Raw genomic sequence first — 72089 nt, forward strand, 5'->3', positions numbered from 1 at the left:
GGAGAGGATGTATGGTATAATGTTCCTAAATCTCTTCACTTCTGGATTTATCTACTTTTTCAATTTGGCCAGTTGACATTATTTTATCATCTTCTAGGCATCTCACTTCTTTATCAACATTGACATTCTTATAATAAATAGTATTCTGTACCAGGTATAATGTCACATTTTGAAGTTTATTATTATCTGCAAACATTTGCCAATGTGTTTATCTCTGTGTTGGTACACCAATTACTAGAATATCGACTGGTTCATTTTCCTCTCTGTGGACACCAACCAACAGCATTATTAAAATCTTATTTAAATACTCAACTCTTCCTCTTAGTCTTTTTCATATATCTGTTGTTGACAGATTACCTGTCTTAGGCTCCATAGGAGCTATGGCCTGGAATGGGTGTACAGCCTGGATAATATTAGACTCATAAATATTCAAATCTGACAGGAATAGGTACCAACTCTAACTTGTCATATACTGCTCTATCCGGCATTTAGCTATCCACTAATTTGTATTAATGGCACCTATATAGAAGTGGACAACTCAAAACGCTCCTCTACAAACAAATTGCTGCCGCTTATTATTGGTTTCTTTTTTACCTTTAAATATGAATCCACATTCCTAGTTTGACTTCTTTAGTGAGTACATCAACAACACATATGCACATAGGTGCTGATTACGATGGCTGAGGGACCATCACTAACAGGCTGTCGGTGGAGGTCCCTCAGCCATCGTAATAGGGATCTCCTTTTGCCATATTACAAATGTTTTCTGGAAAGGTGTCAGTCAAAAAAACAAACTGCCACAGTCCGACAGGCAGGCTTTATCCGACTACCTCTCAGATATCCCTGTAGTCCCAGAATGGTGGTGGTGCCTATAGGGCACTGGGTTGTATGACATTACATTGCAGGCTTATACAACGCGTGCCATTACAACACGAGTCGTTACTCGGACCTTGTTAGAAGGTCAAAGGTTTGACTAGGATGTTTTTTTTAGTTTTGTTCTTAACTTAAAAATTGTTGGTGCTGCTTCAACATAGCACACATGTGTTTGGAGCCTGCTAGCATCTTGTAATACTCCTACCAGGGGTTTATTGGAGATGCTCTAAGAACATTGATTTATATAACCAAATTGTTGTTTTTTTAGTTGGTGTGAGCACCCCCTTCCAATTAGTAAATCAATATTTTAAAGAAATATTCACAATGTGATGATTTCCTACACTGGAACATTGAACAGATTTTTAATGAAATTGATGGGACACATGGCTATGCTTTAAGTTTTTAGTATTTGTGTAAAAAAAGACTAAAAACAAAAGAGCCCAAAACCAAGCTTGTTCAAAGAATGAATACCAAGTGCATATTATGAAGGATTCATTATAGTGGCAGAAATAGCATTGCTGTATCTTTTTACATTAAGATGATGGGACATGAGGCACAACTCACAACATTATACTTTGCAAACAGGGTGCTAAATAATTCTAAGCATCACTCGGCTGACATTAAAGAAGAATAGAATTTGCATGAGGTTTGGAGCACATTCAAATCAAACTGAATTCTGTTCATCGATCATTTGTAATTTAGATGACTTAATATAAAAATAGGTGTACGCACAGAAGGAGTCGAGTTTGAAACTTTGAATAATTGAAAATGGCATCATTTTCTGAGCTGAAGGAGCTCCATGAACAATACTTGGATGCACCTATGGCGCTGGAAACATTTACTGCAAAGGATTCTGCCTTCTTTGATGATGCAGTAATTCAGATTTTACCTTCTTTCAGCTCAATATTCACCTCAGGTATGTTTCTTATAACTCCTGTTATCCGAGCTGAAGATGTGGAGAAATGTTACTGTCGTACAAATATATGTTCTATGTTTATTCATAGCATTCTGAAAAATACTGTGCGTGCTTCTTTGCTTTTGGTGCATTAACTGTTTCACCAGTTCTAGTTATTTAAAGCCAAAAATGAATAATAAATGTATTTCAAATTTGTGTTGCTAGTGAAATCAAAAGTAGGAATAGATAGTTGACAGAATGATAAAATGTAAAATCTTGTGCTCTCGTCAAAAGCACATTGATGATGAAAAGTACATTGTAATGTACATTTTTTATTTACAATCAATCCCTAACGTCATGTACAATGTGCATCGAAAAGCAAGATGAATGTCAATAATGGTTTTTATTTTCACTGATGCTGCACCAATAATGTACATTTCAAAACTGGAAAAGTGGAATAAAACACAGGAGGCTGTTTCTGTAACACGGGATATAGAAGGCAATAGTGACTGAGATGGGAGAAATTATGTTACAGATCTGGTCCCAATAAAATCCTCTGATGGTAAAAGCATGCTGCTTCATGAATGGAATATACAAATATATTGCCCTAGTTCTTTTTATGAATCTTTTATATCTCACTGTTCCATGATAATACAGCTGCAGATATTCTACCATAGATGATGTAAACTAAAATCAACCTCACATTAGACGCAAAACGTAGCCCCTAAACACATTAGCTTGTCCCAAGTATGAATAGCTGGGAGGGAATCAAGGCCCGGAACTTTGTTTTGGAGCAGACTTTCTATGGCAGGTTCCACCTCCTTCCAAGGCACAAAGAATCGTCACATTCCAAACTTGCATAAAGTGCTCCAAAATGTGCCTCCCATACTGAGGGCACAATATTCAGGGAAATGGCCTGTCCTCCCCCTTTTACACCTGAGCTAACAATGGACCAAAATGACTTGGTGTCCTTAGAGAGTAGCGTAGATCTCAAGTCCTCCCACCTTGTTTCTTCCCACACCCTCTTGCCCCTAATAATTGCCTTTTTATAAAGGAGTCTAGATAGCCTAATTTCTACACTATCTTTGGATTTAATTGCCGTGAGGAGATCCCTTTTTGCTTTCTTACAAGTGTCGTCAAACCAAGGGTGCGCCTTAGTTCCACGCCGTTTGTTTCCACTTACTGTGCAAAACACAACCCCTAGTGCCACAGTCAAATGCCTATGAATTTCAATGGCTTGCACGTTAAGAGCCAGATCACCCATCTCGATAATCCGAGGAACGACGATCTGGTATATTTTGCGTGTAATTTGAAAGACAAACTAGTGCATATGAGGGTGAAGCCATCTACTGACCTAAAAACTAGTACACTGCCTAAAGGCCACCATCCATGCGGAAACTGTTCCGTATGTCCAATAACGGCAAAAACTTCGACCATAACACTGAAATCCGGAAGAACATGGACAGTGAGGCAGTTCAGCAATTGTAATACCACAAATGTGGTTTGGAATATATCGGACTAACAACACGCAAAATAAAACTAAGAATACAAGAACATCTTAGTACTATTAGAGCAGGAAGACTTACAACCAAGTTAGTCCAACACTGCCACAGGAATAACCATACCTTCACCTGGGTGATATTGGAAAAAGTAATTGGAGAGGCACAAACAGGGGAGAGACTGCTTACGACAAAAGAAGCCAGATGGATCTATAAGGAAGGAAGTGAGCAAAGTGGACTGAACGAGCTCCTTGAATGGAACAAACTGCGTTAGATCTGTTCTGCGATGTTCCTTTTTATCTGTGAGGGTGTCTCACAATAGAAGTTTAATAAATCCAAACTGTAGTTGAAATATGCATAAGACCATGAAAACAGTAGTAATGTTCATTAAATGTAACTGGACTCCTAATACATTATCTGTGTAAATATACAACTCTACACTGACTTCTAGTACATGTATGGTGTTGTAGTATACATCATCCATCATATAACATCATACAACTCCTTTCTAAAAACATTTTTTTAAATTCACCGGTGAAACTTTACAATATAACTTTAAGATATAATCCTAACCCGATACCATTCACTCCAGTTACTATATCTATGATATTCCAATACACGTTGAGAGAAAAAAGATTTAGATTGTCTAGACATCGCGTAATCTTGCGAGAGAAGGACGCTACGGTAGAGTCATAATTCTATCTAACGAAGCATTGCCCAACGCAAGATGGCCGCCAAACAACGCGAGAGTAGGACATTTCTCCTACGATCTCGCGATAAGACGACGCTGTAGTATAGCCTTATTAGCACACTATGAGGTGGACCCCAATACAACATGGCCACTAAATAGCGCGAGAATAGCGCATCCAATCCGATTGGTTCATCACAGAGTGCAAGAACGTAAATACAGAATAATCGGAGTCAGAAAGTGCTCGAGGGATGATAGAAAGCCGACCGCGCTCCTATTACCGGTAAAATAGAATAAAGGGGCTATTCTGGCTGGGTCTAAACACGATATCTATCTGTATCAAGAAAGAGGGTAAGTGAGGATTGCTCACAGTTGTGTGATGTTGTCTTTGCAGCTAAGGATAACGGAAGGAGTGGCTAGGTTACTCACAAATGGAGATAACCAAAAAACCTTGTGTATAAGACCTCTCGGCTGGTATGAGAAACTTTGGCCGATAGAGGGTAAATATGACATTTTTTGCGTGGCTTTCACAGTGGCTTATTTAAACATACATGTGGTGCATTTAAGTTAAACTCGTGTTTATGTGCTTTTATTCCCATGACAGTACTTTGAAACCCTGGTGTCCAATGCAGTGGCATAAAAAGTTTTTGCCCTGAAGAAATTGCCTGAATATTACCATGGCAATGAAACATGTTGGCAAGGAGAACATGGCTCTATAGGAAGTAGCCATTTTCACTTTTTTAATATACGCAAACAGCATAGAAGAACAAGAATAAAGTTAGCTGTTCGTGCTGTATGCGTGGTTTTGTGTATATATGTTTTATGTTGTGTGACATCACTGTTTTTTGTATGTTTTTCCGCTGCACTTATTACTGGTAACACAGTTGGTTTTCATTTGGACACTTTTCTTTAAGCCCGATAGCACCGATGATGATAACAGGGCCGTCCTGGTGAGTACCTACCAGGGGTCCCATTAGTGGTGCGCCCGTGAGGTGTTATCGCGCTACCACATATTTTTTTCATCACATTTTGGTGTGGTTTCGCTTCTGTCTGGATAGGGAGCGGGCTTTTTTTTAAGATGGGCTACTGACTGGTGTATTCCCTACCCCTTACTGATGAGAAGTGGGAGGTGTGTCTGTGGAGAGAAAAAATTGCGATAAGCAACACACCAGCTCTTTCAAAATTGAATGCCCTAAACTGACCTAGGTCATTAGTGTATTGTTTATTTGTACCCGTCTGGAAAGGTGTATACCAGCTTTTAGTTTCACCTGTATCCATGTGTCCATGTGAACAAGTATCAGCATGCTTAGTAGAGCATGGGCAATATTCCAGTGGGCCAGCTTCCCCCACAGTCTTGCCCTATCTGCATGGTCAAAGGATGTGCTCTAGTCGATGAAGCTAAGGTATAATAGCAGATTGGAGGCCTTTGCCATGTCTGTGGGTAGGGAAATGGTCAAGATGTTTCTTGTCTTGCCTGAAGTTTTACAGAAACCTGTCTGGTGGAGTGGAATTATTTCGCTCTCCTCTGCCCAAGATGTGAGATATGCTAGCACTCTTCCTGCAAACAATTTTACCTCATTGTCATTCAGGGCATCTAAGCAGTACCAAACAGTTGTCACTTGTATGGATTGCTGGGATTGTTGAGCCTTTCCATGAAGCTGGGATTATACCAAGGGATCTGACTACAAGAAAAAGAGGGTCCAACTTTCCTGCACAGTCTTCCACCCTTTAAGAGTGTGAGAGGAATGCCATAATTCCCTGGGGCCACTTCTTTTCTTAATTTTGCAATGTGCCCCCATATCAGGAGTATGGTTGAGGCCCTGGATTTGTCGTAATGTGTGTAAACTGATTCCGGCAGTGGTGTGACATTTTTTGTCTCTTTTGTGAGGCTCCTGTGATGGGGTACTCTGGTATTTCCCTGGCTGACTGACCTATCACAACTTGCCTGGGTTGGTGGTTCAAGTGGTCCCTTAGAAAGTTTACCCAGTGCTCCTCCAAAATGTGAGATGCAATTCCCCTGTGGTGTGGGTACATTATCACCTGTGGAACAGTAATTATAAATCCTATTAAAAGGTAAGTTATCATTACAATTTCAAAAATACCATTTTTAGAAAGATGGCATTTTTCTGCTTAGCCCAGTGTGCCTGCAACCTTTATCTAATACACGTCTGGGGTTTGGATATGATTTGATGGGCCATCCAAATCCTGATGGGCCCTCATTAGCAGGGTGGGAGGAAAGAACTGCTCACAGCCTCAGAATTAAACCTGAATAATATAATCTGCTTAACCCACTGTATTGAGTCTGGAGCCAGGGGGATAAGGGACTTCTTCTGAGTACTTCAAAGCCCCTCTTTGAAGTATCCCTCACATCACAGGCACCAGTGTGAATAAGGACTGGACTTTTTACCCGAAAAACTCAGTACACTTCTGGATCTGTGGATACTCTGCCAGGTAGAAGGACTGATGTGCTGCTGAAGGAATGCTACTCTGATGTGCTGACCTGTTGCCTGCTGTCCTCCTTGCGAGGGTGAGAAGGATTGGTCCCACATCATTTGCATCCAGAAACAAAGTGGCTCCTAGAGCTTGCTGGCTTGCCTCCTGGCTCAGGAACATCAAAGTCTTTTGGTGAGTATTCCCTGCTAAGTTGTGCCAACCCAGTCCTGAACCCTTGGAAGTGGGTCTGAAGTGCTGCTCCAGCAGAATGCATGCATCACTGTCAACTCTGCAGATCATAACTAGTGTATCTCTTCAACAGCAGAAGTATCACCACCATTGAGAAGATTAATGGTGATGCATCTCTGACTGCTCTGCACAGATACTCAATTTTGGATGCATCTTCAACTTTGCGTGGCTCAAAGCTGTTGGATCACCTTTATCCTGTGGGTCGATGACAACACATCGCCCCTTTGCTTCTCGCATCTTGGCTACATTGATGACACAGCTAAGGTACTTTACAGAAGGACAAGCCTAGGCCCAATATCGGGCCCAAACTCCATAGTGGTTGGCCTGAACCTTTGGATGTCCCTGGCCAAGCATGACCAGATAGCCCCAGTTGGCGTGTTATGCTTATAAGTACTACATTTTAGGTTATGGTTTGAAAATTCATAACTCAAATTTTACGTATTATATTCTGTAGTTGTGGTCTTGTTTTGTTAATTAAATTAAGCTCTAGTTTTCTAACCAGGTGTGGTATCTTTTTGAATGGTGTTTTCCCTGTTTCACTGTTAGAAGTGTTGCCCCTTAAGTTAAGCCTTGTTGCTCTGTGCCAAACTACCAAGGGGTGACCAGAGGTTAATTTAATTTATTTCATTCAAAATATGTAATCATTAATCCATTTTTGTACCTTTTTCTTACCAGGTGGTGTGAAAGGGGAGCTGCTGATCAATCTCTCTAGTGGTCCTTACTTGCAATGGGTTATTCCAGCCTGTGACTATTTTTCAGACATTGTTCTTGGAGGCTCCACTGATCAGGTTATTGCAGTGAATGAGAAGTGGTGGAAAAATGAACCTGGAGCTGTGGACTGGAGTCATGTAGCAAAGGCGGTTTGTGATTTTCAGGGCAACAGGTATGTATTCTGCACCTGATGATGTATTGCAAATGCCTACCTTTGTTTACCTTGCCAGCATGAGTTGTGCCGAGAGCAGCAGGTTTCCTAGAATAAAAGCAATCAATCAATCAATAAGAGTACTTGTAAAGCACGCTACTTACCCGAGAGGGTCCCAAGGCATGGAGGGGAGGGGGGAGGGGTGCTGCTACTGCTCGAAGAGCCAGGTCTGGAGGCGTCTTCTGAAGGCAATGGCAACATTTCCAGAGGTGAGCAGCAGCTTCATGCCAATTATTTTGTTGTTTATACTAGAGATTTGTGGGGTGTTTGTCAATTTATTTTCCATCTTTGAACCCGTATGTGAGCAAACATGAAAACACTGCCTCTGACCATTTCTCGATGCACAAAATAATTATCTTTTCATAAGAATGGTGGTTTGCCATGTACTAAATACACTTTATGATTTGGTAGAGACTTTTTGTATTGCAAAAGAGTTTACTAAATCATTCTGAATCGCAAATTACAATTAGCATTTAGATGTATCACTGGTTTGTGACTGCAATTGTGGTAATGCCATTTTTAAACATTACTCAATCCTGGAAGGAGGTGATAAAACATTGAGATGAGGAATGTTGTTACTTTGGACAGTTTCCCTTTTAGGAATTGTGTTGGGGTGTCTGCTCCTGTAAATGATTTTCCCAAATAGGATTTTTGTTTGTAGCAGTAGAGCAGATTCCTGTTAGGAACATGGACTGCTTTGAAAAATAAAATACATTTTGGAATTCAAATACATGGACTGTGGTATGCTGTTCCCTGTAAACCTTTATCCTAATTTTTAGAGTCAGTAATTGGGAGTAACAAAAAGTGCCCTACCTATTTATAATACATTAGGCCAGCTTTGCTGACACCTGATGTAACTTCACATTTTGCAATGCAGTTTTATGATACATACAGTGTATTACATATATTTTAAAAGAACTTGGCACACAACACCCAACCACTATTTTTGGCTGATCTGTTTTTATACCATGCCTTTAGCTTATTAGGACATAAACAACATGAAAGGTCAACATTTTGGCATTTAAAATAGTAAGAGAACATTAAAAAATAGAACAACTTAGGACATGTTTTGCTTATTTTATCATTGTACAGTAGCAGCCATATCAAAATAAAGGCTAAGATGGGTAAGGGGGCCTCAGGGGGTTTTAGATTTTCTTCTAAACTAGGCAGTCGCCGTACACATGATATGTTAAATGTTTACCAACATAGATGTTCTTCAGTGGCACTCTACGGTTCGGGTGTCTAGGGGCACTGCCAACATGGGGATTTGCAAGTTGCCGAAAATGACTTTTTAAAGAGGCTTCTTTGTCTCCCAACGTCGGCTTCAAATGAGTTGGTTCATAAAGAGGTGGGGTTGGAATATTTGACTGATTTAACAGGATTGAGGACCCTAATGGCTTGGAGGTTCATCTGGGCCAAGGATGAAACAGGCTTCACTAGGAGAATAATTAACGACTGCCTCCACCTGGATAAATTTAGCCTGATCCCATGGCTTAAATATGTTTTGACTTCATATAGAGACGTGTTTGATCTGTACGTTTTTGTGTGACCCAGTAAGTGCCATTAACATCTCAAAACAGGAGCTCAAACATGTCTATCTGGGGGTTAAAGCAAAACTGCGTAGAGAAGCCAGTAGCCAGTTTACATCACATTTATTTTACAACACTAACAACCTGGCAGGCTATGGCTTTTCAAAGTACCTAAAAGTGGTCACCAAGCAATGTCACCAGTAGGTCCTCACTAGATTTGATTTGGCATTGTTCATAATCTGGTGGCCTTCCCCCTGATGAAAAAACACACGTCATCCCCCTGTCCATGCGACGGAACCTCCAAACAGAGTACTGTGCACTTTTAGCTAATCTGCCCCTTGTATTTGCATCTCCGTATTGCTTATCTTAAACCCCTTCTTAAGAAATATTCTGTGTCCACTGTTAAAACTGCTATGAGATTTGTATTTGCACTTGATGTTCCAGATGTCTGTTTTTACACTGCGACTTTTATCCTAAAATCAGTGTCCGCTAGGAAAAGTATGGAATTTATAACCTAACTGTGAATATACCCTTTCCTGTATATATTGCTGCTATGCTGATTGTTATTCTTCCCCTTGTGTAATCGTACTGAATCTTGCATTTTTTCTGAATGTTTTAATATTTTTTTACCGGACATGTATGTAATATTTTGTGTGCTTTTATGATTGTTTACTGAATGATCGAATAAAGCTTTCGAACCAAACCGGGTGGTTGAGTAGGCAGGGATTTCCTCACGTACTGAACTACAGCAGATCTTCAGGAGAGCAGCACTTTCGCTGACTCCAGGCTCGACCTAAAAAGCATACTATAATTTTAGAAACTCACATTTCTTCTACAAGCAATAAGCTGGACAAAAGAATACAAGGAGGACCTCAGTTTCTTCAGTTGTTTCATAATAGGGATAGAATTTTGTTAGAATCCTTTCATAGCTCTATTTTCGAGTGAATTAAGCCAGCAACAGTATCCTATTCTACATATTAAATATAGAAATTTGGCTTACTTGGGCTTCATATTGCTTTAATATATCATGCGACTTAGTATCACGTTATGTATTTTTTCGATTGTACTACCATATTGAAAAAGAAGAGAACAATACCAAACAAGTCTGTGGCAGATAAGGGACAGTAAAAAATAAATAATGATACCATCCACATGGGAAAAGACTCCCAAGGCAAGGAAGGGCATTACCTTTTTCTTCTTTAATTCACACAGTAGGGTTTGTTTATTAAATGAAGAAGAGAACTCTTTGATGCCAGAGCCCAGCACCAAATATCAAAATACATTGACAGAAACTGCTGTGACTTTGGCTCCTGACAAATCTTTATATGTCAGCACCTGCTTTGTAGGCATTTATGAATCTGGAGGGCGGTTCCTCCACCAGGGCGAAGGAGTAGCTCCCTGGCAGGAAAATTGGCTGTCCATTGGAATCTAAGTCAGGGCAAAGTTTTAATCACTTCCCTGAAGATGGCAAAATGACTTTCTGCACTGAGGTTCAATAGGAGAGAATTCCATTTTTTCATCAGAAATAGAAAAAGATCTGCCTCTAAAATTATCTGTTTTATGCTCAAAGCAAGTAAGCAAAAACTGGTTGGTTGAGCAAAAGTACCTATTAAGAGTATAGGGTACAGACTTGGATGTCAGGAACTGCATTGATGTGAAATGTGGTAGACACATGTACGGACTTTAAAATATACTCTGAAGCAGACAGGCAGCCAATAAAGAAATCAAATTGACAATGAAAATATATTGTTTATTAAAATGCCTGAAACAAATTGATGACAGAGTTTAGCCAGGTGAACGTCACTTGCATAATTCAGCCTTAACTGAAATAAAAGATTTACCAAGGGTTAATGCCGGCTTCTATCAATGTGGGGAAGATGTTGCCTAAGGTCCTGAGTTGAATACATCATAATTGCTGCCCCCGTGCTGCTTGTAAGTTGTTGAGAGATTTGCATAAAGGTACATGCCTAGGTTTTGTGTAACCCTTACATGAGAGAGCATGGGGTATACAGACTCAGGCCAGCAATAAGGAGTGAGTAAAATCCCCCCTATGAGAAAAAGAGTGGGTTTCCAGCAGGGTTGGAGAACAAGACAGAGTGCTTCCTGCTCTAAGTAGACACATCCTTAAGGTCAATACATGTGGAATATGAATGTGGGGCCATATTTTAAATGTGCTCACATAGCACAATGCAGCTAACCACCATCCTGCTCTGCATCAAGGGGCAGGAATGTACTAAATGTAATATTATATGGGACAGTCCTGTCCTTTCTAGCACTGGCCCATTTTTGGCTGTCTAATGCCACTGCAGGCACTCTTCCATCATGTGAAAGAGTGCCTGCGTTGTAGGCAGGATTTTTTTTGCCAGAAGGGATACCTTCAGAGGATCACTGACGAGGTTTGTAGCGATCTTTCTTTATGAAGAATGCCAGCGAGGGGGCTGTAAGAAGCTCGAGGGGAAGGTGGTTCCAGGTCTTGGCAGCGATATAGGAGAGACAGGGGCCACTGTTGTGGCTGGGATGCGAGTGTGCAAGTGAAGTGGAATGCAGGTGTCTAGTTGGTTGGTGGACGTTCAGTCGATAGTTGAGATAGGCAGGTCCTAGGTTGTGGAAGGCTTTATAGGCATGCATGAAGAACTTGAACTGGCATCATTTCTGGATGGGGAGCTAGTGGAGATGTCGCAGGTGGGGATCAATGTGGGTTCTTTTGGGGATGTCGAGGATGATTCCTCTGAGGAGGTGGTTGGAGATGCCGGTGTAGAGGGTGTTGCCGTAGTGGAGGTGGCTGGTGAAGACGGCCTGAGTGACAGTCTATCTGGTGTTGTTTGGAATCCATCTGTGGTGCATGCAGAGTGCGTGGAAGCAGGAGGTGGTGACTGCATTCACTTTGTTATTTCATGGTCAGTTGGCTACGAGGCTGATGCTGAGGTTGTGTGCATGGTTGGTCCATGTTGTTGTGGGTCCGAATTCTGCAGGCCACAAGTTGTGGTCCCAGGTGGAGATGTTATTTCCTAATATCTGTCCTAATATCAGTTTTGTCTGAGTTGAGCTAAAGGCAGCTGTCTCTCATCTATTTGGCTATGTTGGTCATGGCGTTGCAGAATTTTGTTGTGGCGTTGGAAGAGTCCTCAGTGAGTGAGAGTATCAGATGTGAAGTCCAGGTGATCTGGTGATGTCTGTGAGAGGGGTCATGTACAGGTTGAACAGGGTGGGGCTGAGGAATGATCCTTGTTGTACAACGTATATGATGACTTTGGGTACAGAGGTGAAGGGAGGCAGTAAGCTATTCTGTGTGCATTCTGCAAGGAAGGAGGTAACCTACTTGAGGGCATCTTGCTGCATGCCTATGTTATGGAGTCTGTTGATGAGGGTGTTGTGGGAGACTGTGTCAAATGCCCCAAAGAGATCAAAGAGGATCAGGGCCATAGTGTCCCCACGGTCGAGGAGTGTTCTGATAAAATCTTTGAGCCAATCAGACTGGTCTCAGTTCAGTAGATGGTTTTGTTTCAGGAATTTGTTGAGCTGCTTGTTGATGGCTTTCACTAGAACTATGGCTGGGTAGGTGAATTTTTTGCACTTTTTTGGGGTCAGCGAGACTTTCTTTAGGAGGGGTTTGACTTTTGCATGTTTCACCTGTCCGGGAAGTTTGCTGTAGAGATGGAGGTGTTTATGATGGTGATGAGTTGCCTGCTGAATGGGTTTGCTGCAAGGTTGTAGAAGTGGTGGGACAGGGGTTGGTGCGATCCCCAGAGTCGATGGAAGACATGATGGCTGAGATGGTCAAGGTGGTGAGTGGTGATGGTTTGGCTGGAGTTTGCTAGCTATTTAAGGTTGTCGGAATCAAGGGTGTTGAGTTGTATGTTGAAGTTGTTATAAATGTTGGTGATCTTTTTTTTTTTTTTTTTTTGTCCTCATATTGCGATTATATGTGTAAGGAGTTTGTCGGGAGCCCGTTCCTTTTAACTATTGCACCTTCACTGCCCCTTGTTAGCCGTCCTGAGGTGGGGAGTTTCCCTTTAGCGGATGTTATTAGTTCGGGGTCTCCTGTGTCCTTTATCATAATCAATAATTCCGCTTTTTGTGGTGTGAGCTAGCCATCCTGGCTACTCGACGGGAATCTTTCCAGTCTGAATTATTGTCACCGCTTTAATCATTGGACTTTGTTTCCCGGGGCCGTATTAGTGCAGTTAGGTGTCTGATTCATAGTAATTTTCCCAGATTTCCCAAAATTTAAACTTTTTACTGGGTTTCCCTTTTCTATCGCTTCTGTTTATTTTTATTATAGAGTTTAGCCATTCCCCATGTAAAGGAGGTGTTGGCTTGACCCAGTTTATGCATATCTCTCTCCTTGCTAGTAATACCAATACAAACAGCAGGTTTTCTTGTTTTTTTGTTAACTTACGCCGACCAATATTGGAGCCGATCCCAAAGATAATAAAAGTTATACTTACTTCCAACTGTTTTCCCAATACTAGACTCATCGTCTTACCGACTTCCTGCCAGAAGGAGTCAAGGACGGGGCACTCTTTGAACATATGGAGATCATTCACCCTTTCCAAACCACATTTAGGGCAGGTCTTTATGCTGGCCCCCTTGAATTTTGATAGTCTTTTCGGTGTCCAATAGGCCCTGTGTATGGTAAATAGGTGGTTTCTCTTCAAGTTGGCCGTTTTTATGGTCGTCCAACATTTTTCCAGTGATCTTTGCCAGATATTTTGTAAGTCTAGTTCTGGTATGTCTTTCCTCCAGACTGTTTCTGGGATTAGATAATCTTCTTCTCCTGCTGTAATTAGGGCCCAATAACATCTGGATATTTCCTTTTTTATTGGGATGATTTTCACCATTTCTTTCTCCATGTCCTCATTACCCTTTTTTTTCTCCGTGAGTGATCTAGCCCAGCTATTGAGTTGATAATATTTGAATTTAGACACAGATGAGCTTGAAATTGTATCTATTTGGTCCCAGGAGATTAAGGAGTTTTCTGTCATCAGCTGGCCCCACTTTTTGATTCCTGACGCTTTAAGGGGCAAGGCCATGGAGTCTTTCAAGCAGTCCGGTGTGCCCGGAGATTCCCAAATGGGGGCCAACGAACTATAGTAAGGTATGTTCAAAGTACTTCTGACTTGATACCATAATTTTGCTGCATTGACTAGTATATTTAATTTTATCTTTTTGAAGAATTTTGGGTGTCCAAATTTGTATAGGAAGTGATCTATTCTACCTGTCATATTTTGTAAGTGATCAGGGTAAAACTGGTAGTTCTTAAGAAGAGGTCTCATATTTTTAAATTGGAAAGCCCTGTAATATTCAAAGAGGTCGGGGCTGGCAATTCCCCCTTGATCTTTTCTTCGCCTTAGTTTTTTCCATGCGATCCTTGTACCTTTGGATGACCAAATGAAGCTTGCAATTTCTCCCTGTATTTTCTTCAAATTATCTCTCTTGAATTCCAACGGTATTGTATTGAAGAGGTAGGTGAATTTGGGGACAATGGTCATTTTTATTGTGTTTATTGTGTTTGATCTTCCCAAGAAACTAAGAGGTAGCCCGTCCCATACCTTGAGCAGTTTCCTGGTTTCTCCGACGATTCTGTCAAGGTTTATTTGGGGCACTTTTCCTAAATCCTTGACCAATGTGATGCCTAAATATTTTATTTTCTCTTTAGAGTGTGGGGTGCTGTGGTGTGTGTTCCAGCTCATGGCCTCGGTTTTTGCCTGATTTGTCAGATACCCTGACACTTTGCCAAAGTTAGCTATTGTGTCCTCTATTGCTGCAGAGGAACTCTGATAGTTATTCGTAAAGATCATCAGATCATCTGCATACAGGGCCACCTTTTTGGACCATTCCCGATGTTCAAAAGGTATTATTGAGATGTGGTTTCTGAGAGAGCATGCCAGTGGCTCAATGTATAGATTGAAGAGTAGGGGTGATAACGGACATCCTTGCCTTGTTCCTCTTTGTATTGCAATATTGCTGGTGAGGCCCCCATTGACTAGTATCTTTGCTCTTGGTCTTTTATAAATTTCTGTCACCATAAGGCTAAAACTCTCGCCTAGGTTGTATTTGCTAATAACTTTATTCAGGAATACCCAGTTGACCCTGTCAAAAGCTTTAGCAGCATCGAAGGTGATTATGGTCAAGGGTATTTTTTCGCAGGTGGCTATGTCTATCGCAGCGAAGAGCTCATGGGTTATATCTTGTAACTGTCTTCCTTTTACAAAACACTTTTGATCAGGGTTGATCAACTTTGTCATTACCAGGGCTAGTCTCTTTGCCATGACCTGCATAAAGATTTTATAGTCACAGTTCAGTAGTGAAATGGGTCTGTACGATTCACAGATTGCTGGATTTTTCCCTGATTTTAGAATTATACTGATGGTCGCATCATTCCAAGAGTCGGGAATTATATCTTGTTCTTTATAAATTTTATTTAATAGCTCTGTTATTGGTGGGGCCAACGTATCTCTCAAGTTTATGTAGAGCTCGTTGGGTAGTGCATCTGGGCCGGCTGCTTTCCCTTTTTTCAGACCTTTCATAACGGTTCTTACTTCTTCGATCGTGATTTCAGCGTTCAATTCCTCTTTTTCCGTTTCTGTTAGTGCGGGGAGTGGTAAGAGATCTAGGTAACTCCCAATCTGCTGCTCTGTAGGATTTGTGTCTTCCTTATATAAGTTGGAAAAGAAATTCATGAACTCCTGCCTTATAACAGAGTCCTCTGAGCTTGGTTCATTTAGGTTGTTTTGTTGAATGCTGACTATTTTATTCCTTGTTTGATCTTACTTTGTTTTCCATGCCAACATTTTACCGCATCCCTCTCCATATTCATGGTTTGATAGTTTGCTGGCTTCCCACCTTTTCCTTACTTTATTCTCAAGGATGTCCACTAGTTTCTCCTTAAGTTGTAGCCTTTCCTTCTCTAGTGTAGCTTTGATCTCTGGAGCTTTCTCTGCCACGATTTGTAAATCCAGATTTTTTATATCTTCTTCCATGCCACCAACTTCTTGCTTTGTAAGTCTGCATCTATATGCTCCCATGCTTAATAACTTTCCCCTGATGACAGCTTTATATGTATCCCAAGTATTTTGTTTAGATGTACCAGTTTGATTATCCTCGAAGAAATTTGTTGTAGCGATCTCTAATTCTTCTAATGCCTGGGGGTCTAATAAAATAGTGCGGTCAACCGTCCACCTAGTTTGTGTATTGCTCTTTGATATTTGTAAGGTTAGTTGGACTGCCGAGTGATCCGAAAGATGTGCTGGTAGATGTTCTATACTCCTGACTTTGTCACGTAAGCTCGTATGAATCAAGAAGAAATCTATTTTAGATCTGTGTCTCAATTTTTTGTTATGGAAGGTATAGGAGTATTTGTTGTCTCCCTTTTCTTTCCACATATCTATCAGTCCCAAGTCGCTTTTATAATTGCCTAGCCACTCCCTCATCTTAGGTAAATTTGCTTGTCTTCCTGGGGGGGATCTATCCTTGTTGGGGTCAAGTAAAATGTTGTAGTCACCCCCTAGGATTATTGGTGCTGTTGTTGATAATAGTTCTGTGTAAAGCCTTTGAAGGGGGGCTGGGTCGTCTAAGTTTGGCCCATAATAGCCTGCTACTTTGAATGTATTGTCGTATATTCTTACTTTGATTATAGCCCATCTTCCTTTGTTGTCCACTACTTTGTGTTCAATTTTGGCTTTGAGTGATTTTTTAGTATTATTGCAATACCCTTAACGTTACAATCCTGATTAGTGCACACATAGTCATCGACCCAGCTAAGATTTTTCATTATTTGGTCCCATTCTGTACTTAATAGATGCGTTTCCTGTAGTACGATTATCTCGCTGTCTACCTCCTTCAGATTATCAAGAATCCTTCTTCTTCTACTCCCTGTTCTCAGCCCATTCACATTCCAAGAGAGAACTCTGAATTGTTTAGAAATTGCCGTCATTTCTTTTGTTGTGTTGGGTGATAACTATACTTTTTTCATGTTCATGGGCCCTTTTACTCCTTCTACTATAATTTCTGAGGACATTTTTTTCATTTTTTTCCCCTACTTTGCTCCCCACCCGTGCTTCTTTTTTGTGTAGTATTTGTGATTTTTTGTGAGGTTCATTGTTTCCCACCCTGAGGAAGCCTCCCTTCTTCTTTTGGGGCGGTATTCTCCGCCCGCTTTGAGCTCCTTGCTTTGCATTCTTTTACCATTTTCACCTTGCTTGGCTTTCTGCTTCGGACCGCATCTGATCTTTTATTTGCCCTATAAAAATTTCTACCTCTCTGGGATCCTTGATGTTGTGCATTTTATTTCCCCACATGATCCTCAGAGCTGCAGGGAATTTCATCTGGACAGTGGCGCCGAGGGATTTTAGTTCTTGCATGAATTGCCCTAGCTCCCACTGTCTATCCTGGGTAGCTTTGGACATATCTGGTCGGATCCTGAAGGACCAATTGTCCTTGTTTAAAGTGCCATATTTTAATCCTTCGCTTAGAATTCTTTCTTTCAGACTGTAAGATTTAAAATTTATGAGGATTTTCCTTGGTTTTGTCCTCTCTTTTTTTTTCTGAAGGGGTCTCGGTGTACCCTCTGTATGTCTTCTATAAGGCTAGCTTCTTTTGCCCAAGGAAAGTATTCTTCCAGGAGTGAGATGATGTCCGTTCCTTCAAGGTTCTCCGGAACATTCAAGATCCTAAGATTATTCCTTCCCGCCACTCTTTCATGCTTTTATCGTTGTCTCTGAGCTTCCTTATTTCCTTCTGGTTGGTGTCAACTTTCTTACTAAGAACTTCTACAGCAGACTCAACAGCAGTCACTCTGTCTCCAAGTGCATTTAGTTTTTGGTCCAAAGTCTCACATACCTCCTGTATCTTATTCTGGTTGACTTCTGAGATTGAGAATTTTTCTCTCATTTCCCCTAGTATTTTGTCCATACATTTTTCCATGAGCTTCCCTGTTAGTTCTATCACAGAGTGGGGATCCTCCGGGTCCATTGCCAGCAACTCAGCCGTGCTTCTCATGTTGGAGCTTCCTGAAGCCTCCATTTGTGGCCCTGTAAGAGTAGCTGTATCTTTGCTCATTGTCCGGGATTCTATACTCCGTTCCTCTCTAATGCCAGGGTTTGTTGTTAGGGCGAAGATTGTGTTTAAACCTGAGCTTTCACCTGAAGAACTGGGAATGTCTTGAGGATTGAGAGGGTTGACCCTTGTTTGAACCAGTTGCTGTACTTTAAAAAATGATCTGAGGGAGGGGGTTACTTTGATTTTCTGTTCCGTTTGTGCTTTTCCCTTTGCTGTTCTGCCCTTTTTTTGCAGTGGATCGGGGTTAGTGGTCCCTTTTTGCTTCTTTTTTGTGTTCCTGGGTATCACAGATTGTTTAATTGGGGGGAGGAGGCTTTGCTTGGAAAACTGCCTATTCCTAAGGCAGTAGCTGGATCTTGTCCTGTTCCCTCCCCCGTCTTCTGCACCTACTCGTACTGGGGTTTGCTCTCTACCCCTTACCTCTTTGCATGCTTGTGAAGTTACCGCTTCTAGAGTTGAAGTTATGTCCCTTGTTATAGCTGTTATTTCTTCTTCTTCTCCCACTTCCCCTTCTCCTTCACTCCTCTCCCTACTCACTTTCTTGTCTCCCCTAGCCCCTGTGGTCTGGACTGCCTTTTTAGCACTTTTTCCACCACCCCCCCCTTGTACCTTGCTCATGGAGTCCAGTCGTCTTGCTTGCTGTGTGGAGAGCTCCTCCACCTTGTTTTCCACCACTTCTGGTTCTGCTGGTGTGCAGTCTCCTCCACGTCTCACTGCGGCTGCCTCTGCCTCAATCCGTCTCGGTTTGGCAATGCTTCCACTTTTTACCCGGAAGAACACCGGCTCAGCTGTCTGTGTTGCAGCTACAGTGCTCACGCTGCCGCTTATGCCCCGGAAAAAGAAGGAGATCCTCCCGATCGCACTCCGGCAGCCTCTACATGCTCCGGACGCCGCCGCCCACAGCCCGGAATAAGCAGCGAAAACGCCGCCAGTCAAAGCACCTGTTCGGGGAAAGTGGTCTCGCATCCCCGGATCACCTCGCCAGCCGAAAACCAAGAAACCAGCAATCCATGCACATCTCCAAAATACCCCCGCAGAAGCGTCGCCAAGGTGGGTGAATCTGTCTAGATCAGGTCATGTTTGAATGCGGTAAGCGCGGAGCTCCCGACCGGACCACTTAGCTGGCCGCCATCTTCCTCGATCTCCGAAGTTGGTGATCTTGCAGTGGAAGTAGTCTCAAAGGGTGTCACAGAGCTCTTGAGTGGGGTGTATGGTGTTCTCTACAGCTATCAGGTCGGAGAATTCTTTGAACGGTCATAGTGTTCAGGGTGCTGGTTAATCCTGATGAATTCTATGGTGTGCCTGAATTTGATTCTGTCACTGGAGGTTAAGATGGGTTCAAGGGTGTGTTTGGATTTGTGCATGGATATTGCTCAGGTTCTCCAGCAAGGAAATTGAGTTGGCGTCATTGATGTGGAGGTCTCCAAGTAGGAGACAGTGGTGAGAGTTGATTGCTAGTGGTTCAATGAGGTAGGTTCTGGTACCCCCGATTTCTGTGGTGTATTTTCAGAGTGAGCGGTCCTTGAGCAGGATACAACTGAATGGTTGTGGGGTATTCTTGGCTTTGTGGGCAGGGATAATGTGGTGTCTTTTGTAAGTTGTGTTGCAGGAGAAGTGGCTGTGTTAACAGGTGGAGGGTCCTTTGGTGGATCTTGGGGAAGACGAGACACAGCTGTTCTTTTGGCATCTGGGGTCCAGGAGTTCCTTGGTGGTATATCATTGGGTGGTAGGAGGTCCATGGTTCTAGGTGTGAGTTGCTTTATGGGTGGGTGAGTGTTTGTGTGTGTGAGTAGCTATATTGGCGACTGAGTAGCTGTGTGATTAGCTATACGGTTGGGTGAGTTTGTGTGTGAGTGGCTGTAAAGGTTACTGAGTATCCGTGTGAATGTCTCTAGAGGTAAGTGACTGGCTGTGTAAGTGGATGTATAGGTATATATCTGTTTTAGTTAGTGTATGGGTATATGAGTGGGTGTTTGAGTGACTATTTTTGCACAGAAATTTTCTGTGTGAGTAGCTGTGTAGGCTAGTGAGTGAGAGCATGATTATTGATATCATTATGGGTCATCGATTTTGAGGTTCTTTTACGCCATGACAGTGACCATAACGCCCCAGCCCTTAACTTAAGACTTCCTGAGACAGATATCACTCTAGGGGAAAAAACTAGAAAGGACAAAGTCTTGATTCTCTCCAATGATAGAAGAAGGCTCAAATGGCCTATGGTAAAACAATTTACAGATAAAATGTGTGCTTTATATTCAACTGTCCAAAATTACCTAGTGGAAATAACGGGTTCATTGAACTTGGCCAGGAAATGATCATAGATTTAATGCACAAACTACAGGCGTGACTGGTGGCTGACCTAGCACATCAACTCAATCCAATAGTGACCAAATACAGGTGTAAACAGAAGACCCAATCATCGTTTGACTGCAATTGTAGGAAGGCAAAGTCCTTATTAATTGAGGCAATTAAAGCACATGAGAGGACCCAAATTAAAACTAGGAGGCAAGAGTTTAATCTGGCCATTGTAGAGGCTAAACAAGAATGGGAAAACTATAAATCGGACAGTATTAAAACTGCTCTGTGGAAAAGAAATATGCAGGAATTTGGACATTAGTGAGAACTCGAAGTGGACATGGCCAAGCAGCAGACGAGCCGAATGTTTCCCCTGAGAAATGGATTGAACACATTCGGCTGCTGTATTTGACTGAAACGGCAACTTCCACGATGCCGACTGCATCTTACGTATAACACACCGGTTTCTCCTATAGCCTTGCACATGCCCCCATATTGCCCAGAACGGAAACTGTTGTACGTACAATGATAACCCTCTTGGAGGTGGAAGGTGCGATCAAGAGACTCCCGGTGGGCAAGGCACCGGGCCTTGATAAAATCCCCCGGGATGTCTATAGAGACCAACCAGGAGTATGGATTCCGTACTTTTGCCTGATGTTTAATGCTATACTCCTGGGTTCCCCACACTGGAAACCTGGCTTGGGTTAGTCCCCGCAAACTACCGTCTGATCAGTTTGATCGACGTTGGCCAAACACCTAGGTTTTCGGTCAATAGAGGAGTCAGGCAGGGGTGTGTCCTGGCCCCCACCCTTTTCTGTCTTTTTATAAATGCCCTAATTGTCCATCTTAGGGTGGGTCAAAGACATCGATGCCCCAAAAATAGGAAATGAACAAGTAGTGGCATTGATGTTTGCCAACCACTCCCTTCTATTGTTGAAATCCCTGATGGGAAAACAGCGTGCTCTAGACAGTTTGGCAGTTTTTGTAAGAAAAGGGTGCACGAAATTGACACACTAAAGACAAAATATATGGTCTGCAATCCACCCAAGACCACCCATCCCAACCCCTTTTTATTTTATATTTTAAATATTTTTAGTCAAGATTTGTACATCCATTACATTACCCCACAGTCCCCTCCACCCCCCTAGGCAGACATAAGAATACAGTTTTAATGCACAGTGTAACTAGACACAGCAAGAACAGACTCAACAACGCAAATCGACGATAGAGGGAAAAAAATAAAAGTTAGTGGGCTATGGCTAGAGACGTTGTAATCACAGATTAGAAGGTGTGGGTACTATACAAAACACCTAGCCAAGGTAGACTTTCCTTTCCATAGAAACCTTACTCTATACCATCCATCGCCTGCCGCCAAGCTATCAGGGGATTCCAGATTTTTAGGACTTTCTTTCGCCGTTGCCTACCTTTACCTTTATATATAGCAATTTCAGTATTAGCTACCGCTAAGAATCTAGCAAGCCATTGATGGAACGATGGAGCACACCAGTCCTGCCCGGCAGATGCAATACAAAGCCTGAAGACAGCCATTGCGATAAAGATAAGCTCCTTGCCTATGTCCATGTATTCTGGATCTACAATCCCCAATAAGATGCTTCCATTGGTCAATACAACAGTTTTATCAAGCAATGTGGATAGGAATTTCTCTATTTATTGCTTCACCATTGCTAGACCCTCACAAGATGCAAAGATATCAATACAATCAGCACTATAGAGGTTACACCCCAGGCAATGTGTACTTATACCAGATCTCCAATTGCCAATTCTATCAGGTGTATAATATAAGAAAAAACATGTTTTAAAAATGGTGTTTGCAGTTTAGTTGACATCAGGGTTGTTTGTGACATTTCAAAGGCATGGTTAAACTGATTATCTGTCATGTCTACTTTTGTTTGCCGTTTCTCAGAATTTTTTTCCATATCATCTGGATATAATGCCATAAGTGTATATATATGTATTCAATCTTGTTCCCAGTGCCTGAAATTATTGTATCTAATAGGTCACTCTTAGCCATACCTCTCCTCCCGCCTGTGTTACGGGAAAGAAAATCTCTTACTTGAAAATATTTAAAGAAATCGCACCAATCCAGCTTATATTCATATTTTAGTTCATCGAAGGATAAAATCCCCTCAATGGAGTACAGGCAACCCAGCTAATTAATACCTGCATCATACCTGCATCATATCATTTCCTCATCTAGTTATCTTTAAAAATGGTGGGCAGGTCAGCTTTATCCTTTGTAGGTGTGTAAAATGACAGTCTACCAACACCTACTAATTTCCTGACTGCCTTCCATACTTTAAACCCACTAAGTAGAGAGATTTAAATATACATTTTTTGTAATAACTATTATGTAGATGCCTACACCAATACCCAAAGCTCTCTCTACCTAGTAGTAATTGAAATGTGGATGGTTTAGGAACCTCTCTTATTTCATTCACATAATTATTCTTGAGTAATTCCCTGCTATAGAGTAGGACGGTTGCCCAATAGTATGCTTGCAGATTCGGCAGGCCCAGCCCACCCCGATCTTTCTGGAGGGTGAGAAGCTTCTGGGCACGTCGGGGTTGCGAATATACCCAAATGAAGCTGGAAAACATATGGTCAATTGATCTAAGCCAGGTAGTAGAAAATTCTAAACAGATTGCTCTAAAAAGGTATAAAATCTTGGGGAAGAAGACCATTTTGATCGCATTTACTCTGCCTATAGGAGAAATGTGTAGGTTATCAAGACGCTTGAGATCTTTCTGGATACCCCTAGGTATTGGTTTTAGGTTGATGTTAACAGGATTTTTCAAGTCAGATGTAATTGAAATGCCTAGATACGTTGCACATTCCGTCACCCTATTATCATTCATTGAGCATTCTTTACCTAGCACAATCTTGATTCAGTGCATATCCTGACAGATTCCCAAATTGTTTTGCCCTTTCCTCTATTGCCGGCATAGTAGTACATAGATCTGCTGTTACAATAGCGATATCATCCGCATTGGTCAATATCTTGGTTGGAAAGGACTTTAAAATTACTGGCTTGATTACTCCATCTTGCTCTAGGTGTCTGATAAATGAGTCTATGTAGATCGCGAAGAGTAGAGGTGAACATGGACAGCCATGTCGTGTCCCGCGTGAAATTCTGCATTCATCTGTCAAATTGCCATTAACCATTACTACGGCCTTAGGTTCTATATATAATTTTTGAACGGCATGGATGTATCTCTCTTGAATCCCTATTTTAGCCATTGCTTCCCAGAGGAAGTGCCAGGAGACCCTATCAAACGCTTTTTCTGAGTCAAGCAAGATCAGCGCCATAGGGTCCCCTGTCACTTCCATCCCATCAAACAGGATAATTACCCAGTGGATATGGTTAATAGTTGATCTTCCTGGAATAAAGCCATGCTAGCTCGGTGAAACGACTTTGTGCATTAAGGGGGCAATTCTATTTGCTAAAAATTTTCCATAAATTTTTGAATCAGAGTTAATCAAGGGATATGAGCCAAGCTGCTCGGGGTTTATTTTTTGGGGGAAAGATAAATAATTTAGCTCTGGACCAAGACTCAAGTGGCAAATCCCCTTTAAATATATGTATGATTAGATCCACTAAGATTTTTTTAATTTAATTTAGGAATACCATCAAAAATTCCAGTGGGATTCAGTCCAGCCCGGTGGCTTTCCCTCTAGGTAGATTTTTAATTACCCCTATAATTTCATCCTCTGAGGGTAATTCTTCTAGGCTAATTGCATCTTCTATATCTAAACTGATAGGTCAGGAATTGTCAAGGTAGTCCTTAATTTCTGACTGGTTAGCATCTTCCGTTCCCAAGTATAACTTTTGATAAAACTGCCCAAATATTTCCCTTATAAGTTTAGGATCTTCTATTAGGGATCCGAAGGCTTCCTCAATTTCACGAATTACTTTTGATGTAGCCTGTTGTCTCATCCGAACTGCTAGCGGATGACCTATTTGTTCATTGACTTCGTAAATTCTTTATTTTTGAAATAAAGCTTTTTTGACAGCTTTATCAGTAGAAACATTCCAGACTTCCGTTTTTCAATCACAACCAGATTTTGTAATTTAGCGTCCTCTTCTCGATTAATTTGAGGGCTACTCGTTATGCCCTCTATTAGTTCTTCCTTTGCTTTCTTCACATTATCTACCAATCTCTGCATAGTTACCCTGTTCAGTTTGTTAATTATAAGTGAATACTGAATAGTCTCTCCCCGTACCCCTGCTTTTAACACATCCCAAATAACTCCAATTGAACCACTGCCTTCATTATCCCATATAAAATTAGGAATCCATTCTTTCATATGCTTACAATAGTTTTCGTCTGTCAGCAAGGTTTTCTCGAAGGTCCATGCATTAGGTACATTAGGCCCAGAGTCTAGCTCTAATGCACAGATAAGGGGATTATGGTCTGATAAAATCCTAGGGAGTTTAATTGTCCGGCATTTGGTTATAATGGAGTTAGACACAAAGAAATAATCTAACCTAGCATGAGTGAGATGTGGATTGGAAAAATATGTGAATCCCGGCTACCAAGGGTTTGCTGTTTGCCAGCCGTCCATAAGGCCATGAGACCAGCACAGGTGTTTTAAAGCTCTGAATATCTGGAGTTTGCACCCTATGTAGAGCCAATTCCTCCTTCACAGTCCAATTGTGGGGTACATTTATGTTTAGATCCCTGCAAATCACCAGGGGCAAAGGCCAGTGTGCTAACGCATTTAAGATCTCCTCAATATTAGAGGCCTCCGCAGTGTTACTGCTTTAAATAGTACAGAGGGTCAATTTCTGACTTCCATTAAATAAACATTCTGTTATTGCCCAGCGGCCAAGTTTGTCAGTTTTTGAGTGATTAAACACCAACCCCTTACCCTTTGCTAAAATGACAACCCTTTCACCCTGTGAAGTAGCACAGATTAGCCGATACCCTAACGAGTTCAGCAGATGCTTCTGTGACCCCTCTACCTAGGTTTCCTGTAAGCATACACTATTTAGGCCCCAATTTTGTAGTTCAACCGTGACCATTTGTCTTTGTTTTAAATCATTCCGACCACAAATATTCATTGATAAAATTCTCAATAAACCCATCACATTACTTTAGGAAATTGTGTAACTTTTAGCTCGATCCACATTACATTTTTTTATTTTTCCTTCTCCTTATATCGATACCAGATTACAGCACAAGAAAAAAAATGTTTGCGTCTGGTTTTTCCCCCTTTTATATCCTATCTGCCTAGATACCCTTGTCAACCTCTCCCCCCCCACTCCCACCACCTCTGGAGGTTACCTGGCCAAGCCAGGGGTGTGACATCCGACGTGCAGAGCCACGTGCGCCCACTGGCCCCCCCTCTGTCTCACATGTTTCACCCTAGGCCACAAAAAACATTTTGTCAAGGCAATCAATAAAACAAAATAGAAAAAGTCCCAAAACAAAAAAAAGAAAAACCCCAACCTAGCCCCTGTGCCTCCATCTATATTTAATCTATTTTTTGATAAGGTTTTAATTCACCTTTGCCTAAGCTAATGAATCAGCTAACCTCGGGGGCCATGGCCCATTCTCACCCGGTTTTCCGCTCTAGTACCAGCCTCCAACAACCACAATTATGTTTTTTTACCCCCTGAAAGTTCCTCCAAGTATCTCTGAGCCTGTATTTCAGAGACAAAACTGCGGACAGCCCCCTGAATAACAATTTTTAATCTTGCCGTGTTCTGCAAATACACTACGGCCCCAATTTTTCAGAAGGGTTCAAAAGCTGGCGGAGGCTCCACCTGCGTTCCACGGTGGCATGCGCAAAATCAGGTCTTGTAAAGAACGTGACTCCCTCAAATGTCTGTGGTTTTGTTGGCCTGGATAGGTCAAACAGGGCTTGTCTAAGGAGGAAGTTGCTAAAAAATAACAGCATGGCACGGGGATGTTGTGAGGCTGACACATGTTTACCAGGAACCAGGGGAAACTGATGAGCACTACTTTCTCTAGATCCCAAGATTGTAGTTCTGGGCAGGATCCTTTTAGTAGGTTGATCATAATTTGTCTTGGATCATCTTTTTCCGCCCCCTCCGGTATCCCTAAGAAGCAAAGATTGTTTCACCTCTGGCGGTTTTATTGTTCCTCCATCTTCCACATTAGGTCTTTTACCATCCCATTGTGCTCCTTGTGTTTTGCTTGCAGGGTATTTACCTCCTTCTCCAGTTGTTCCGTCCTTCCCACTACCATGGTCATTCTATCCACAATATCGGCACAGGTCCTCCCGACATTTCTAACTGCTCCTTGTCATTTTGTAGTGTAGTTCCTAGTTTCCCACTAGGCCCTGTGCATTGGAATAACATAAACAGTAGTATCGACGTAGAAGTGCGGATCTTCCAGGCCTCCACTGACTATGCTAAACTTAATTGGGTGTGTTACCAACTAGCTCAGAGGTCACTGGAAACTTTCTTCTCTGCATAGGAAGTGATCAGCTTCCCTGGCACAGACAAGAAGGGATTCAGCTTTCCAACAACCGTGCAACATGACAACTTTGCTCCTCAGATCAAGAGTCAATCTCTAGGGTCGTGTGAAACAATAGACATGTATTTCACTCAGTCAGATTAGTGCAGTTTACTTTCACGATATGTAGAGAATAGAGAGACGGGCTTTTGTCAATAAAGGGTTAACATTTATTGAACAGTCTTTCTTCTCATACAAGAGAAATGTATTGCCACAATTGCAAGACTTGTTATGATAAAAAGTACGTACAGTAAGATAAGTATTGCAAAATAATACTGTAAAAGCATTGATATGGTTTCTTAGCCATACAATGGTTTAAAAGTAATAAAACATATATACAGTCATATATACATTAGGCTAAAATACTCAACTGGTGCTTCTAACTAAGCCTACCCCGGTGTGCCTGTCCTAAGCCTAATACGTGGAAGGGGAGTAAGTAAGTAGCTTTAAGTTAAGTTGGTTTTGCCAAGGTTTGCTTCAAGTATTCTCATCTAAGGGTTTAGTCAACACCATACCTCTGAATAGAATGATGGAGGTCTGGTATCTCCTTCAGGAGGAACTCGGTATCCCAGTCATCCGCGAGGGCAGACTAGAAGCGCTGGAGCTGGATTTCTCTGTGCAGCGCGTCGAGGAGGAGGAGGGGGGACAGCGTCCGCGGGCAGCTTGGCATCTGCTGGGCTCTTCGCAGAGGGACGGCTGTTCAGCTCCTAAGCTCACCACACCATCGTTCGAGCTTTAGCAGCGATAATGGTATCAGTAGCTTCACCAACAGCAGCGGGGCAGCAGGCTGCAGCAACAGGGTGCATACAGCATACAACAGCTAGCAACAGGCAACTGCTTAAGGCAACGTGACAGGTGCCTGGTTTGACGCAAGTTTGCTGGATATAAGACGTCAATTAAAGATGTCACTAGGAATTGATAGCTATCAGTTGCTCATTAGAGTTCCATTACTAATCAAAACACAGCAAGCGGGGATTTCCAGGTTTGCTGAGTTTTTATCTTGTTGAAGAACTCGGAGTGTTAATCTAGGAATATCAGATAGTGACTTCTGCTCTGTCATTGCACTAATTGGTTGCAAAGGAAGTGACAGAGAACTATTCTGGAATGTGGCTCTGTTCGTGTGAGGCCAGAGATGACTTTCTGAATATCGCACTTGAACGGTTAGGCCGATATAGGGAATAAATGGATTTATAGCCGAATAGGGGCATAAGGTCACAGTATCGATCAGGAACCTAGATAAACACGCAACAATTTTTTAGCAGCTATACGCGCTCCTCGACTATCCGCCTTGACTTTGTCTTGGAAGCTTTTAATGGACTGCAGAACCACTGCAGAGGAGGAGTCCATTTTTGTTGCCATCCGTGTTTGTACTTTTTGTCCATGAGTTTCCTCTCTAAGATTAAAGGGGGTTAGGCAAGAGATTAAGAGAAGTATCGTTATAGCTATTTAATTTATCTTGCACTCTCATTTTCAGACAAGGTATTGCCTCTTAGCACCTGTGTTCTATTCTTTTTTTGCAGAGCTTTTTGGCACCTGCTCTAGAGCTCTAGGAGTCAGAGTTAGGGCTACTGTACCATTGTTTGTTGGCTTCTTCCCTACTTGAGACTAAAATACTGATGTCTAATATTTTAGAATCTTCCGTCAGTGAGTAGAACTGGTCTTGATTGTCTGGTTTTTTTTGGTTCCAAACTAAAGGTAAATCAGTAGCCTGAGGCATTGGTGGGGGGAGAGTAAAGTTGCTGGTAGTATCAGTAGTGGGTGTTGTGGAGTTCGCCGGGGAGGGGCTGGAGGGTTGACTAACCCTACTGTACATGCCGTCCTTAGCACGATCCAGCACTACTTCGGACGCGGCTTTTGAGGCTTCATCTGCAGTAGAGCCCTCCAATGTACTGAGCTCTGGTCCAACCACATCTATCGCTGGCTTGTGAACGGCAGCAGTAGTCGCAAAACTGGAAGAGATTAGTGGCTGTAAGCTGTTACTCTCTTTAGGAATTCAAGTGCAGCTCCTTTTGCCTAGAGGGTCATTAAATGAGTCCTGTTCCTGGGAGTTTTTACGTCGACTGTCCCCTTTTTCACCCCCCTTCTCACACCTAGTCTTATATTTCAGAGTTAGATTAGTGTAATTTGTGCTGTCCGCTTTTTTACTTACTCGAGGAGGCAACTGGTTCGTGCTGATCTGCGGTGTACTGGATTGGCAGGGTTTACCCTTTCCTCCTCTTCCCCTTTTGCCTGTCATCCTTCCTTGTGAGCACAGATGAAGAATACAGCACTGTATTCCTTTTTCGATTCCTCTCCTCGTTATGGTGATGTTACCGCTGCGCCCACAGGGTTGCCTCCCTTCTGCATGCTGACTTTGAGCAGAGCCTCTCAGCCCCTACTCCTCCTTGTCCTCGATCGGTGATGGGAGGAAGATGGCGGCCGAATGTCATTGACGCGAATAGGCTCTGCTGAGCCTTCCCCTTCATGAACACATTGATGCCACAATCATCGCGTCACAAAAGAGCCTAAACTGGCATATTTACAATGACGGGGAGATCTCCATCGTAAGCCCAACAGTTGAAAAACTGCTACTATGAGGCAATTGAATAATCAGTGTACTTCTTGCCGTGCTCTCCTGCACGGTACTGAAATAGCTGTCAAAACTCCTGTTTGGCGAACACAATGCAAATTGCCCTGTGTGGCTGGTGGTGCCTGTGGCAGGGCTCACTCCTGTCTGGAAACCTATGGAGCAGCGGTGAGTGGAACACAATCCCAACCCCTCTTTAAATGGCACTACTTTGGAAAGGGTAACAGTATTTGAATATCTGGTTGTCACCCTCACTGACAGTATGGAATGGGGCCCCCAGATTGCCAAGGTTAGGCTGGCGCAGATATCGGGGGTGTCCTAAAATTGCACAGGTAATCCACCTCTAAACCAGTTTGCCTCCATTCTTGAAATGTATAAAGCCCAAGCAAGAGGAGCTATAATCTATGGGGCTGAACTGTGGGGGACTCTTCACCAGAATACATTCTCAAGGCAGAAAACTGTTTTTTAAGATCCCTATTGGCTCTTCCAGCCAGTACTCCCCTTGTTCCTTTGAAATCGGCCTACGCCCATTAACATCCTGGCATAGACTGTGGATCACCCCAGAACTGAAGCACTTTAGATCCGAAGTCAAAGAACTTGTGGGCCTGCCTGGGACAGAAAAATGCCAGTGGTTCGCTTACATAAAAAATGAGATCAAGAGGCTGGGTAATTTAGAGTTTTGAAGCAATCCTGAAGTAGCCTGCGCAGAGATGTCACGCGCTGACCTAGTGAGACTTTATCGTAACTACCAGATGATGGATATTCTTAACAACTCTACGCTGGGTCCTTTAACAATAGACTTTCTTAGTATTGAAGAAGAGTATAGGCTGGAGCCCTTTTTGGATATGATTTTGCTCAGTCTAGCAAGGAAACTCTATGTACAATTTAGGCATGGCACATTACCACTTAGGGTATTTTCGCACAAATGGTCCTAAACTAGGCCACTCAATTGTCTAGAATGTGGCGAACAGGAGGAAGCTAAGCCCCATGTCTTTTTTTTGTGCCCATATTACAAGCCTATCAGACAGCATTGGCTTGTCCAACTATGTAGAAATCTGGGGTTTAAAAATTACCATCAGAGGGGCGTGGCCAAGATGGCGGGGTGAGCGGACGCTTCCTCCCGTAGCTCCTCCGGCCCAGCTCAGCTCGAGCCCCGATTCCTGCGCTTCTCTCCCCCCGCGGCTGCACTGCGGGCGAGAGAACTGTGCCGGAGCTCTGGGGGCACATTTTGATACCGCTTTGTCTTCTGTTGCCCCGGGGGAAGTCCCCGGAAAGTTTGTTCAACGATCGATCCGAAGAGTGGAGCCTGGATCGCCCCGAGGAGAAGGGCCTGGAGGCGGAGCGTATTGCGGCGCTGTCCGCGCGCCTCGGCTGGGCCAAGTGCTGAAAGCTGGGGATCCCGAGGGAGCGGACTCGACGGACTCCGTGGAGTGCGGAGGCTTCCTGGCCGGTGCCCTTGTGGCCAGAGTCATCGCTGGACAACAGACCCCAGACCTGCGTCGGCGATCTACCCCCCTGCCATGGGAGCCGGTGTGTGACGCCTTGCGGACCCCGAGCCAGGAAGCGAGGGACGTTGGAGTTTGAGCGGTGACCGGGCCGGGCGTACTAACCGGTGAAACTGGGGGACACTGGTTTCGCATTTTCCCGACCCATTGCTGTTTGAGGGTCGCCCACAGACTTGCTGGCCTGAGCTGCCCTCCTGGGTTTCGCCCTCCCGCCATCTTGTCGTTGAGGAGATGGTACTGGTGACCCTCGCCCGCGCCCTTCTCATACGGGCGCCTCGGTTCATCCTGGTGCCTATGCATCTGCCGTCCTCCCTGGAAGCACGCGGCTGAAAGCCTCCGTCCTGAACCTTGATTATTGCCCTGACTGGCTCGATGGTCGTCTCGCCCTGGCCCGTGCCACCATTTTGTCACCTCTGACGCACTACCGTTGTCCTCGGCGAGGTCTTCACTTCTGGTGCCCACGAGCGGCTGGGCGCATCTACAGCGGCCAGCTCTAGGCTTCGCCCACTGCGGAGGCCAAGATGGCTGGGAGACGAGGCGCGGCACGGGGAGATCGCACTCTGCCGGACATGCTCGGCAGGGCCCAGCAGCTGCGAGACAGGGCGCAGCCGTCCCCGGGGTCCTCCCGGGCCTCAACGGACGCCACCGGAGGCGAACCACCAGTCACGAGGTCCTTCATGGAGGACTTATTCAGCTCCCTCAAGGAGGAATTCCAGACTCTCAAGACCGAGGTGGCCGGAGAGGTCCGCGAAGTGCGTAGAGAAATCGAGGGCCTGGGTGAGCGGGTCGACACTGTGGAAACGGCGGCCCAGCGTCGCGACGAAGAGATAGTTCATCTACAGCAGGACGTTCTCCGCCTACGGGAGCAGTGTGTCGAGCTCCAGGCCCACTCGGAAGACCTCGAGAACAGGTCCAGGCGGAATAACATCCGGGTGCGAGGCGTTCCGTCCGCGGATGAGGGTACGGACCTAGTGGCCTATCTGCAGGACCTGTTCCGCGACATTCTGGAGGAAGAAGCGGACTTCCCGATCCGCATCGACAGGGCACACAGGGTGGGCCGCCAGCGCCAGTCATCGGCACCCCACCTGATATCCTGGCATTCCTGCCGGATTTCCCCCTAAAGGAGCGCATTATGACAGAGGCCCGCAGGAAGCAGCCGCTGTCCTTCCGAGAACGACCCGTGGCGCTCTATCAAGACCTGTCCGCCATCACACTGCAGAAGCGCAGGTCTTTCCGCATCGCTACGGACTTTCTCCGAGAGCATGAAACGGCCTACTCTTGGGGTCACCCCTTTCGTCTTATCTTCCGATGGAATGGGGTGCTACATCCGCTGCGCTCCTTACAAGATGTCTGTGGGGTGCTGGGACTCACAGCTACAGAGGAAGAAGGGGCGACGCCCGCATGGAGGCGCCCCGAGCGGCGGGGCCGGCGGAGATCGAGGAGGCGCAAATCGTCGGCGACGGCGAGTCGCCCTGACTCCCCTACCATCAGGGCGGACATGGCGGAGGCCCTGAGGACTGCGGCCAGGAACTTGCCTGACTCTAATGGCGTGGCCCAGACGGCCTAACTTTACTCCGGGGGAGAGACTCTTAGCTTCTACGATGCGGGGTTGGGGCTGGGGGTTGGGGGGGAGAGGTTGGAGGTGTGTGGCTGGACGTCCACTTGACTGGTTTCTACAGACTTGCCCACTTGGGCTAGACTGAGACAATGGGGTGTTTCTTCTTGTTTTTGGTTTTGGCTGGTTGCCATGGGTTGGTTTTTGGGGGGTTCATGAGCTGGTTTGGTGTTGGGGGGGTCCCGTCCGATATTGTCCGAACACATGCAAAGCCGACTCCGGCCTTCCCTGCGCCCCTGCCCCGCGTGCCCCTTCCTCTGTTCCCCCGCTTGCTGCATAGCGCTTTGCTTCCCTGGGAGCGATGCCGTCCCTGAAAGTAGTGACCCTTAACGTTAAGGGTCTGAATAATCCTGTGAAGCGTAGGGCGATCCTTTCCCTGCTAGAAGGGTCGCAGGCGGACATCTGCCTCCTGCAGGAAACACATTTACTCTCTAAAGATTGCCATAGGCTGCGCTCTGCCAAGTTCCCCACGCAACTCTTTTCCTCGGCTGCGACTAAGACTGCGGGGGTAGCCATTCTTCTAGACAGCTCCTTCAGGGGCGAGGTGTTGTATAAACATGCCGAGCAGAAGGGGAGGCTTCTAGTGTATCGCATGCGTCTGGGGGGGGTTGCCTTCACGGTTGGCTCCGTGTACAGCCCAAATGACCACCAGGATCGCTTCCTGGAATCTGTGTCGGTAGACGTTACTGCCTCGCCCGATCGCCACGTCATTTTAGGGGGAGACCTGAATGGTCTTCGTATCCACCTTGGATAGGTCTGCCCAGCGCTTTCCGCAGACGGGGGAGCTTTCTAGAGCGGTACAGGACCAGATTGCAGAGATGGATCTGCATGACCTCTGGCGCACCATGCACCCCGCCGATAGGGACTACTCATATTTCTCCCACGCACACCGCACTTATTCGCGGTTGGACTACCTCTTGGTGAGCGGACCGCTTCGCTCGGCCGCCACGGCGGCAGACATCGGGGTCCTGTCCCTGTCCGACCATGCGCCGGTTTCCGGAACATTTGCTTGGCCGGCGGCCCCCCCCTCTAGAGGGATGTGGCGGCTTTGGGACACGCTTCTCCATAAGAAATCGGTGGTGAAGCGAGTGGAGGAGGTCATTCAGGAGTACCTGACCCACAATAACAACTCCGACATGTCCCTAGCAACGCAGTGGGCGGCTTTGAAAGCGGTCGTCAGAGGGGAGTTTATCTCCATTTCCTCGGCGGAGAACAGGGAGCGGCAACGTAAGAGGGAGGAATTAACGGCGCAGGTCAGGGAACTTGAACAGGTTCACCGTCGGACGGGGGCTCCTCGAGTTTGGAGGCAGCTGAAGGCGGCGCGGAGACTCCTCTCTGTGTTGGACCTGGACCGGGCGGAGTATGCGGCGTTGCGCTTGAAACATGCCTTTTACACCGGCGGGGACAGATGCGGTAAGCTCCTGGCCCACCGACTCAGGGCGGCGCAGCAGCGCAACGTAGTAAAGGAGCTAGTGGGAGCGGATGGGGTCCCGGTTTCCGGTGACGCGGAGGTGGCGGATTCTTTCCGTACCTTCTACGAGGCGCTGTACGCTGCAGAGCCCTCCCCACCGGGAGAGGCTGAGGCCTATCTGGAATCAGTAACCCTCCCAGCCCTGGACCCCGCCCAGGCGGACCACCTAGAGAGGGACATTCATGTGGAGGAAGTTATCTCCGCTATTGCACGGTTAAAGCACGGCAAGGCCCCGGGCCCGGATGGCTATACGGCCTTGTTTTACAAGACCTTCTGTCCCACTGTCGCGCCTCTCCTGGCTCTCTTGTTCAATTCCTTCTCTGAACCGGGAGCCATCCCACCGGACCTTCTCTCGGCGACTGTGTCGGTTATTCCGAAACCGGGGAAGGACCGGACTCTGTGTGGCTCGTATCGGCCCATCTCGCTTCTGAATGTGGACCTCAAGCTTTACACGGGGATCTTGGCGGCCAGATTGGGTCTGCACCTACCAGGTCTGGTGGAGGCGGACCAGGCCGGTTTTGTACCCGGTAGGCAGACTGTCGACAACACCAAGAGGGTGACGCACGTGCTAGAAAAGGCCTCACGCGTCCCGGGGGAGCGGATGCTGCTGTCAGTCGACGCGGAGAAGGCCTTTGATAGGGTTCATTGGCCGTACCTCGAGCTGGTTCTCGGGAAACTGGGGATCGGCGAGAAGTTCTGCACTATGGTCTTTAATTGTTATAGGAGGCCGTCAGCATCGGTGCGTGTCAACGGACACAGCTCCAGCAGCTTTGCCATTGAGCGCGGCACGAGACAGGGCTGCCCCCTTTCGCCGCTCCTATTTGCCCTCTATATGGAGCCATTTGCCCAGAGGATTCGCGATAACCCGGACGCTATCGGGGTGAAGATGGGGCAATACACCCATACTGTCAGCTTATATGCGGACGATGTCTTGCTGACCCTGGATGACCCCAAGCGGTCGCTCCCTGCCTGCGTCCAGGAACTGAACTCCTTTGCCCGCGTGGCGGGCTTCAAAATGAATATGTCTAAATCGGCTGCCCTGGATGTGTCGCTCTCTGTCGACACCAGGCGGGACCTCCAGCGTCTTTTTCCTCTGCAATGGTCCTCCTCTACGGTGCCTTACCTGGGGATTTTACTTGCACCCTCCCTACCTGCGATGGTCACAGCCAACTATTCCTCCCTGGGCAAAAAGATCAAGGAGGAACTCGGCCGATGGAACAAAGGCCTGCTCTCGTGGCTGGGCCGTATCGCAGCGGTGAAGATGACGATACTGCCTCAGATCCTGTATCTTTTTCGCGCTCTACCTCTCCAGCCCCCTGTAGGTTGGATACGGCAGGCGCAGGCTGACATCTCCCGCTTTGTGTGGCAAGGCCGTAGGCCTCGGATGAAACGGGTCCTCTCCGCGCTTGCCCCGGAGGCGGGGGGTCTCGGTGTCCCGGACCTCCGGAAGTACTTTCAGGCGGCGCAACTCCGATATTTGGTGGAGTGGAGCCGGTGGGAATCGGACAAGCACTGGCTCTTTCAGGACCAGGCAGTTGCGGGCCGTACCCTCCAGGAGGTCCCGTTCCTGCGGCGCACTCACCGCCCGCCTAATCTCTACGCCTCCTTTATCACCCGGGTTCCGCTGCGAGTGTGGGACGCGGTGTGTGAGCTTCGTGAGCTCACCACTTTTCCATCACCGTTCACTCCTATTGCTGGCAATCCAGACTTCACTCCGGGTCTGGAACCGGGAGCCTTTTCCCACTGGGTGAGCGTGGGTTGTAGGGCGCTTTTCCAGATCTACGGGCTGGAGGGTGTGCTCCCCTTCCAGCAGCTTCGACAGGAGTTTGGCCTGACGGAGGGGGACAGACTGCGTTATATGCAAGTCCGCCACTGGGCTCTTCAACCCCAAGTGCGCGACGACGCTGCCCGTTCGATTACGCCCTATGAGCGGTGGCTGGTCCCCCGGACCTCGGATGCCAAGCTTATCACCGACTTGTATAAGTTTCTCCAACCCCCGCCGTTTCATTACCATAACCCTGGGAGGGAGCGCTGGCACAGGGAACTGGGCAGGACCTTGAGCCACAAGGAATGGGACGGGATCGCGTATCGGGCGAGGCACTCTGCGTACCACACTGGGCTGACGGAGACCTTTACTAAGGTCTCCACCTATTGGTATTACACCCCGGAGAGGCTCTACGAGATGCACAAAATCAGCGATAAAGGTTGCTGGCGCGGCTGCGGACAGGAGGGTACCCTCACGCACATTCTCTGGGAGTGCCCGGTACTGTCGGCCTATTGGAAGGAGGTCTTAGATGAGGTGGATAGGCATTTTGAGATCGAACTCCCGCGCTTCCCTGCGTATGTCTTGCTAGGCCTCCCCAATGACCTAATGTACCCGCTGAAGTCCCGCAGGGGTAGACAGATTGCGATTGCGCTAGGCTCAGCGGTTCAAAACATCCTTGTACTCTGGCGTACCCCCACTGCCCCCTCTATCACTGGCTGGCTACACAGGCTCTGGCAGGTACTGGGTATGGAGAAGATGTCGCTAACAGTGGCTGGGAATGTAGACCAGTTTGAAGAGCTCTGGCACCCCTTTTTAGCACTGCTGTCCACGGAATTTCGCGAGCTCACATGTCCACGGTACCTGCGACTCCTTAGGCTGACGCCGCCGGCGGCTCCAGCGGAGTGAATGCGGCGGGGTCGGGGGTTTGGGGCTGGGGGGTGGGGGGCGGGGTTACACGCTTCTAATGCTGACTTTCGGACGGGGATGTTGGGGTATTGTTTTTCTTCCTTTTTCTCCTTTGCTTTTCTTTCTTCTATTTTTCCGGGGACGGGGGGTTGGGGGGATGGTGTGTTTTTCACTGTGTTGTGGGACGCTACTCCAGCTCGGCCTTGCTCGGGGAATGGGGGTCTGCTGGAGGGTCATTCGCACCGCCTTATTGCCTTATGACTTATGCCCTGTTACCCTCCGGGGCTTCCTGCCTCCCTACTTTCCTTCTGATTCGCTGCAACGTTTCGCGTCTTGTACTGTATGTTCGCTTGACCTCCTATTCCCTTCCCCATGTTTTTTGTACCTTAATAAAATACTTTAAACCTAAAAATTACCATCAGGCATTCAGAATTCTGAAATGTGAGACTTCTCCTCCTGTGGTATTCTCAGTTTCCCGCTTCTTGCTCGCCATGTGGCGTAGGCGCTGGTCATTCATTAATAACATCTCCCAATGAAACATTTATCCCCAGCCCATATTAGGTGTCCTGTATGTGTCTTGTTTGCTTAGGATCTGTCCTTGTTGTTCCTCTTTTTATATTTTTAACTTTTGTACTTCGTTTTTACCTACCTTTTCCGCTTTTATGATCTCCATCTGAGTATGTATTTTTAATGCTGATGTACATTGTCTTAAATGATGTTTTTTATCGATCATATGCTTGCATCTTTTATGGTCTATGACCTAAATAATGATTATTTGAACTTGAACTTGATATCATTGTGTGAATTAGTATATTTGTGATTTTGTGGATCAGTGACTGTATTTGTAAGTGGCTGTTTAGGTTAGTGAGTATCTCTGTTAGTAGATACCAATGTGTAATTTGTATATATAGTAAGTATAGTATATAGTAAGTATAGTATATAGTATAGTATATAATACGTGGTTTGTGTATGAGTGACTGGATGTGAAAGTGCTGTTTGGATGAGTGAGTAACTCTGTTAGGAGCTGTATAAGTGAGTGACTCACTGTGTGAGTGGCTGTGAGTGAGTGGGCATGTTAGTGGATGTATGGGTGTGTGAGTGGCAGTGTGGACATATGAGTGGGTAAGATAGTGTTTTTTATGAGTATGTGTAAATGGTTTCGTGAGTGTTTAAGTGGCTGTATGGGTCTGTGAGTAGCTGTGTGAATGGCTGTATGGGTGAATGGGTGCTTATGTGAGTCGGTGAATAAGTGAGTGTGTTTGTAGTTGTATGTGTTTCTGAATGTGTTTGTTAATGGTTGTGTGGGTATGTGTGTGTTTGAGAGATTGTCTGGAAGTGTTAGTGGATGTGTGAGTGGTTCTGTGGATAATGTCATCAGTGATGTCCTCGGTGATGTCATCAGTGATATTACTGACCATGCTATGAGTGGCATAATATTTGAGGTCATAAAGAGTCTTTTGTAGGGCATAAGTCATAGTTAACACAGGTCGTTATAACTATTGAAATGCAATGGTTTTGTACATTGCATGTAACCTTTGCTTTTTTCAGTCAATTTTTTTTCTGTGAATGCATAGGTTTTTTAACTGATATTTCCAAACTACAATGCCCCTGTATCCTCTGTTTTGTTGAAAATTTTTATTTTCAAACTGTAACCTGTAGCTTTGAGAGTATGTATGTGAGTGTCTAAGTAGGTCTGTGAGTGGTCACATGAGTCCTTCAGTGGGTCCATGAGTGGGGCTCTGATTTTCTGTGTGGGTCTGTGAGTGTGTAAGTGGGTCTATGAGTAGGTGCATCAGTGCCTGTATGAGTTGGAGAGTGGGTGCATGAGTGTCGGAGTGGGTCTGCGACCTAGTAAAGGAGTCTCTCTTTGGGCCTGTGAGTGGGTGTGAGAGTGCCTGTGTGTGTTTGTCAATGGGCATGAGAGTGGTGCTATGTATTTTGGGCATTTAACAGGGAGACCTATGGACACTGCATTCAACAAGAGAAGTTAAGAAAGAAATCACTTGTGACAGTCACTATAGAGTTGATTGCGCTTCTATAGATCAATGTTACAGTCACCTCCATTAAGGATTTTATATTGTTTTTTTATGTGGAATACAAGAGTAAACACACTTCTGTTGCCTCTGTAAAAGCCTGTGAAGTTAGGATTGTTTCTACTTTACTGAAGCAGAGTCTGCATTGGGACATCTGCTATGTTTACATTTGAAACTTGTTCCCATTGAAGTTAATTTTTTATGAAATGAGCATCAGGACCAGAAAGGAACATCATCTGACCATTTACCCAATATGAGTCCATAGATTTGCACAACATTTTAGCCAGCTGGACTAGGTTACACAGGTTAATTTGTATGTGGTACCTCATTTAGTAAATGCTATGTGCGTATTCTACACTATAACTGCATAATGGATCACAGGCAATGACTCCAGTGAGCTTTTTGCATTTTCACAATGTGTTTGTTCCTTATGTCTCTTCATCCAGACATTTGTGATAACTTGACTACTCCTACAGAGAGCACAATGACACTACACATCGGCAAACAGGCACAGTTTCTCCTAACTATATGAAGCAAGGGCTTCCTTGTTTGGTGGTGATGTCCTCATTTTATTGGGCATCAAGAACACCACAAAAATTGTTTTCTGCATCATGAAACAGATGTGCCCAGAAGCATTTGTATGTTTTATGTTACATTCACAAATTTTTCCAAAAATGTGTAATACGTATATTCCACTACTGTGGTTATCCGCCAAATCAGTGTGATTTTTTAGATGTCTGATAAAAATATATACACAGATTGTAAATAATGTTTGTGATCAGTAGTTTACTCATATGAAATATAAATTGAGAGTTTCATAAGTAATGTTATGGTCAACACTGTTTTATCCAATTTCAAGTAATCACAAATACATTGGTGTTCAAGGATATGTTGGCATTCACGAATATCACATGACTACAGAATAAAAATACATTTCATTATTCTAGAAAGGAAGTCCCCACACAGTTTTCTTTTCTTCACACTTCCAGTGTTGGTATTGGAGGTTCTTTTTCAGCACCTGCTCTTTTCTTCCTAAAATTCATTTTGCAGCCATCCCCTCTGGGAGAATGACATGTGAATTATTCTTTGTGTGATAAGACCCTCTCCATGGGAATTTCAACTCCAACCACTTGGCAAAAGCCCTGAGGGAGTGCAGTGTAGCAGATGCATCAATGTCAGATGTGACACTGAAGGAAGTGTCCCGAAAGGGTAACCCGGGTCACTCATGACCACCTCTCAGTCTTCCTTACCAAATAAAGAGTCGTGGAGACAGTGGAGAATATACATACCAATATCTGTTTATTCATATACGCTCAGAGCGGGGTCACATCTGTCCAGTCTCGAAAGAGTGCTACAGAGGGAACTGAACAATCACAAGCATGAATACGTTATACATTAAATGGTTAGTCAAAGACATGCCCACCGTGGAATGTTCCAGGCTAGTGCAGCTAAACAGTGAAAGACACATATAAAAATGTTTTTGCTCCTGTATCATGCACAACCCAGCCCAGTCTAAGGCTGTTTCACCCTGTGCTATGATCAGAGTACTGGATAGGTGGGAGAGAGCCTCTATCTTGTGGGATAGCTAAGTGCTGGTACTAACTGTTCATTTCACAGACTATAAGAAGGATTCTTTTTTATCAGCACACTAAATGGAAGGCAAAGGCAAATGACATAGCGAATGCTAACTTACACATGACATTAAACTTACAAAACCGGCGAAACAACACTACCCAGGCCCACTAAGGGAAAATTCCCCAGAGCAGCGAAAGGTAGGGCACAATACATCAAAAAGAGAACAGGTTTATTCAGTCTTACAGAATTCAAGGGGGAACAGACCACCAACAACAAGCAGCAATGTGGGACAGTCCAAGGAAAAAGCAGACCACGGGTTTCTAGATTGCAGGTACGCTGAACAAAATTAAACCTCACTGGCCTCTACAGAAATACACAACAAACAACACCCAAGACACTCTACACCTCATCTCATGGAACATAGCTGGAGCAAAGAAATGCCTAGAAGCTGGCCGGTCCTTCCAAAGCTGGGAGTCATGTGACATCATCGCTCTTCAGGAGACCTGGGCATTAGAGGAGTTGCCGCTCGTCGGATTTACAATTTTTAGCACTCCAGCAGAAAAAGTAGGAAGAATGAGCGCCCAAAGGGAGGGTTAGCAGTCTACGTTTCAACTTAAATGTATCTCAAATCAGAGCAAATAGACCCTTATGAACCAAACGTGCAACTAATAAAACTCTCTCTACCACACAAAGAGGCACCTATATTACTAATCAACACCTACATACATCCATCGGCAAAAGAGAAGAAAGCCCACATCCATCTGTTAACAACTATAATCGATGACATATGAAACAATCATCTTAACAGCTGACTTCAACTTAATTGACACTCCAGAAGATGATGAAATACTAGCAGCAGATAATGACTTCTTGGAGGTGCAACCTCAATACCAGCGCAAGTAGGATTTCCCCGACCTAGTAGGACAACAATTGGTGACATTTCTGGAATACCTGGGGTTGAGAATAATAAATGGTAGAACATCAGAAGGCTGTCCGCCAAAATATACTCACCTAGGAGGTAAATCGCAATCAAGGCTTGACTACACAGCAATTTCATTACTATTATTGCCCCTTCTCACCCGGTTTTCATTTGAATTCACGACTAAAAGTGACCATTCATACCAACATATTCACTTTAACTTGAAGCTCCCAAAGGATCAAAATAGTGTGATAATGGCAGAAAGCAAATTCACAACCAACTTAAAACGACTGAAATGGTCAACAGAGAACTTAGACAAACTACAGGTAAAGGTTCAGAGAATTGAAACAGAAAGTGAAAGTAGCGACTGCAATAAAATACAAGAGTGAATACGTTTTACTGACAAACTGGCAACAATTATGGCTGTTAATTTCAAACAAGCCTAGGAGCCCAAAAGTACCATTTTAACATCAACGGAGCTTGCTAAAGTTAAACGAGAAAAAAAGAAAAATGTAAGGGGCCAAAAAAAGTCCTGAGATGTCCTGCCAGGACTGGGAATTAATACGGAAGCTGAAGAAAGAATATAAAAAGGAGACGTGGGAACAAAAAAGATGACAGGAGTATAACTTCTGGGCGAAATTACTATACACCACAAAGAACATCAACTCAAGCGCATTCTGGGGAATAATAAATGGTCTAAGGCGGCCCGAGAATCAAACTGTCTGAAGTGAAAAAGAAAAAGATTTGGTCTCGTTATTGGTAAAGAGATTCACAGACATTAACCTAACCACCAAACAAGGAGATACAAGGGGCAAGTAATTACCAAAGAACAAGAGAAACAAATTGACTATGCTAGGATTAGCCCACAAAACATAAATACCAGACCAACTAGCTATCTACCAGAATTGCAAAAAATAGGTGCAGCAAAATGTAAAGAAGCTCGTGGTTTTTGGTCCACACTTAGAAACCAAGGCTTTACCGTTGAAGATGTTAAAAAATAAATTGTGAAGAGCCATGGAAATGGGGCCCCAGGTCCGAACGATATTCCCCCAATAATCTTCAAGTCAGCCCTGACTTCTGGAGTGGAAGACTAAAAACCCTATTTTAGAAGGTGGAGATAGAAAAACAAATCCCCTCAAGCTGGCAAGGCACAGTAATTACACCAATCTTCAAAGGAGTAAACAGAACGTCCGCGTCTAACTATAGTTTATTAGCACTTCTGGACATGGACGGAAAGTATTATGCCTCAATACTACTGGAATAACTGACGATCTGGTCTGATACTTTAAAACTGATACCCCTCAATCAAACAGGGTTCAGAAAAGGGTGTGGGACAATCACAAATATCCTGTCGCTTTCGCTGATCGCGGATACATATATTCAGAGAAAACACTAGCTTTATCTCTGTTTTGTCGACTTAAAGGTGGCATTTGTCAGTGTGGACCATCACATCTTATGGTGAAAACTGCGCAAGTGGAATATCCCGGAAAAAATACTCAGAGTACTACTGCTTCTATATTCTAACACATGGATGAGTGTAAAGCTAGGAGACGGCTCAAGGCTATCAAAAAGGTCACAACCACCAAAGAGCTGAAACAAGGATGTGTTCTGGCCCCGCATTCTTTAACCTTTTCATGGCAGGCCTGCACAAAAACTTAACACGATTATATCTCATCGACCAAAATTAGGCTCCTTATCATTATCGCACTTATCATATGTGGACGACGTCGTTCTGATGAGCCTAACTCATATTTGGCTAAGATGGATGGTCAGCTTCCTCTCTAACCTGTCCCAGACCACCAATCTTGGCCCTTTCCGCTCCAAAGCACAAGAATTGACCAAGGGGGTGCCACAAGGATCTTGCCTAAACCCCACTAATATCTACATAGCCCCCTTGGCAGATCTTTTAAGGATGCATGGGGTTGATGGGGGTGTCGTAATATCCTATGCGGATGACACCCAACTTACTTTCTCATTCAACAAAACCTCACAGACCGCCCAATCCACCTTCTCCTCCTGCATGCTAGCAATATCCCAATGGATGGAAAATAACTTCCTCCAGCTAAATGCCGGGAAGACAGAGGTTTTGGTCTTCTTCTTAGTGGTCACCCCACTGGTGACCCCCGGAACTTGAAAAGGCTCCTTCCCCAGGAACCACCGTTAAAAACCTAGGAGTGTGTTTTGAACAGACCCTCACTATGAAGAATCATGTCACTCACACTGTGGGCTCATGCTTCCACACATTAGGCCTCCTAAGGAGAGCTTTCCCCTATCCAACGGATTCCACCAGAAAGACCTTGACTCAAACTCTAGTACTGAGTTGGATTACTGCAGTGCCCTACTGATGAGCGACACCGAGTCCTCCTTAAACCGACTCCAAATGATACAAAACACTGCTGCCCGCCTGATACTAAATACCCCTCATAGATCTGCTTCCCTCCCTCTCCTTCATCAATTGCACTGGCTACCCATTAGACAACAAGTGAAATTTAAGTTATGCTGCCTCACCCATAAAGCTATATGGGGGTACGACCCCACCTACCTGGCGGAGAGACTACACCCACACACCCCACTTTGGACTCTACGCTCAAGCTCAAAGCCCTTTTCAATACACCCCGAATGAAACAGTCAAGGACTGGAGGCAAGTCCTTCTCTGACCAAGCCCCTCTCATATGGAACCAACTCCCTCTTGCCTTAAGACAATGCCCTGACCACTTGAAATTGAGGAAAGCTCCAAAAACCACTCTGTTCTCAGCCTAGCCTGTGCCACCGCTTTCATTTGCACCTCCTGAGCGCTTAAATACCCCCGGGGGTGATTTTAAGCGCTATACAAATAATACATCAAATCAAATCTAAATCAAATCATATGGCAGCCCTGCACTACAAGGGAAAGACGACAACCTGCTAAACAAATCTCAAGTTTTAATTTATAGAAGAGTCCTTCAAATCCATCAGACAACATCTCCAGACAAGTAAGGCTAGAATTGAGAGTAATTAATGAATCACTGGGGAGAAAGGTATGCAACCATTAAACAATGGTATAGCCTGCAGCAAAACGCAGCAGATTCGGAATTAAATAAGGCATTGTGGGACGAGTTAGCGAACAATGTAAAGTCCACATACAACAGTTACCTAAAAAAAGCCTTATCTGATACTGGTACATGTGAGCTCTGGGAAACCAGTGTGTCCTATTCAGCCTTCAAGCAAGCTATAAATAAGTCAGCAACATTTAAACAAATTGCTAGTCGACAAAAACATCCTTAGTAAGAGAAAACATGCCTGGATGGTAATAACTATTAGAAGACACTTACCCCAGAGCTGTACAGCCTACCAGAAGTTGCAACTAATAACCCTGTGCCTAGGCAAACTGTCATTCATTACAAATCAGCCAACATGGGCATACAGAGGGCCGAAAGATTGCAGACTATGCAGGAGCAATAAATAGGCCTATGTTCACCTAGTCTGCATTTGTCCAAAACTATAACAAGCACGAACCACCTTTCTAAAACATGCCATGAACGCCAGAGGCGTAAGGACATGCAGATCCGCTATTAAAGCAGGCTTGGACCTAAGAGATACCGCACAGAACAGTCAACTAATAAAGTACCTCTCTGTGCAGGCAAAGATATTAATAAATACATAAATAAATAAATACATAATTACAATAAATAAACCATGATGATCCCTGAGCATGGTACCTTAACATCAAATAAGACTGACTGGTCCTGACCCAGAACTTGTATTATTTTTGTAGAGTTGGCCAAGAACGTTTGAAGAAACATTCCCCCTTGTGCAGCTGATTAGGCAGTAATTACGCTTTGGATTAATCACCTGCTAACTACGAACATTTGAAAACCTTAGCATATTATTAAGAGATTGATTAACTGATTGTTGCCATTTTATACAGACTCAAGAGAAGATAACAATTTTATGATTTGTATAATACCAATTTCTACTACAGTTCACTAATTTATTAGAACATGTATTGTTGCGGTTTTAATTAACATAAACAATAAAAATATTCTTCTTCTATATACATGACATTATACGCGAAGCAGTGGACCTAGTCTAACAACACCCTAGACACCACTGAGGTCCAGCAACATCCCCCTAAGAAGTCCCAGGAGCTCCAAAGATTCAGGATATTTTGTTTGGACTGCAAAAATGTCTGCACTTTGATTGCTGCAGTTATGGAGGCCACACAAGTTCATGAGTGTTAATGTGTTTTGCTGAGTAACACTTATATCCTCAGTTCTGAGTATTTAAATTAAACTTTTCCCAGTTTGTTTTAAAAAAAAATCAAAATTCTAGAAACCTAAAAGAAAGTTCATAAAAATCACAAAAACACAAAGGAAATCATCAGAACCTTCTTTCTTGGTTGTATTAATGTGTATGTATAGGAAAGTATAAGAAAGAACATTAGTGAATACGTTTCTTTATTAGGGAGTGAGTGAATGTGTAAGTAGATGTGTAAGTATTTGAGTGAGTGTGTTGGTGAATGAGTGGGTGTGACAGTGACTTTATGCGGTCATGAATGTGTGAATGTTTGTTTCAGTGAGTGGGTACATGAGTGGCTCTATTGGTAAATTAGTGAGTGTGAGTGTCTGTATGGGTATGTTAATTGCTGTGTGAGTGGCTGTATGGGTGTATGAGTAGATGTATGACTGGCTGTATGAGTGATTGAGTGGGTGTGCGAGTAGATGTATTTGTGTGAATGGATATGTGATACGCGTTAAGGAATTGTGAATGAGTATGTGAGTGTTTGTTATAGGTAAGTGAGTGGGTTTATAAGTGGCTGCAAATTGTTTATGAGATTCAGCATGGGTGGGTGTATGGGTCAGTGAATGGGTTTGTTAGTGTCTGCATAGGTGAGTGATTGGGTGTGCCAGTGGTTACATGGAGACTGACTGGGTGTGTTAATGAGTGTATGGGTGACTAAGTAGGTGTATGGGTGGCTATATGGTTGAATGAGTGTGCGTGAGTGTCTGTATGGGTGGGTCAGTGTGTATGAGTACCTATGCAAATTGCTGAGTGTCTATTTCGATGACAGTATGGGAGACTCAGTGTGTGTTTTAGTAGCTGTATAGATGATTGCCTGGCTGTGTTAGTAGCTATATAGGTGACTGAGTAGGCATATCAGTGACTGGGTGAGTGAGTGGATGTGGTTGTGACTGTGTGGGTGAGTGATTAGGTGTTTCAGTGGTTATATGGCAGATTGTCTGGGTTTCTTAGTAATTCTATGGGTGAGAAAGTGGTTGTGTGAGTGCTGTATGGATGAGCAGTTATCTCTGTCAGTGTTACCATTGGTGAGGGGTTGTTTTGAGTGTAAGTAAGTGGGTGCAACACTGGGTGTCTTAGTGGCTGTATGGGTTGGTGAGTGAGTGGGCGAGGGAATCAGTGAATATATGAGAGATTGAGTGTGTATGTCAATAGCTCTATGGGTGATGACTGGCTGTTTTAGTAGCTATGCAGATGAATGCCTGGCTGTGTCAGTAAATGTATGGGTACATGACTGAGTTAGTGAGACGTTGTTTGGGTGATTTAGTGGATGTGTCAGTAGGTGAATAAGTGAGTGAATGGGTGGGTGAATGGCAGTATGTATGAGTGAAGGGGTGCATGAGTAGCTGTATGGGTGAGGGAGTGACTATGTGAGTGCCATATGGACGAGTGACTATCTCTGTCAGTGGTAGCATTGATACATGAGTGGGTGTGCTAGTTCCTGTATGAGTAGGTATATGAGAAACTTTATGGACGAGTAACTGGGTATGTGAGTGGGTACATGGGTGTATCAATGGGTGTGACAATGGTTTAAGGGTGAGTAAGCTGATTTGTCAGTTGTTGTAAATGATTAAAAGGAGGCTGTATAAATAGGCATATGGGTGAGTCAGTGAAATGAATAATACAAAGATGTCTCAACCCTGGTTTGATGACTCGCTTAAAGGCGTCAAACAGGAATTATGAAGAATAGAGCGCACATGGCGCTCAGGTTATAAGAGAGAGGAGCGGGATACATATAAATCCTGTCTAGGTAACTATAAAACACTACTTTTTGCAGTCAAATCTAAATATTATACATCACAAAATTTATTCAGCTACCAATGCTCCTAAAACTCTTTTCCAAACTATTAAAAAATGATTCATGTCAATGGGTTCTGATCTAACAATCATTAATCAAGAATTCTGTGTCCTACTAGCTTGTTCCTTTCAGGAAAAAGTTTTGCATATTTTTAAAAAGTTCATCAGCAATGGCTCCACAAATACATCTATAGGATCAAGCTGCTAGTCAGTTAGCTTTGGACAATTTACGACTCCCTCAGTGGCACATATTGCTGAACATATCCAAAAGATTAAAGCAGGTTCTCCTCATGACCCATGTCCTCCTAAGATTCTTCATCTTTTCCCAGAAATCATAGCATGCCATTTATCTACTATCTTATCCACACAGGGATTTTTCCTACCTCCTGGAAAGCAGCCTCGGAAACATAATCGTGACTGTGAGAAGTTGGCCTGGGATATGCTGTCCACTAATTAAAGTGGGCACCGTGCACCAGTCGAAACAAAACCTATGGTGATTAGATTAAAGATAACCTTTAGAAAGCGTTCCCAGTGGTAGCTGTGAAGAGCAGCCTTCAGGCTTAGTCTTGAAGGAATGGTAAGCAGCTTCTTTAACCATAATGCAATCTTAGAGTATTGGTAAATGTATGGGAAACCACACAGTAGTTACAAAAATATATATTTATTAATATAATACTGTCTAGTCAGTGACATCCCTGATAACATCACTGATGACATCTCATCATGTCTGTGAGCGGATTGGAATTTAGTGCCCAGGCCTACTGGCGCAGGTATCCAACTTTTGCAGACTTTTTATCCAGCACCCCAACATCTAAAGAACCCCAAAATGAATACTTTAAATGTCTTTGGGACAAATGTTCTAAGATTAAAACAGGTAACCAGAGAGGATGAGGATTCATTAATAAATAAAGTGACACATTGGATAAGAAGTAAACGCCAATGCCTTTCCATAGCATGATCTGACATTATAAAAGCCGAACGTCTCCAGCAAGAATCTGGAAACATGGACGGCCTAATGTTAACCTTTCATTCTAAGTTTATTGCAGATAATCTAAAAGCCATGAATCTACAAATTCACTCATTTTTTGAATCTAGAATTATTTTTAGACAGAACAAAACTCCTACAGATGAGAGAAATGGTGTTTTGCACGACCAAGAGGGGATGAACAATTTGGACTTTGTAGATTGACTGAATGAGCAGGGCATAGAGAATCTAACTACCAAAAGCACACATAGTCATATAGACCTGGTGTCCCTTCTACTAGGATCTGATCCCCAAGTTACTCATGCTGCTCACCCACATAAGAAACACGTACATAAAACCCAGGTACTTTATATGATTGCTCTTCTGATACGCTTGTTGATTTAGCTTCAGAATCCCTGAAAATTGAATCTTTGAACATAGCCGGGCTCAATCAATACCTTGTAGAGCCAAATTGGCATGAGTATATTGGTAACTTGAACCTATGTCTCTTCCAGGAGACCTGGGCAATAGGGCTTCTACACAAATTTGGCCATATAACACTTACTATAGAGGCTCTACCATAAAAAAAGGTTGACCTTCGGGCGGCTTGATCATTTCGATAAAACTGTATGTAAACGTTACAGGGTTGTTTCCTGGCAACAACTCTGTTCTTACTATATGTGAATGATCTGGTCCAGTACCTACCCATGATTCACCTAACCTCAGAGGTACCCATACCTGCACCTTAACATTCGCGGATGATATAATCTAATTGTCCCAAACACCAAGGGGGCCATAAAACCTATTCAACAGCCTCAAAAATTACTACATATTAAAGAGCCTTGAGATAAACCCTACTAAAACCAAATACATGGCTATCAGACCACATAAAAGCGTCATAAATAAAATAGCTTTGAATGGGGTGCCCTTGGAGTGTGTTTCCAACTTTATATGTCTGGGGGTTACGCTTAACTCAAATCTTTCATGGAAGCCATAAATAAATAAATGTCGGGCAATCCTAATGCAAAACTCGATACTAAGCATGGGCGTATTTTGCGAATCTCGCGTTCGCGAATTTTGCGGATTTGCGAACTCGCAATCCGCAAATTCCGCGAATTCTCGCGAATTTGCGGATTTTTTTTTTTTGTGTTTGCGCGGGTTTCTGCCAGTTCGCGAGGGTTTTTTACAATGTCGCAAATTGCGAACTTACCTGTCGGGTCGCAAGTTTCGCGAACTTGTTGTTTCTACGTGTCCAGCCTGTTTGGGACACTCTTCTTCATCACTGCCACTCTCTGTCACCACTGCCACTCTCTGACTACTCATGCCACCCTCTGGCCCACCCATGCCACCCTCTGTTTCATCACAGCACCCTCTGGTTGTCCAGTCAGTGTACATTATTGTGGCAACGCAAGCACACCTTCCCTGCCTCAAGTGACCTGAATTAATTTGGGGCTGATTAATGTGTCACAGAATATTTTTTTAGCTGGCACCTGCTTCCTTAGTGCTTCCTGATTAGTGATCTTTTGCACTTGCTAAGTGCTTTCATTGTTGCAAAATTAGTTACAACACCTGCCCTGCCCCAACTGACAATAATGCATTAGGGGCTGATTAATGGATTTGAACTTCCAGCCTGGCTCCTGCTTGTCTCCCTTAGCTGTAATTCAGGACCTTTGTGGCATATGTGTAACTATTCTGAGGATCAGAGCAGGGTCACATAATAGTTTCAACTGGCAACTGAACTCTGGAGGGGCCCCTCAGGAAGCACTACAGGAAATGGCTACTAATGATGAGCCTGAACTTTTGAACCTGGTAAGTAGTTACTTTCAGTTTTGCTAAGATCGTATTTCTGCAATTTTGCACTTATTCGCGGGGGCGCGAACTCACGCGAACAGTGCGAACAGTGCGAGCAAAATCCGCTGCTCGCGGATTTGCGGATTTTGCGGGAGATTCGCGAATCTCGCGGATTGCGAATTTACCGAAAATCCGCAAAATCCGCGAGCAACGGATTTTCCGCCCATGGTTACTCGATACCCATTGTAAGGAAACAATACTAAACTGTGTCAAAGGCTATTACCTCCGCTCTGTAAGTATGTACATTTACAGCCCAAGCAGCCGCCCTTTATGAATCAGAGTTAAAGGGAGGTGAAATTTTACAGCCTTGTTTTTTTGGGGAAAATACAATTTCAAGAATGTTTACATCTCTCCCCCAAAATACCCCAGTGATCACCTAACATACATTATTGGTATAAAAACACCGGAACATTTAGCAGCACGGAGATCACTACGTTATTGGTATAGAATCTGGACTACTGTGGAATTAGAAACTTACAGGCAGACCTTGAGCGAACTATTGGAACTTTATGTATCTTTTCCATGGTTGGCCCATATTCAAAATTAGCTCCTTGACTAAGGTGTGAGTAGGTTTTTGGTAATCCTCAACCTCCTGATGCCAGAATCAAAGAGCAAGATAAAGCACATCTATTGGAATTTTACTTTGCACAAAGTCACAAAGAGACTTACTGCACATTTTTTGTCTTTTAAAATGACACCGAGCTTGGCGCCATTTTTGGAAGAAGTTGAACCTCATCTCGCAAAGATAATTTATCTGAAATTTAGATATGAGATCCTTCATATAGATGTCTTTACAGCTAAATGGGCGATGTCTCAAACTAAGGAAAGGGACTCCAAGTGACCTTATGTCCATAAGGGGCTAACAAAGATATTGCACATGTTTTATATTTTCTGTACAGCATATGTAATTCTAAGACGAAAATGGATTAAGCATCTATGTAAAAGATTGAATATGTGGAGTTACATGGTGAGCCTGGGAATACTAAAATCAGATAGCTCACAAGCTATTGTATTCGGCATTAGTAGATTTGTGTTGGTTGCCAGCTCTACAATGAAAAAGAGAGGGCTGCAATTTGTATATAAATATACTAGATTTGTCTTACTGCTTGTCTTTTTAATATATACTATGAATTATTGTTCTACTTCCGCTCAGACAAAGGCAATTTAGTAAGGATACTTTTAATTGCTTATTAGTTAAGTTTTAATTATTTTTAGCATGATTTTAACTCATTTTAATGTCAGTACTGGCTAACTGAGTAGGTATTTTGCACATTATTTTAATCTGGACAACGCTTCATAGTACCGTGCCAAAATGGGAATCTTAATTTGTATAATTTTTTGCACATTATTCCTTAGCGAAAATTGCACCTAATGATTTTACTTGTACTTTACAGGAACAGGCACTGCAAGACATTTTCTAAATGGAAAGCTATCCAATGGAACAGCATTCCATTGCTTTATGCCTTATCAGCTCCTGTGATATATAACTACCTTTTCAAAATGTTGATACCAGAATTGTGGCTATAAACCAGTAATACTTGATAATGATAAGAAAGGGGGGATGCCCCTTTCATGAATGGTCCTATTTGTGATTCAGAATGAGATTTTACCAAGTTACAAAGTGCAATTAGGACATGGCAAACCGTAACCAGTAGATATCGTACCATAACATAACTAAACATAACTTAACATAACTTAACCCTTTTTCTCACCTGTGGAACTCTTCAAGAAGCATGTTACTTTGCTCACAGATGTATCCCAGAGGGCAGACAGTATTATCATGGCCAACAAAATAGATCAGACATCTGTCACCCACTGAAGAAGAGCAACCAGCAGGGGCCAATAACATCTGTCAGCATCGAAAGCCAGGCCCGTGCCATCCACTCCCAGTGAGGGGTTGGATAGGACTCATGGCTAGGAGATCCCTAATTGTTCCTGATGTTTCCCAGGCATCTGATGATTCTTAGAGTGTGGGCACCCAGATCAGAGTGTTAGGTACCCTATTGCCACTCTCCTTTCCAACATTCCAGGGGTCATTCAGCCGAGGGTCTGTAACCTGAGACAGAATAGGTGCCTGTCAAGCCAGGACGTCTCGTGTGAAACCACCTCCTCCCCAAACGGTTACACATTCTGTTTGTGTCATTCTTGGGACTGCCCTGGTGCAGGTCTATGGCCTCTGTCTCCTTGACAGTGCATGGATCACCTCCCGTTTTGGTAACGGATTCATCAGCATTAAGATTGGGGTGCACTGTTCTCAGAACAGGCAACCCCTGATTATCTGGGCCTCCATACTCTCTGTTTGGGAATAGTACTCCCTAAACCCTAAGCTTTCACAGAAACATGGGAAGCCACCCTTTACAGCTCATCTAACACCAGTGGTAATTAATTTCCAGGTCATCTGGAGACAAATTGTGACCGTTCTATAGGCCACTTTCCCACCCCAGTCCAGGAACACCAGAGCAATAGGGCAATAATACAAAGTCCTGCCCATAGGCCTGAGTTACCCTACACATCTGTTTGTTTTACTGCTCTGTGGGCACCAGTCCTTTCCACCACCATGGCCTGACTGGCACAGATATTTTTTGAGGAGTGACAGTATCACATTACCTATGACCTATTGGAAGTGGTGACTCCCACCCTCAGGGATAACAAGTTAACCCTTTGAATCTATCTCACAGCGGTGGGACACCCAGGCATGTTATTCCCTTTGTTTCTAGGAACTACATCCCCTTAAGGCCACAATGGCCATCTGTGTGTTGCTCCCACCAGTGGATGGTCTCTCAGAGCAGACCATTCCCCCTTACTTGTGCTCCAACAAGGAGCAATAAACGTGTCAGAGTAGAAAATAGAGTGTCCACCCATTCTTAGAATCAATAAAACAGTATTTATAAAATGCTGCTATTTACCCACAATGATATGGGAACAAGATGCTAAGATTGAATAACCAGGTCTCGAGTTTCCCTCTGAATTCCTGAAGAGAAGGTGAGGTTTGGAGGTAGAGGATGAGGTGGAGGTGGTTTGAGGCCTTTGTCATGAAGTAGGAGAAGGAGCCTCCTCAACTGTTGATTCAGTGGGTGCAGGGGGTGTGATCAAGGATGTGGGGGTAGAGTGCAGGTGTCTGGAGGGTTGGTGGAATCTCAAGCATTAGTTTATGTGTACTGGTCCTTGATTGTGCAGGGCTTTTTCAAGTATTTGAATTGGCTTATCTTGTGAATGGAGATCCAGTGGAGTGTTTTTAAGTGAGGAATGATGTGGGTCCATTTGCAGAGTTGAGGGTGAGTCTGGCTGCTAAGTTCTCTATAGCCTGAAGTTTCTTAAGGAGGGTGTGGTGATTCCTGCATAGAGTGTTGCCTAGAAAACTAGTGACAAGGGTTTGATTAATGGTGCAACTGGTGGTGACTGAAAATCACTTGAAGATATTCCAGAGAATGCAGAGAATGAGGAAGCAGGCAGAGGAGACTGCATTGATTTGATTTTTATGGTGAATTTGTGGTGCATGATGATGCCAAGGTTACTGGTGTGGTCAGTGGGGATAGGTGAGGGGTCCAGTACTGTAGGCCACCAGGAGTTGTTCCACGGGGAGTTGTTTCTAAAGAGCAGTACTTCTGAATTATCAGTGTTGAGTTTAAGGAAATTGTTTTTCATCCAGTTGGAAGTTGTCCGTCATGTTGGATAGGTCTTCAGATTGAGAGAGGATGACCTGTGTGTTGTCCACGTAGGATACAATGTTAGTTCCATGGGTTCTCACAATGTTGACCGGGGTGTCTTGTAGGTGCTGAACAGAGGAGGGCTGAGTGATAAAACTTGAGGGATGATACAGAAGATGTTATTGGATTTTGAGGTGAAAGGTGGTATGCGGACTCTTGGGTTCTTCTTTTGAGAAAACAAGTAATCCATTTGAGGGTGGTCTCTTGAATTTTGACCTGATGAAGCATCTTGGTGGGACAACGTTTCAAAGGCTGCTAAGAGGTCAAGGTAGACCAGGACACATACAAAAGAGTGCTGCATTGAGGGTCTCCATCTACGAGGAATGTAGGTTGGGTCAGGCATACATCCTTTTGCTCTTGCACGCTGGAAGCTTTTAATGACTGTTTGTTTTCATAGGAGTCTTATTGTCCTTATTAAGGCATGGGTACTTGCATGAGGACCACGTTCTTGACTTCGAATTGGTCGCCACATCTGGTATGTGACTGGCATGCTCCAGAGGCAGATGTGGAAGATAGGAGTGTTTGTTTGTGTCCTCCTCAGTAGAGTGTCTCACAGTGGTGTAGAGTTTAGTAGGGTTGTGTTTTGTTTAGTTGTATAGAGTAGAGTAGAATGTTGTAAAGTGGAGTGGCATAGAATAGTGTCAAGTAGAGCCGCTCAGACTAGGGTAAATGGTCATACAAAGGACCAGAGTGGAGCGGCATAGCATAGAGTGAAGTGAAATGTCATAGAGTGGGGTGCTGTTTTGTAAAGTAGAGTGCTGTGGAGTGGTGTAGCACAGAGTGGACTAAAGTTTCATAGAATGCAGTGGTGTGTCATAGAGTGATCTGGCATGGAGTGTTATCGAGTGTCAGAAACTGTCATAGAGTGTCGTAGAGTTGAGTGGCATGGAGGGGGGTTGAGTAGAGTGGTATAGAGTAGAGTAGTAGTGTGCAGTGGATTAGACTGGAGAAGTTTGTCATAGGGTACAGTGAAGTAAATTAGGTTGGAGTTGCATAGAGGGAGTTGCTCAGAGTTTTGATGAGGGGCGCACAGTGGCAGAGTGTAACAGAGCTTTACATAGTGACATAAACTGTAGAACAGTGTTGCCCAGTGGAGTGGCTTAGAGTGGAGTAGAGTTTGGTAGAATAGAGAGGTTAAAGTGTCATAGAGTGGAGTAATGCATTGTCCAACCCAGTAGACTGCAGTGGCATAGATTTGAGTTGTGTAGAGTTCCGTGACATACATAACGTATTGTATTGTACAGTGTCATGTTGTGGCATACAGTGCTGTGGCATACAGTGGAGTGGCTTAGAGTGGTGTGGTGTAGAGTATTGTGGCTTACAGTTACCTAGCATAGAGTGGAGTAGAGTGGCACAGAGTGTGGTGGTATATAGTGGAATAGTAGTTGATTACATTGGAGTGGAGTAGAGTGGCATAAGGTGGACAATTGAACTGGAGTGGAGTGCCATATAGTGCAGTGCTGTACAATTCAATAGTGGGGTGGACTGGCATACACTGGAGTGGCATAGAGTGAAATAGTATATAGTAGATTTGCAGAGAGTGGATAGTCATTGAGTGGATAAGAGTGACACGCTACAGATTGCAGTGTTATAGTTTTGTATAGCATAAAGTAGAATGGCAGAGAGTAGATTGCATAGTGTGTTGTAGAGTTTCTTTGAGGAAGAGGTGTTGAGCAGTGGCCAGGGTGGCTGCCTCCAGAGCATGGGGCTTGTGATTAAATCCCTAGCACTTGCTCAGATTAGCATCATGTGACTCTGGGTAATAGCTCACTTCACCTCCCCGATGGCCCTGAGCAGCTTGAAACCCTTAATGGCTGAAATGTTTGTGCATTACAAATAGGAATTATTATTAGAGTGAAGTGACTGATGTGTCGAACAGTGGAGTTGGCTGTTGTACAGTGGAATGGGGTGGCATGTCATAGATTTTAGTTTAAAAAGATGTAGTGTGAAAATGGTTGAATGGATGTACATGGAATTTGGCAAAAATGTAGAATATAGTGTGCTGAGTAATGCCAGGTAGTGCCATGCGCTGAATTGTGTTTCTCCAGATTTACCAAGCAACCCAGAGTGACACATGGTGGCCTTGCATTGGTTGGTAAATCTGACTAAGTATTGTGTGATATATTCTGCAGGGTACACCACAGTGACTTTGTGGTAAACTGTGATACATGCCAATGACAAGGCTGTATATGACTAGGGATTGTTGGAATGAAATGGCAGAATTTGGTCGTGCATTTGTAGACTGAGTTCTGGGCAAATTCTTCCATCCGCAGCATGGCAGAATTTTTTCCCCATAAATTTCCAGGATTGAGAATGAGATTTGCCATCCCCTAGTGGCATTTTACAACATGGGCAGTTGCAGTGGTTTCAACCAGAGGGATGCCTTATGAGTAGATTTGCTAGTGCTTGAGAAGATTTTCTACTCTAGCGGCAGCAAAATCAACTGGAATGGCTGGGTACTCTTGTACACCACACAGTGCTATTCACGGAGAATTGTCAGTGCTGTTTATACAACTGGCTCTAAATTGCAGCACAAACAGTGCAACATGCATATTTCCACCCATTTGCCGAACTCAGCCTAACCTTGCAGAGTTCTTATACAACTCAATGGAAATCTGCAGAGTGGAACTCTGCAAGTCCCACCCACCCCTTTATGTGAACGGATATTGACTGCCTTTGCAAAATTACAGGCAGCCATATTATTTTTACTACACTTTAGCTGTGTTCTGGGTTACACCAAAAATATAAGTCATTTTGCTTTTATGTTGTCCCTTCTTATTAAAGTGGTGATTGGTAGGGAAATGTATTTATATTTTTCTATCTACTTATACAAAGGTTTATGGGGTGCCACTCATATTTAATTTTTTAATACATCCTTGGTAGTACTTTGTGATTTAAAGAAATATATATATAGAAAATATATAGAATCATTTCTATAATTTTCCTTACCTGTTAACAATTTAATAAAGTTAAAGGTAAGGAGTATATATAAAACCCCATCTATATCTAGGCCCCTAAATCAGAAAACAACTTAAAAATTAGATGTGGCCACAGATATCACTATGTTCAAATGACTTATAAGTTTAAAAATACTTACCCTACTTACCTCTACTTCTCAAAAGGGTAATCTTCACACCATAATTTATAATCTTGTCAAATTTCATCCAAATCCGTTGAGCTGTTTTTAATCGCTACATGCAATACACATTTCTATCTAAGGGTCAATAGAGCAAAACATGTTTGCCTCCAATAACTTGTAAGAAAAGAACATGTTTTTATCAATGATAAATTTAAATTGTTTTTTTTCTTTTTTAGGGATACTTGGCCTGAGAAGCAAAAAGTGGTACAAAGAAAAATCAAGGACATCCTTAAATATGACGCCAGCAAAAGTAACCCCTTGTCTCCCACCACCCTGCCTCAGGCTGACTGCTTGATTTTGCCTTATTGTTTGGAGATCCACATGACAGATAAAGAAGGGTTCTGCAGTGCTTTAAGAAATTTCTCAACACTGTTAAAAAATGGAGGACATTTAATAATGATAGGGTGCCTTGAAGCAACTTTTTACATGATTGCCGGTTTTAAGTTTCCTCATCTATGTATTGATGAAAGTTTTGTCAGGAAAGCACTAAGCGAGGCTGACTATGTCATTGAGAAGCTGCAGGTGTTTCCTAGGAGGGTTAATCAATTGCATGATGTGCTAGATTACAGTAGTGTAATACTTGTTCATGCTCGAAAATCAACACCAGTTTCATGTTCAGATGAACCTTAATTGATAGACATAACGTCTACAAAGAGGAAATGAATAGTTTGTTCCTCACCTGACTCGAGTTTCTTCTGTCTTCTCCTTTGTTGACCCTAATGCTTCTGACACCAGTGGTGCTCTGCTCTCTGCCTCTCCTCACTGCTTTTGCTGGGACCACTTTCCCTTGGCTCTGCCAGGTTCTGTTTCAGTCAATATCCCCTTGTTCTTTAATGCAAAGTAAAATGGATTGTGGTTCAATCAATAACAACTGGAAAGAGTGTTGATTTGATCTTGTATTTGATTCCATTTTGCAGCTGAAAAGATGTATTACATCTTACAATAAAATCTTTTGTGGTTTGTTCCACAATGCTATAGCTCTGAGTGTGTGTGTCCATGTTCATTATTTTGTGATACACTATGCAATGGGATGGAAGCATTCACTTCTGCAAACTTATCTTAAGATAAAATAATTTTTAATACATATTTAAAAGACTGTCTATCAACTGAACTACTGCAACAGCAAGGACAGTCCATCCTACTTTATTCCCTCCTCTCACCCTTCCTTTCTTCTGAAAAACCACCCTTTTTACCCATCCCCCCACCCTAGACACCCTGCTCCTTTTATTCCCTGCAGACATCTTATGTATTGTTTAGACATTTTACAATGGCCTATTCGTTGGTATCTATGGGCCTGACTTATATTTTGACATGTTGCCCATCCATCCTCTGTGATGGAGGGTTCAATCCACGCGTCTTCAAAGGTACATGTAATTCACACACTTGAGATGACTGGACAAAGTAATCACACCAGCAGACCACACTCTAAGGCACACTTCCTTTCATACCATGAACTTGTACCTTTCTCCTTTGTAAGCTGCAAGGAATAGGGTGTATGTGTTGCCTTGTACTACTGCTTTATGGTTTTATTTATTCTCTCCACTAATCTAGATATTTCTAAAATTATATTTTTATCTGCCCCATGTCCGAAAAAAGCTACCCCAGATTTTCAGATACAGAATTAAATGTTATGCTAGAGGAGCTATTTAGGATAGATCTATAATTGTTGGTGCCCGTGTACACCTTTTACTGAGAAAAGGTAAATGTGAGAGAGGTGTCACAAGTGTGAATGCTGTTGCTAACAACAGGCACTCCGAGGGGGAATCTGCAAGGGAGAGTTCTCTCACTCCCTGGCTTTGAATCCTCTGCATTGAGGGTTTTGCAGGAATCCCTGGTGGATTTGAGATTGTCATTGAGCAACTCTGACCTCATGTGTTCATACTCCTATATATATAAATATTTGTCATGTTTTTATTTTTGAAGGTGCATTTTTACCTAAAGAAAACAACAATCTAATTGTCATAGTATATCATCTCTTCCTTCTAACTTAGTAATCTCTGCCCCCCACACGCACCACCAGGTGCAAGCTCGCCCTGTCAGGGCCCCCTTACTTGTATGTCCACCACCCTTTTCATGTATCGTTAACTGACATAATCTTTGCACCAAATGATTGAATGAATGAATGTTGGATTTATAGAGCGCGTGGTTACCCAGAAGCGTCCCAGCGCTGTACCACTATGGAACCCGTCCTGGCTTTCCCTGTAAGATGGTCCCTTACTGGGCATCCCCGGCGGTGATGGGGCCGGAGGGGAGATTAAGCAAGCTATTGCCCAGAGTTGCAGCATGGGACCCCATGGTTAGAGTGGCACCGAGGCGAGATTTAATAATAATAATAATAATAATAATAATAATAATAATAATAATAATAATAATAATAATAATAATAGTAATCATAATGATGATATAACATTCTTTACATTATATTTTCAACTTTGATTGAACTCATGTTTATAATTCAAAAACAAGTAGTTATAGCTCATAATTCAATTCAGATTCAAGATTGTGATTGTATTCAATTAGATTTGATCATCACATTGCAATGAATAACGATGCATTCTCAAAATACAATAATTATAACATATGGGAACGCAATGTGGCCTGGAAGGAATTGGATTAATATTTGGTGTGGGCTACTATCCTCTCGAGAAATGATTACAATTAATCACAGTGAACACTAAAATTCTGTACATTATTCTGAGCTCATTCCCCTGGTAGCTATGGCAGGGATCAGATTGGTTTTACTTTATGCAATACAAAAGCAGTAATGTAGTCAGAATAAAATACTATAAAAATCCCAAAGCAAATTAGGATAATAGAGTACAAATTTAGGAAACAGACGGATAATATAACAACAGAAATGCAATAAGGGTAGCTGGACATTTGATTTTATACTGTATTAAATAAAAATAGTGCCATAATTACTAGGTGCCAGAGAGGGGGAGCTGGGCGCAGTAGACGGGTACTTAGGGGAAACATGAGGGTGACTGCAATTGAGCACTGGTCAACCCGAGCAAAGATCTGACCTTTTAGCTTTTTGTAGCCTTATAGCTAAATAAAAGGTCACCCAGTAGAGCCTTTGAGGCCACTTTTTTTTTCCAGTATATAGGAGGGGACACGTCCAGCCCTTCATGCTCCTCCCTGGTGATAGACAGTAGTTTCAGTCCTCTTTTTTAATTTGCATTTATAATGACCATAAAAGGAGCATACAACAGAGGTCCAGCAGCCTGACAAAATTCATTGTTAAGTCATGTAAAATAAAACAAACACAGCAACTATACATTATATCCCTGACAAATATGAATTGTGCAAATTGTCCATACAAGACAGAAGTTGAAACAACCACGATATGAATCTAAGATATAGTACTTGTAGATACCTAATAGTTCAAGGGCATTTTGGAGGTTTAAAAGAGAGGCTTAGGTTTGGCAAGAGGGTAGATTAAAACATTAGGCTTATGATGTAAGTGACCTACATCTCCATTAGCATAATAAATAACCAGATGAATATTTTGCTGTTAGAACTACGCTATCAGGGAGTTGGGATCATCATGGTTTAACCAATGGGATACCAACCGCGATATCCAAGTCCCCCATTTCTGAGCATTTTGTCCCTTTCACTCATACAGCTTTGTTTGTAAGCTGTTGATAGCCTAAATCTCCACTCATAGAAAGTTGGGGGGTTCAGGGTTGAGCCAGTGCCACTGTCATAGCAATACATAACAATGCCAACTCATTAAGTCCTCTATATCTCCTAGAAACACTAATGTAGAGTAACCCCGGGCAAAGTACTACGCTACACTCGCATAGTTTGCGAAGTTTGCGCTACTTCACACTTCATGAATTGCACGTAGCATAGTGCAAACACATGTAGCATTGCGTAGCTGTGATTTTTTGTTGGCTCGTGGTCCTCAATGTCAAGTTAGCGACCGCAAGCGAGCAAAATGACATTCTTGCGAGACTTTTTCCGTGTTGCTGATCGCGAGCGTGGAAAATAAACCTCCTGCCAAGATTCTTAATGTGGGGCGGTCAGGTTTCTCATTGCGAGGGGTCGTACATGCTCGCGACCGCTTGCGATTAGAAACTACCAGTCCACGTTTACAAAGCTGCTGCTTGCGTAGAAATCTACTTGATGGGCAAAAAATGACCGCTTGCACGGTGCAAGATGTGGTTGCACTGACTGCACAGTGCGGACAAGCATCTGGCACTGTGCAAATAGTGAGAACAGCATTTTGCACAGTGTACTACGCAGTTCGCATAGCTACGTGTAGCTCGTGTATTGCAAAGTAAACTTTGTGTAGCTACGCGTAGCAATACTACGCGAACTACGTCCATGGTTAATGTAGAATTAATTGTTTTTTTGCCTCCAATAATATATTCTAGAAATGTACCCATGTTGTAAAAAAGAGGACAATCAAGTTGCACCTCCTATGTAGGAGATGGCCCCCTGTGCAGAGCTCTCTAACCCACTTGGTGGGTTGACAATTAAAACAAAAAGTGATGTAGCCGATGGCTTTGGTTGTGAAATGAAGTATATTCACATCAATCCATCAAGTTTAAACTTCTTCAAAGTGTATGAAAGGTAAGATCATCCATTCAAAATTGAATATAAATGTACATCATTCCCAATGCAATTCGGGCAACATAGTGCCCTTTGTCAGGGGCGACATCTGTAAATGTAACCAAAACAGGGTCTTGAAAACTGGACATTCACTGTATGTCTGTCAGTGAGTGTCATGTCAATGTCAAAGGCTTTTATATAGCGCAACAAATCACCAAAAGAGGTCTCAGGGCGCTTGGCAAAAAAGAAAGCAACAACCCTGAGGGAAAATAGACCGTGACAGAAGCATTAATTAGGGAAGAGCCAGGTCTTCAAACTCTTACGGAAAGCTTGTTGATTGGAAAGAGACCGTAGATGCACAGGAAACTTATTCCACAATTGCGGAGCCAAGTCCAAAAAAGCCCTGCAACCATCTCTGGAAGTGCGAGCTTAAGGCTGGGAAAGTAGAGACTTCGAGCTGGAGCGCAAGGTTCTGGCGGGTCTATACCAGACTAGTTTTTTAGCAAGGTACAAAGGGCCTGTGCCATGAAGAAGTTTATGAGTGAGGCTCAAGATCTTGAATTGGCATCTCTGGTGCACAGGAAGCCAGTGCAGTTTTTTGAGAGTTGGAGTAGATGTGTGGCTCACTGGTTAGAAGCGGCAGACCCTGAAGCAGAGGTCGGCCCAGGACGAGGGTTCAATTCCCGACACAGCGGGGTCTTGAGTCAATGTCCGCAGACTCGATAATTCTCGCCTAGGTGCCAACTCTAACCATGGGTCCCACTCTGCAACTCTGGGCAATAGCTTGCTTAATCTCCACAACGGCCCTAGCAGCACCGGGGATGCCTGGCTTCACCATGGGGGTGCCCTGTCACAGGGAAAGCCAGGACGGGTTCCCCAGCGGTATACAGTGCCAGGATGCCACATGATGGGGTAACAGCGCACTTTACAAGTATACATACATACATGCAGAGTGTGGAAGTAGACCCAATACAAGTCTTGCGGCCGCGTTCTGAACAATTTGTAATTTGGTCAATAGGTCCTCATTAATCAAAACGAACATAGCGTTTCCATTGTCTAAACGGCTAATGATAAGCCCCTGAACCAGAGTCTTTCTTGCCTCCAAAGGAAGCCGCCTGTTTGGGGAGGCGGTGACATTGTGGTCTGGTGAGTGGTGGCCTTTAGAACTGGGACCTGTTCCCATCCCAAAGCAGACCGTGAAAAACTTAGGAGTGCTATTCGATCTAGCCCTGACATTTAAAGAATATGTCAACCAAGTTGCCGGCACATGTTTTAGGGCCATTGGACTGTTGAGAAGGGTCTTCCCCTATCTACCTGACAACCACAGGAAGACTTTAGTCCAGGCACTAGTTATTAGTAGATTGGACTACTGCAATGGCCTTCTTTTGTCAACCAATGAAGGCCAATTGAACAAACTGCAAGTAGTCCAAAACACAGCGGCGAGGTTAGTCCTTAATGTTCCATCCAGGACTCCCTCCCGACCTCTACTGGCTGAACTCCACTGGCTGCCAGTGCGGCAACGCACTAAATTTAATATCTTGTGTACTATCCACAAATGTCTGATAGGAAAGGGCCCCAAATATCTTACAAAGGCCTTTCAACCCTATGTCCCAGGCCGCTCCTTACGATCCAGTAACCTCCATCTATTACAGGTCCCTAAAATAAAAAAGTCTCGACAAGGAGGCCGTGCTCTGGCACACACTGGACCCGCTCTCTGGAACTCCCTCCCCCCAGCATTAAAACATATTACTAATAACCTATCCTTCCGAAAAACCCTCAAAACCCACCTTTTCACTAGTAGTTAAAATACTTATCATGCCCCAGTTACTCCTTGACTTGACCTGGTACAGTATATGCTCCTTCTACTACCGAAAGCGCGGATGGTCTATTCAGGCGCTATACAAGCACATAAATAAATAAATAAAAGCCATTTAATGATTTTGCGTAACTGTCTAAGAATTCCAGAACAGATTCCTGAGACTTGATTGACATGAGCTTTCATGGAGAGAGCGCAGTCAAGCATTATGCCCAAGTTGCGTACCACTTCTTTAGGTTCTGGGCACGGGCCCAGTTCGTGAGGCTACCATTCTTGAGACTAGATAGTTTTGGCCTTACCAAATAGCAAAATTTCGGTCTTGCTATAATTGAGTTGGAGCTTATTATCACTCATCCAATTACTAATGTGGATCAAGCATTGCTTCTATCTTACACAGGTGTCAAGAAACTGAGCACCTGCGTATCATCAGTGTATGACACTGTAGAAAAGCCACAATAATTTATAATATTGGCTAAAGGGGTCAGATACAATTTGAACAACAGGGGACTGAGAATCAACCCCTGAGGTACCCCCACGGTAAGAGGGATGTTCTTGGATGCAAGGGTTTTCATCTTGAGATAGGTGTAGCGTCCTGTGAGATAATCCCTGAACCAGGCTAGGGTGTTGCCCCTGACACCAATCACCCCCAGCCGATGTATCAGGATGTGGTGAGAGATGGTGTCAAAGGCCGCCTATAGGTCCAACAGGACAAAAATGGCAGACTCCACTCTATCCAGGGAGAGTCGGATGTTATCAACTACCTCAATTACTGCGGTCTCTGTTCCATGGGCAGCCCGAAACTCCGACTGTGAAGAATCAAACAGAGCATGTGTTTCAACATAGGTGGAGACTCGTTTGTTTACTAGATGTTCAAGTACTTTCCCAAAATAGGGCAAATGAGATATGGGTCTGTAATTGGATTGTATAGACGAATCACTGTTGGGCTTTTTAAGGATAGGTTTAACCAGGGCCAGCTTCCAGCTACTAGGAATGGAAGCATTCTCAAAAGAATTTTTAAAGATGTTAGTCAGTGTGTCAGCCAATAGCCGAAGTATCACGCTACATCTACGTGGGGACAGTGAATCGGTGGGGGAACCTGATTTAATTTTCTTAAGGACCTCTAACACTTCACCTGTGGTGGTATGTTCAAATACAGTTAAGGACAGGATGGGCGTAAATTCAGTAGGGGTCACAGTGTCTAAAACTACAGCACCCGATGGGGCCGCATCCTGGCCGGAGGCTGGAAACGAGGAATAAATGACTTTAATTTTAATATCAAAGTAGGCAGACAATGAGTTCACCCATTCTATGGTAGGGATGAATGCGGAGCGTTCCACCAGAGGGGTGGTGAACTCCTTCACAATTTTGTACAATTCTTTACTCGAATAGGCCGACTTATTTATTCTCTGTGAAAGATAGAGCGTTTTGTCTTTCTTTATATGTTTTAAATATTTAGAATGAATTAGTTTGTAACTGTCGTGGTTTTCCTACGTTCTATATTTCCGCCATTGCCTTTCAGCAGATCTGCTACTCGCTTTCTCCAGCTTCAAATCCTCCGTAAACCAAGGTGAGGCAATACTCTTAGTATTGACTGAGATTTCTGGGACAATTTCATCCAGAGTATTTTTAATGGATTGTTCCACTTGGACTGCCATTAATTCAATATTATCTTGATTATTTTTCGGAGATACAAAATGTGTCAGAAAAGCCTCAGGTGTAAGTTTGTGCCAAGGTCTAGTAAATCAGTTTCTTTCTGAGTGATTCTCCTAGACCCCAGGGGTTTAGGGGATTTAAAATTGACCAAGAAATGATCAGTGGGTGTCGGTGGTTCACAATTTAGGTTAGCCATATTAGTGAAAATTAAGTCAAGAGAGTGACCGGCCTGATGGGTGGGGACGAGTGCCCTTTGCACGAGACCCAGGGTTTCCAATGCAGCTATTAGATTACAGGAGTGATTATCATGTGTTAGCTCCACATGATGATTAAAATCCCAAAATAGGATAAAATTGTTAGTTTCCAACACATGGGATGCTAGTATATCTAGTATATTGTTGGTAAATTGTTTTTTTTCTCCCGGGGACCTATAAACCAGAGCTGCCCTTCCAAAGGAGTTAGCATTGAGTTTCATGTTTATTATTAAGATTTTAAGACATCCGCTTGAAAGTGCATCCTGCCTGTGCACAAAATCTGGCTTCTGGAACTCATTTTCAAACTTAAAGAAGGCCTACATTTATGGGAGGCCTAATTTGGGTGTTTTCGATCTAGAGATAGGAACCCATCCCAATTGGACTTGGCTGAGGGGACCAGGGACCTGTTTTTATGTACAGGTTGGGGGCTGCCAGAATGCCCTCTCCTGGGTGTGGCCAGCCAATCCCACTCAGGGGAACTGCAGTAGAGTGGAACCTAGGCACTTGCAGGCACCTGGATTTATTGTATTTATTTTATTTTATACACTTATAAGGCGCGCAGCTACCCAAAAAGGGTTTCCCAGCGCCGAGACACAGTACAAGCTAGATTTAGTGAAATGGAGCAAGCAGAATATATTTCTCAAATAACCAGGTCTTGATGCTTCTCCTGAACCTGGCATAGTTCTCCTCCTTGCGAATGTGTGAAGGGAGTGAATTCCAGAGTGTGGGTCCTAGATGTGAAAAGGACCTCCCTCCCATTCTTGCTAACCTGTACCTAGGTACACAGAATTTAGCTGCTGATTGTGAACGCAGGTTTCTTTCTGGAATGTAAGGGCGGGCTAATGCCTGAAGATATTTGGGTGCCGTGCCAGCTTTAATCCTGAACATGTATCTCGAGGCTTTGAACCTAATCCGGTTCTCAAACCTGAGCCAATGCAGGTCCCTCAGGTAATTTGATATGCTGGTTGTTTTAGGGATGTTGCATAGTAGTCTGACGGCTGAATTTCGTACTAGTTGCAGTCACCGAACCATGGCCTGATTTGAGCCAAGATACAGGATGTTGCCGTAGTCAAGCCTAGAAGTTATGAGGGCGTTGACTACAGTTGTTTGGGTAGCGGAGGTCAACATTTACAGGATTTTTCTTAGCCACTTCATGATGGTAAAACAGAGGCCAACAACCTTGTTAGCCTGTTGTCTCATGGAGAGAACATTATGGATAAGTACCCCTAGATTACGTACATGAGTAGCTGGTTGTGGAAGTTTTCCCAGGCAAGAGGGCCAATGTGCGAGGTTCCATAGGTCATGGTTTTACCCCAGAAGGAGGACCTCCGTTTATTCTCCATTTAGTTTCAACTGGTTGTTCGACATCCAGCTGAAAATGTCATGGAGACCTTGTTTAAGAGTAGAGGGAACTGATGAATTTGATTCAGGCAGTGAAAAGATGATCTGAGAGTCATCCGCAAATGTCATGAGGGTAATTCCTGATTTATCTGCAACATCTGCCAAAGGACGAAGGTATAGGTTGAAAAATAGAGGTCTCAAAATGGAGCCTTGAGGTACTCCATGGGGGTGCTGAAAGTTTCAGAGCAAGCGAGGGAGGAGGTTATCTGAAACGTCCGATTTGTCAGGAAAGACCTGATCCATTCAAGTGCAGTTCTGCAAATGCCATTCCTATTCAGCGTAGCAAGCAGCTTTTCATGCGAGATGGTGTCAAAGGCCGCACTCAAATGAAGAAGAATGAGTGCGACCATTTGACCCTCGTCCAGGAGCTTTCGGATGTTCTCGGTTACTCCTAGCAGAGCAGTCTCAGTAAAGAAGCCAGCCCTGAAACCTGACTGTGACGGATGAAGAAGGGAATTTTCTTCAGTGAACTGAGTTAGAGCGGCGTGAATATGTCTTTCTAGAAGTTTTGAGAAAGCTGGTAAGAGTGATATGGGTTGGTTGTTGGCCAGTATCTCAGGATTGGCTGTGGGTTTCTTCAAAAGAGGACTGACTATGGCGTGCTTCCAAAGTGTAGGCACGGTCGAGACCCTAAGAGGGGAATCTAAAGTGTCAACGATAATATTCAAGGAGGGAACCTCCAGTTTTTTCAAGACACTAATGGGAATAGGGTCGCTGGGGGAGCCAGACTTTATGGTTTTGAGGGTAGACATCAGCGTCTCATTAGTCATCAAGGCCCACTGTGGCAGCCCAAAGTCCTTCCTGGGTGCAAGTATAGGCTTTAGTTTATTTTCAACTGTCATCTCACTAGTCTTTGTTGCTGAGGTAAGGTTTCTGACGTGAGTATGAAGTGGATGTGTGCTATTGGCTGTTGTTGTAGGATTACTGCACATTTAAATTGGGTGATTGTGTTAAGGTATTGCCTCCCCAGACACTCACCACTCCCTGCGATGACTGTGGCCTCATTCCTTGCCTGGTTGGGTTCTCTCCCAGCTGCTGTTGCCATGTGTTTGGCCAACCACCTGGTCCTGTTGTGGAGTGTGCTTTCTGACTGATTTCCTTGTGGCTGAATGCACCATGCACTCTGGTTGATCTGGGCCTGGTTGATCTGGGCTTCGTTTTGTAGATGGAGATTCTGTAGATTTGGCTCAGGTTTACTGATCTTTACTCATGACAAGTTTTCAGGCAACATTAGTTGGTCATGTGGCCCATTCAATGACAGTAGTAGCACACTCTGCGTCTGGCTGCTGCCAGCCTCCTTGACTTCTTGACACCATACACAGGCACAGACATGCTCTCTCTGATGCCGGCCATCCCAACTGTTCCTTCACTGGGTTACACCAATCTGCTGGTCGAGTGGGTCAATGGGCCTCATTGATTCCAGCGGAACCCCAGCTCAGTGCTAATAGGCCCTGAAGTTCAACTTTCCCATCCATCAAATGCAACCCATTGAACCCCAGTGGCAAAGGGAGCATACGCTCCAACCCATACAGTAGAGCACTCACAGGTAAGTAGTCGGTTCATAGCAGTTCTCAAAAGTGACTCCGCCATTGGCGGATGGATGGTCGTAGTCTTCCGGGTCTAACATTGAGGGGCGAGCCAAAGGGTACACTCCCCCTAGGGTATGCTCAGGCTGTAGAATAAATGACAGGAAGTAAGCTGGAGGACAAGTTTGTATCAAGGAAAACGGCATACAGCACCAAGATATTTTATTTTATTCATTTATTTTATTTGGAATGTTTTATATAGCGCTGGCTTGACCCGTAGGTATCAGAGCGCTTTACATGAGGACGCAAATTTTTTCAGTGGTCTGCTTAATTCAGACACTCTGTTCATCACCACCCCCTTTTCTGAATCGCAAATATTTTCAGAGCATACGTACAAGTCACATGAGTTACATGAGTTACTGGAGCGAACTTACATGCGTTAAAAACATAGCTGTAAGGAAAATTAAGCTGGCCAGGGGGAGAGATTCAGGGGAGACAGGATAGGAGCATGGGAGGTAGACCAAGAATGAGCGAGGGAAAAAGGAGGGGGATGGTGACAGAAAGATGGGAGATGAGGAAAAACAGTGTCTGATGTCCTGTGTGCTGTGATCCCAGACTTCTGCTGTATGTGTTTTTCTTTGAGCTGTGTGCACTCTCAGAGGAATCTCTGAATCTCTGAATCTGCAGGGCATAAATACAGGATCCCTCCCCAACAGGTGGACAAGGAGTGCTTCGGCAAGGGGTGCTATTCCCACACTTCCACTGAGTGTGGCTCCCTTGATGCTTGATCCCTCCCCAACAGGGGAAGAAGGAGTGCTTTGGTAAAGGGCACATAAAATGGTCATAAATGTAGGGATAATGATGTATTGCTTTGTGAAAGGTAGGGCCGATTTCGACCGAAAACCTTAAAGTATTGCCCGGCGTTAGCCGCCTCTCATACCACTCGAAATTATCAAACAAAGAGGCAGGCGCTGGAGACTGGAAGCAGGAAACAGGAGTTCATTCCGACGGAGCAGAACACGTCAAATCAGACAACAGGATATCTTTTCCAGGTGCTCTAACGGCATCTCTGAGGCCTGGCCTCTCATACACAGGTTTATGGTCTTTATTACAGTTTATTACATGTGGCACATTCTTGCAAACACTTTGAAGTACGGAAAGACATCCTCAGAATCCCCGCTTCAAGCCCGTTCCCACCCACATTTACAGTAGAAGTCCCCACCCCGATCTCAGTAGGTGATGACTGTCGCACTGCTGGACGTTCCGCCGGTTCCAGGAATGTGTGCGGTTGATCGGATCTCATGGGGTGGGGGCTTTGATCAGTCGTAGATCCCTTGAAGTGGGGCAGCTTCGTACTGTAGGGGGCAATAAACTGCATCCGCAGGGCCAGGTGGTGGCCTGGGATCGGGCCTGACAATCGGGTACAGAGGAAGGGGGTTTATCAAAGGATGTGCGATCATGATCATTAATGGGATGAAGGGAGGTGTTTAGCTGGGTACAGGATGTGGCTCCGAGGAAGGGTCATGCTGAAGGGGAGGTTTATGGCCCAAGCATGTGAGAGCGGGGGCTGTCAGCGTGCGGGGGATGCTTGCGAGGTCAGAGGGAGAGAGAGAGAGACGCGCTGGCTATCGGCTGTGGGCAGAGAGGCCATGGCATTCAAAAGGTCTGCTACTTACGTGCACATACAAGCCTGAAAAGGGACAAGATGGCGCCGATAATGTTGATGTCGCAAACTAGATTTTAAAAGTCCTCCCTTTTCAACATATCTAGCCAGCTTGAAAACCTATTTCTATCCCCATTATATTTCGAACTTCTACTTCATACAAAGCTTTCATGCGTTCAGCTTCAAAGTCCAAAGTCTTGGGGCAGATACATTTAGCACAAAGTGAGCACAGGGGTGACAAGCATTGAAGACCCAGGCGGAATCCACATATTACGACAATCGATATCAACACGATCATAAACAACCTCCACCCCCAGTCCTTTACATCACTCCAGAACCAACTCCCAAGCGACCATTCTTCTTGTTCCTGGTGAACTTCTGAGGAAAGTCTGTGGAGGTGTTCAATGGATTCGTAAACTGAGGGTGAATTGTCCGATATGTAGGTGCAACAGCTGGACCCAATGATACGGCATGCTCCTCCACGATCCGCTAGAACCACATCTAGAACAAGGCGGTTCTGAAGAGCCACCAGGCGGACTGCCTGAAGTTCGGCTGTATTGTTTGTAAGGATGCCAGCTGTAATGTTCATTGTCGTTTCAACTGCCTGGGTCAAATGTCGGATGGCACGGCTGTTTACCATTGGACCCCAGAGTGGAACAAGTCCCTTCATTGCATCCAGGAACAGTGTTCCAGTGGAGTCGGTTTGCTCAATGTCTCTTGCTCGCTTTTGTCGGTGATGGTTTGCTGGAGCCACATAGGTCGGAGGAAGAATGAAGGCAATGTAACAGGTACCCCCCCAGCCTTTGGGGAGCCAAGTGTAGGCTTTTGTACCACAAACAAAGTACATATTCGGAGAAGTGACAAAAGAGTGTGAATCAGTGGAGTCCAAAGTTCTGGTGATGCGGCAAGTGCTGTGGCCTACCAGCTGTGTCCCAAGGCCTTCGACGCATACAAGGCCCGAGACATTGACGACAGATAGGGCCACAGTCAGGGTGGCAGCTGTTCGTTTCCGGAGGTAGGAGAATGTGGGTCTGGCTGGGTTGTTGAACACCTGCATTTCAATCCGTTCTTTGGCAGGGATGTCCATATGAATAGAGTCATGGGATGTCAGAGGGCAAAAGGGGGCAGCAGCTCTTCCTGTTTTGTTCTGCCAAACCTCATGATAGAAGTGTGCCATAGTTCTGCTGGAAGTGGCATTATCCCTGTAGCTTTCTTGCAAGAGGATCAGCCAAGCAAAGCAGGAGCCGTGAACGGAGAAAGGTGAAGGCATGAAGGGGATAGAATGTCCAGTGGCGTGGGGTAACAACCCACAGATCCAGCAGTTTGTGGCATTGGCGACAAGGTTGTGCTGGTGTAGCAACTGCACAAAGGAGTTGTTCCAAAACTCCTTACGTCTTTCTCGGAGTTGAGGTGAAAGAGAGACCAGTTAGTGTTCTTTCATTCTGGTAGGCTGTGCAGTGGTTAGAAATGTCTTATGAGTTGGTGCGCTCTCTTCCAAGATCCAGAGGGTGGTCATGAGGAGGAGGCAAAAGAGAAGGGCGATAAAGAGAGCAATAGTTTTTGAGCTGTGAATTCTGTCAGTCTTTGGCTTTCTGTAGTGGGTCTTCGGATGTCTGGTTGCTTCCATCATCTTCGTGTCGGGTGCTTCCATCATCTTCATATCGGCCGCTTCCATCATCTTCAAGGGGCTCGTTAGTGGGCAGAACCACAAACTTCGTTTGGCTTCTCTCCTGGCAGCCTTAGTAGTGTTAGGCCACCGCTCTGAGAATTGTAACTTAGTCAGTGGTCTGCTTAGCCGAAGCTCCCTCCTTTTGTCGCAGGTTATACCCTTCTCTGGATGGCACAGTGGGATCGGGGAATTCCGCCAGTTCAAGTGTCTCTTTATCAGGGTTACAGCTCAGGGATGGTCGATCCTTCTTCAGGAGCTCTTCTTGGGTGGCCACGTCTTCGGTTGAGGGGATCTTCTTACAGTGGTGTGCATGCAGCCAGTTATTCTTTCCTTCCACTCGAAGAGCTGTTCGGGGATGTGATGAAGACTTGCCAGGGGCCCGTCCACCGGGGTTCCAGACTCTGTGCACACTGAAAGTTACGTATCAGCACGTAGTCACCGGTTTGGATGTCGTGTCCGGGGCCCCTGAAGCATCAGGAATGGCCTGCAGCACCTGTTGATGGATAACAGAAC

The 72089-nt window shown here is 44.1% G+C and overlaps 1 protein-coding gene across 1 annotated transcript; it reads left to right on the plus strand.

Annotated features, from left to right (window-relative positions):
- Positions 1 to 1615: 1615 nt before the first annotated feature.
- LOC147718259 (nicotinamide N-methyltransferase-like) lies at positions 1616 to 58014 on the plus strand. The gene is made up of 3 exons (XM_086966664.1): positions 1616 to 1789; positions 7313 to 7520; positions 57214 to 58014. The coding sequence occupies exons 1-3, from the start codon at positions 1642 to 1644 to the stop codon at positions 57665 to 57667; spliced, it is 810 nt and encodes a 269-aa protein (XP_086822790.1). The 5' UTR covers positions 1616 to 1641; the 3' UTR covers positions 57668 to 58014.
- The last annotated feature ends 14075 nt before the right edge of the window (positions 58015 to 72089 follow it).

The sequence above is a fragment of the Lissotriton vulgaris genome, chromosome 4_1 (assembly GCF_964263255.1).
Source record: "Lissotriton vulgaris chromosome 4_1, aLisVul1.2, whole genome shotgun sequence".
NCBI lineage: Eukaryota > Metazoa > Chordata > Amphibia > Caudata > Salamandridae > Lissotriton > Lissotriton vulgaris.

Coding starts and splice junctions, on each gene's coding strand:
- LOC147718259 (XM_086966664.1), top strand. CDS start 1,642: ATGGCATCATTTTCTGAGCTGAAGGAGCTCCATGAACAATACTTGGAT. Junction 1,790..7,312: donor CAGCTCAATATTCACCTCAG/GTATGTTTCTTA, acceptor TTTTCTTACCAG/GTGGTGTGAAAGGGGAGCTG. Junction 7,521..57,213: donor TGTGATTTTCAGGGCAACAG/GTATGTATTCTG, acceptor TTTCTTTTTTAG/GGATACTTGGCCTGAGAAGC.